This window comes from Lycium ferocissimum, chromosome 6 (assembly GCF_029784015.1).
Source record: "Lycium ferocissimum isolate CSIRO_LF1 chromosome 6, AGI_CSIRO_Lferr_CH_V1, whole genome shotgun sequence".
Taxonomy (NCBI): domain Eukaryota; kingdom Viridiplantae; phylum Streptophyta; class Magnoliopsida; order Solanales; family Solanaceae; genus Lycium; species Lycium ferocissimum.
In genome coordinates, this window is record NC_081347.1 from 29744138 (window position 1) to 29816226 (window position 72089).

Sequence of the window (72089 nt, forward strand, 5' to 3'; positions counted from 1 at the left end):
TCGATAAGGACACTCCATCGATAAGGACACTCCGTCAATATGGGCATTCCATCATCCTTTGATATTCCGTTGATAAGGGTACTACATCTACAAGGGCATTCCGTCGATATGAGAGTTCCATCAATATGAACCTTCCATCATAAAGGCAAGCCGCCGATATGGACATTCCGTCGATAGGGCCATTTCATCGATAAGGACATTCTGTCGATAGGAGCATTTCGTCAATAAGGGCAAGCCGTCGATATGGATATTCCGTCGATAAGGACATTCCGCTGATAAGGGTACTCCTTCAATAAATACACTCCGTTGATAAGAGCACTCCGTCAATAGGGGGTATTCCATCGATAAGTACACTCCGTCGATAAGGACACTCAGTCAATATGGGCATTCCATCGATGTGGGCATTCCATCGTTATGGTTCAAGAGCGGATCTGCTGCTGCAAAACAAATGGAAACAAAAGAGACCATAAAAGAAAATACAAAATAAAGACGATAGAAGAAAAGAAAATGCAAAATGAACAAAAAAAGTTACCTCAAACTTTGATGCTTATCAAATCGGGTTCCAAACTTTTTTTTTGCGGAGAAGCTCACAAATTGGTATGGTGAAAGAATGTAGCATGTACAGCTATTTATAGTGGATGAAAGGCGGCTGATTAGGGGTTAATTAACGATGTGGGAAATTGGTCTCTTGGGTTTTAATGAATTACGGCAGCAGAACTAAGTCCGTATTCTAATTGGACTTTGTTATGGTTGCCTAAAGGGCAAATTAAGCCCCCACGTCATTAATTTGGTCTGTTTGGAGGTTTAGCATATTATGGCTACTATAATAGATTACTATTATTAGGTAGCAATGTTTGGGGATCATTTTAAATCTAACGTGGGGCATTCTGGTATCACTTCATCCATTCTCATCTGATGAGACTTAAAACACTAGTCGATCACTATTTTAGCATGTAAAGATGTACATGTACAACTTATCATTAATCTTAACGAGCGTCAAGTGAATTCTTCAAGTCTCGTTTTTAAAGGTCCGATAAGTTATACATCTCGACAATTCTTGAAGTAGGGGGCATTTATGGACGACGAAATCTTTAAAATTCAAGATATATTAGGCCAAATAAATATTATGGGCTAATATAATTGGATTAATTATTTAAATCCGGTAAATATGGATTTAATTAATGGTCCAATTTCATTGGGCTACAAATAATAAGCCCACTTTGCCAAGCCCAATATGTCATCTTATCCTGGAGGCCCAAATCAGTGCCATGTGGCACGCCAAGTCAAGCAAAGGAGCCAATAGGATCACACCACATGTCAAAATGATGCAAAGATGCCTAGTCAAGTCAAAGGCCAATGAAGACGTGCCACGTGTACAAGTGTCATGTTCTGACCAATCAAATATCGCCATGTCAACTTAAATCTGATTGGCCGAAAGGAGATCGGCCTTATCACAACTCCTCCATCCTACAATTATAAATAGGGCCCTCATAATTCAGAAAAGGGACCAGAAATTCAAACAAGAAGCCAGAGGGAGCTCGTGGATCAAACACTATAAATTTTCTACAAGGCTGCAAGCATTTCTCTAAAAGTTTCAAATATCTGAAGATCAAGAATGAAGGCGAATCAAATATCAAGGCGTTCAAGATCAAATTCACTTGTTCGTGGCGGCCATCAAAGTGTTCGTGACGAAGCAATTCAAATCCAAAGATAAATTCAAGATCAAGCTCAAAAGCCCTTGAATTCAAATACAAGTCAAGATCAAATCTATCAAGTTCAAGATCAAGCTCAAAAGCCCTTGAATTTATTGTTGAAAAGACGAATCAGAGGAATCATAGAGATTGTAACACTCATATTCTGAAATCAAATACAACGATTGTTGCGATATTTTCCTGTCTTGTTTATTAGTTTCTCGACGCGATGTTTATTGTCTACAGGCGTATTTAGTGTATTAGCTGCGGATTCACGAAAATTTAATAGTTTTTTTTCTCATATCCTGTATATGTATTAAAATATTCGTGAAATATTTATAAATATTTGATTGTTAACCCAGTTATTATTATATACTTACTAGAGGTTGCTATAGAAACTAATAAAATTTAAATTCTGAATTCGCCTCTACATATACTTGATCGTGATTTTAATAATCTACTTATAAATCACTAAAAAGTCAACATGGTTTGGCATCATTTTTTATTCGGACAAGTCACAAGATGTTAACCTGATAAAAATATAATACAACCCTTTGACTCCTTACCCGTTTTTTTAAAGTCTCCGACTACTCCATGATTGTACCAAAATCATAAACCTGTCAGCTTCCAAACGTATAAAACAATTCCTAGAGACATCTTAGTACTAAGTACAACCACTTTAGAGCACAAAACAACCCTTTGACAGATAGACATTTTGACATTCCTCCTTTATTAATTAATTCAACATTATTAAACAAAATATAATTGGTGGTCATCACCATACTTCCGTCTCTTTTCAATCTTCTTTTTTTAACTTCAAATAAATAAACCCATGTGACATAAATTTAGTCCTACTTGTCTTTCTAACAAATATTTTGAATTGCATACGTATCATAGCACAAACAGAAAAAGTTATCAGATTTTCTGAATGTGTTTAAGTCCTGGTAAAAGAATTACTCAAATACTTATAATAAAACTTATCCATACATGATATTTACATCAAGTCAATCCATACGTGTCACGTATTTGAAATATAAAGCTCTTTTATTTAATCATCACTATTTAATATATATTTTACTTTATTAAATTACTTAACCATGATAAATTATATTAATTCGGTATAAACACCCTGATGCGGGTAAATTTATCTAGCGGAAGAAAGCAAATATTCAATTGAAATAGTGGAAGCATATCTAAGTCCCAAACGCAAATAAAGTGTCAATTACTTTTATAGTCCTTTATAAATTTATTTTGAGTAAAATGTTTTTCTTACAAGAAAATTTTATTTGTACTCGCGAGAGATTTAAGAATAACACGAGATTGCAGGGTCATTTTCTTTTGTATTAATTATAAAATGTCTGATTAATCCATTTCCACAAAAAAAGTAGAGTTTGACTTCATCTGTTCGCCTTCTGTCGATTTGCTAGATGAGTTCGTGAGAAAATAGCCTTTTTCTTTCTTACAACAAAAAATCATTTATCTCTTATTTAGTGGGGTGAAAATCATTTACACCCCCCTAACTTTGCTCTAAAAATCAAATTTCCTCCTCAACTTTAAAAAAATAGACATTCCCCCTCCCCCCACCTCTTATCCTAACTGATTTTCTGAAATTACCCTTAAATTATCAACTTATTTCTTTTACTTCTTTAATATCATGATATTTTTATTTTATTTAATCTATTTAACAAATTTCCTATAGAAAAATAAACATTATTTTTGAGGCGGAAAAAGAAAAAAATTAAAAGATTTGTTTTATAATAATAAGCAAAACTCTAATATTTATTTATACACGTGAAAATAATAGGTAATAATAACTTTATAAATATATGATAATGCATGGAATACAAAAATAATTAATAAAAATAGAGGTATATTTTATAACAAATTCTTAGAAGATATCTAATTACATCGTGAATGAATCCTAAATTATAATTTAAAAAATATTTCATTAATGACAACTAAAATCGTTTATCTACGAAGGCAATAGTGTATAAGAGAGAATGAAACTTAAATATACGCATACACGTGCATGTACATACATATATACATACTTAATGCATTTAATATTAAAATAACAATCATAAAAAATAATGTTATATTTTGTGATAAATTCATAAAAGGATTATTCTAATTATAATGTTAACGAACTTAAATAAAAATTTATAAATAGCTAGGTTAATTTTTTTTATATATAATATAAAGAGATTTACATAAATGTAGGATTGAAAATATCAAAGATAAAATAGACATTGCTTATGATAAAAGGGGAAGAATGTATATCGTTCATAATTGAGAGAGAGTTTAATTTTTAAAGCAAGATTAGGAAATGCAAATGATTTTTACCCTATTTAGTGTTTTGAAAAATGTAATAAATGAAAAATATATAAGAGGGAATATGAAAATCTATCCATAAATGCAAAGTCTAATAAATCCGGTGGCATTCAATACATTGTGCCCCACCTTCTACCTTCGTTGGTTTTTCGCGTCACTTCCTCTCTCTTCTTCCCTTTCTTCTCACCGAAATAATTCATGTAAGTTCCTTTTTTTATTATTTTCTATCTAAATTTATGCTGTACTGTTTGATTTCACACAGAGTTAATTTAAGATAGATTTTTTTTTTTTTAAAAAAAAGTTTGTGTAAAATAAATCTTGCACATTTATGTGTTTACAAGTCATTTTATTAAAGATAAAGTAAAAATTATTTCTAAATACATGGGGGTGACATTCTTTTTAGACAAATTAAATTGAAAATTATTTTTTATTTCGGTTCTTTTTCATCCCCACACAATATTTATGTACTATATATGTATGTATATATGATTTTACATATATATAGAGTTTGCTATAAATATTTCTCTCACTAGCCGAAACTTTTTATTATCTAAAAACCCTAATATCCATTGAAATTTCTTCATTCTGTTTGCTTCAAACGACCTGCATTTGCTTTGCCAAAATGTATGTATATACGCACCCCCTTTGTGTTCATGGAAAATGCCCTATCTTTTTCTTTTTTTTTGTGTGTATGTGAATAAACAGCATGTTCGGAATTTGGAAAGTCTATGAGTTTGAATTATCTGTTTTATGTAGGGAATTAGTCTGCAATTGAAATGCCAATTTTTAGGGTTTAGAAGAGTTGGCATTTGGTTTGTTTACGTCTTTGTACGTATATTTGGTAGTCTCAATTTATGTGGCAGAGTTCCAATTTCGAGAGTCAAACAGTCTAATTTGACCGTGAATTCGGGCAGGGAATTTTTAAGTTTTTTCGAAATAAAATTTATATATTTGAAAACTATGTAAGAAGTACTATAAGTTGATTGAAAATTCAAGGTATTTAAAAGATAATATGAAAAAAATTACAGTCAAAGAATGACTTGTTTAAATGTGTTTTGTTGAGCTTTTAATGTTAGTGTTTTTTGTTGTAGAGCTTATAAGTTAATGTGTTTTTTTTTTTTTTTTTGAGCTTTTAATGTTGTTTAATGTGTTTTGTTGAGCTTTTAATGTTGTGATGATTTTTTGTTGAGCTTTTGATGTTGTTAATGTGTGTTTTGTTGAGCTTTTAATGTTGTTAATGTGTTTTGTTGTGCTTTTAATGTGAAATTTATTGATTGACAGGACAATGATGAGCAATGAAGAAGAGAAAAGGTGTCCTCTTTGTGCTGAAGAAATGGACTGGACTGATCAGCAATTTAAGCCTTGCAAATGCGGTTATCAGGTCTGATTTCTTTTCTTAAATTTTCAGGGATATTCCTCTTATAAGTTCCAGTATTTTTCAGTCCAACTGAAAATGAAAGAATAAAGAGTCCAAGCAACATAGCTTTCCAAGTAGTTCTCCTGTTTTTATATGCAACTTATCTGAATGGGTGAATGCTCAAACTACTGTTTTTAAAAGTGAAAACGCAAAAAAATAAAAAGGTCCATGGGCTTAAAATGAAAACCAGAAGTAAAGTGCACGCAAATTTGAAAGTACGAAAGATATATAAATTTTGTACTACTACTACCTATGTTGCTCGGACCCGGCACTTTTGCCGTCGTACCCGTGTCGACACGACACTGACACGGGTTAGGGTGCGGGATTCGTGTCAGATCCGGTCAATAGAGATTGGATACTTTGACCAAATCAGTCGGATCTGAGACGACTAAATCAGCCAGAAAAAGTAGCATGGGTAGAGTCTGAAAGTGTGGGCGAACTCCACAGGAGAAGAAACGACTTTGAAAAGTGCTGGAAAAGTTCACCTGCCGGCGCGTGACACCCACACGCTCGCCGACACTGACCGACAGTTGGCGCGTGACGGCGCGTGCAAGGTCGGTTGCGGCTGGGATTTTCAGAGATCAGGCCGTTGGGAGTCGATCTATCTCGTGGTCTGTTAGGGTTTATGAAAGGGGCTAGTATGAAGGGTATTTTATCGAAGTTGGTGGGTTAGGGTTTATGAAAGGGTATGTTTAGGCGGAGTGGCTGGCCCAAGACCACTATAAACTCCTCAAGAAACTTCTATATAACCTATGATTAGGGAACAAACTAATTCTCTATAACAGTTTGAAAAAAATATTACTTTAAGGAACCAAATAGAGATTTTTTGAAAAGATAAAATCAAGAATAGAAAGAATTGAGAACACCTAATTTACATTTTTATACTTATATTTTTAGAATTTTGAATTATTTTTTGCCGAATCCCCGCACCCGTATCCGTACCCACGAATCTTAAAATTTAGATCATGCTGAATCCGACACCTGCACCCGAGTCTGAGCAACATAGACTACTACTACTACTATAATCAAATTACAGTTAACATAACTAATTCAGCATCCAATTTACAATATGCTAACATTAGTCGAACTCCTCAAGGTTGAGATTCAAAGAACCGGCTGGTTCTCACTTGGATGCGCGTCATGTTTGAAGCGCACGGTTTCAACCCTATCTTCGTATTGCTTCCTCTCTTTAAGCGACAAAGCAGAAATGTCTTTTAACAAATTCAAACTATTGCTTCAAATACTTTCATAATTTGCTACTCTTGAATTGAACCGAATGGGTCGGTGGGCATTTGCTAGAATGGCTTCTGTGCCAATTTGTAAAATGTTATTCTCAATTTACTCAACATTTTATGCCGGTCAACTTAAGGGTGATCCAACTTGCCCTGGGAATTCTTTTCTCCATTGCATGTTCTATCTTCATCGTGAAGTTTCGGAAATATTTGTAGTAACATACCATCGAAGACCTTATGATGTTATTTATAATCTTATGTCTATGTCTTCTATGCTTCTGTCAAAAGAGTGATAATTGTTTGGTACTGCTTTCACAACTCTTTCCAATTTTTGTCAAATTACTGCATGCTGAATCTTAAAAATTGTACTTTTGTGGGGAGTACTGCATGATATTGTAAACTTATTCTTCTTTCATAACTGGTGTTGTTGTCATAATCCTGAATTCACAAAATTGCCAGTTTTAGATGATCATTATTAACGGATAAATCAAAAGTAGATCTACTCTATTGCTGAGTAGTGGATCGGAAGTTGAATTGTGTGAGATCTATCTTATGTAGGCACTAGTGGGTATCTTTGTGCATAAAGTCCTCTCAAGTCGCAAATATTGATCGAGTAAAAACATCAATTTGAAGGACATTTATGCGTATAACTATGATGGGCATATAGTTATTCTTGTCTGGGGAGTGCAAACGATGCTTTCATACTTCAATTTTGATCCAGTATAAAAGCTTCAGCTACGTAAGCGGAAGTACATTTCGATTAAATGATAGCTAGCATAGTTTATTTGTGAATAGGCTATACTTAATTTGTGCTTGCTTCAGGCTTCCTAGTCCTAATTGGTTTCTGTTTTCCAATTAGTTCTGGAAATGTCATCTTCGTTATTCAGAGAAATATTGGGAACTTAATGAGACAATGTCTTCAACTTCTTCGTTGATACTGTTTATGTTTCACTGCTTTTAGGAATGAACACCAAATTTATGAAGTATCAATATTGTCAATTAATTCTTCTTTTTTTTTTTTTTTTTAACTTTTATTCACTACAGGTGTGTGTTTGGTGTTGGCATCACATAATGGACATAGCAGAGAAAGATGCGTCAGAGGGACGATGTCCTGCATGTCGAACTAAATATGAAAAGGATAAAGTTGTGGCAATGCAAGCAAATTTTGAAAGGTGATTTCTTTGATTGGTTAATTTACTTCTCAAGTTGTTGAAGATAGAATCTAACTGACAATTAGTTAAAACAGGGCAGGGAACAACAATGCGAATCGGAAAAGTAAACCAACAAAGGCAAAGCCAAAAGCTAATGAAGTGAGGAAGGATCTTACAAATATTCGGGTCATTCAACGTAAAATGGCATATGTGACTGGGCTGCCTCTTAGTATTGCGGATGAAGATGTATGGAGCTTTTATCTTGTTATCCATTTGCTACTTTCAAATGTCACTTTATTGAATTCTTCTTTTATCATGTGCTCGAAGAAATTTCTTTATCTTAAATTCTTTTGTATTAAGAAAAAATCATATATTTCTTGTGCAGCTGTTACAGCGGAAGGAATATTTTGGGCAATATGGGAAAATTTCTAAAGTTTCTCTATCTAGGACTGCCGGTGGTTCAATCCAGCTACTTACCAATGATACTTTTAGTGTGTAAGTTTGACATATGTCTATCATCTTGGTTTTATGCTGTTTATAACTAATGGATTTTCTTCTGTTTTTTTAACTCTTTTGGGCGATGCAACTTCCCCAGTTGTCTTAAGTGATAAAACTTCGTTTCCTTGCTGTCATCTGCCTTAATATTTTTCATTTTGCTTTGTTTCTTTCCTGGTGCAGATCTTATTGCTGCATTAGGATCTTATTGTTAACATTTCTTGACAGTTAGCTGGCTTGAGTCTTTATGGTCCTTTTGAGAATTATGGTTTCTTGTGTTAGTTTGATGTTGTTACATTATTCTTTAAAATATTGATTCCAACACAACGTTCTAGACTGTATAAAAAAATTCAGTTGCAGGGACTTGAGTTCTTTGAGGTAGCTTTTTTGCATTTTTTTGTGGCTTAAAATGATAGATTGGAATGTGGAAATTTTAAGTCAGCTATGATAGAAGTTGAGTATATATGGAAAGCCCGTTTTTAAATTGAAAACCATTTTATTACAATTTCAGCAGTGATGTCACGTTACATTTGAAAAAGAGCTATTTTATGACAGCAGAGTTGTTTTGGTTGATTACTACTGGAAACCTGACTAATTAGGTTGTTGTGCAAATCTCTAGTTGTTACCTATGAAGGCATCTAATGAGCGGCTTTGCTATTACCTTACATAAAAAAATGATTTTGCAGAATCATGCAGTTCGAATTTGGTAGTAGTAGAGATTCTAAAATGTTGTACATGATAGATTGTAAGAGCTGTCCACTTATCAAAAGAATTGGTTGTAAGAGTTGTCAACAGAATATATTGCAGCAGAAACTGCATTTGATGGACAATAGAAGGTTTGATTGGATGTTTGCTTGTAGTTTGTCCAGTAATTATGGAAGTCAGAAGGGTTGAGCTGTAGCTATGTTGCTCGGACTCCCAAAAATGTTGCCGCAACCATGTCGGATTCTCCAGAAATGAACTACTTTTGGAGTAAACATGCACCCGTCGACATTTTTGAAGAGTCCGAGCAACATAGGCTGTAGGTGCTATTAGTTGATGATAACATGATAAAATCCATGTTGTCTGGAAGATGCTGAAGAGATAGTAGATCTTTTAGGATTACTGTAATTACTTTCTTGTTAGCTTGTTACTACCTTTTTGGAGGTCTCCTGCATGTCCTATATGCTGAGGAATACGACATTATCTGTTTCAAAAAAAAAAAAAAAAAAAAAAATCCATGTCGTCTATACTTGTCTATTTCTAGGGTGTGCGTAAGTTGTGGTCAAATTATTGTTTGATTGTTTTTTTTCCCTTTTCCCGAAAATTATTTTTTGCCTCTCTAATTGTTTTCCTTTCTGTCTGTTTCTTCCTTGCAGATATATTACATATTCTAAAGAGGAAGAGGCCATACAGTGTATTCAATCTGTACATGGTTTTGTCCTGGAAGGGATGTACTTGAGGTATGGACCTACCTGTCATAAATTATCGTCAAATTTATTCTTTAGTGGCAACGTGGAAATTGCTATTTAGATCTAAGTTGTCTTATCAAAGATAAATTATTTATTCTTGGAATGAATAGCCCAAATAGAGCGAAATAGATACAAAGGATTCATATATGACCTAAGTTGCTGGACTCTTCACTTTCGATGCTGCACCCGTGTCGGATTCTCCCAAAATACACTACTTTTGGAGAATCTGACACGCACCCATTGACATATTTTAAGAGTCCGAGCAACATAGCATATGACTCCACCAGGTTTGGGGTTAAGGTTAGTTGATTGATTGATTTTAGTTTAGTGACAATGTAAAATGGTCCTTGCAGAGCATCGTTTGGGACCGCAAAATATTGTCATGCTTGGTTGAGAAACACGGTACATTTCTTTCTGTTATGCCCTTTGTGGAAGAATGTGAAAGCGACCAGCGTAATAGAAATGTTGACATGGTGCTTCTTTTTTCAGCCTTGCAATAATCCTTCTTGTCTATATTTGCATATCCTTGGTACTGATGAAGATAGTTTTGGTAAAGATGAGGCAGCTGCAATTCATACAAGGTATTGGCGATGCAAACATTTATTTTGCTGTCCTCTGGTTTTAGACATGCTATCTCGGTTGCATTTCGGTTACTGATTGAAGTGCTTTTGTGATCCTTAAATTAAAGTTGATTGAGAGCGGTATATTACTGGATTACTGTGACGAACTTTAACTTCCTATATTGTTTCTGCAAGTATGCTCTTCAGAGGGGATGAATAACAGCACATAAGAGAAACATTGCGTCTCAGATGAAATTGATCTGTCCGAATCCAATCATTGTGTTTTCTAGCTGCTGAGTTTGTCATTCTTTGACAAGATAGATATTCCTGTTTTATCCAAAGAGATATTATATTGTACAACTACATGTGAAAGATTATTCTAAGTAGGCCTTTGGACATAAATTGACTGATATTTGAAAGAAAGTAGTATTTGAAGTTTGTTGAAAAAGGGTAGTTGAAAGTTGAAATTGTGATTGGACATGTATTTCACTTGAAAAAATGTTGAAGTTTTGTGAGAATTTCTTTTTTGTACTTGAAAAACTGATACATTGAAAAACTTTTTGTTCAAGTTTGGAGTTAAAACTTGACAAAATGAATAAACAAAACAGATTTGAAGTTTTCTCTTGAAAGAAGCAAAAAAGGTTTATTCCAAACAGGCCCTAAGATACTTACAATTTCTTGAATGTTTCTCATGAAGATAAATGAGGAAACTCAAGCAGCAGATAGCTATATCTAACTGGTTTTATATTTGGCCCATCAAGTTGCAAAATGTTGCATCTAATTGTCTTTATTGATCTGCTGATTATTGCTTTGAGTGTTATCCATTTTTGGAGTTTTACTTCGATGAATATGAAAGAAGTATGTGAACACAATTTGGCAAGCCATAGGGGTGGTTTGAAACCATTATTTTGTTGATATTCTCTAGCTATGCTTATTCAAATATTCAATGCTTTTTCCAAAGGAGAAATATTTTAATCTGTGAAATATCATGTTCAACTTGCCTTGTCATATACATTTGTTTGTTACTTGTTATGTATCTTGGTTCCAGCTCTAAAACTGACTCCCCATTGTTTGTGTTTCTGTAATCTGATTTTTTATTTCTGCTATAGGTTTAGTTTGTAGATTTAGGATCGGGAACCTTTAAGTAATTACTAATTATTATGAACTTGTTACCGTTGCATTGAAGTTACACTTTCTGTCTACCAAGCCAGACCTGCCAACATATGTTGAGTGACACAAGTGGTTTTTCTTGGCTCTTGTTATGTGAATAAATCTACTATCTTCCTGTTAGAAACAGTGGATTATGTTGCATTTTCGGGTTCATTCATGGAAGGATCATTCTACTTTGGAACAATAGTGAGGTCACAATTTGTATTGTTCTCATTTTTCAGAATATATTACAGTCTCGTCTTAGAAAATTACAAGGTCTCTTGCTAAATGGATTTTGGTAGTAACTGGAGATCTGATCTTGCATAACATCTCTGATTGAATGTTTTTATATGCATTCTTAATTGGATGATGAATATCTCCAAGGGTGTAGCTAACTGGTGGTTTTTCACTTTGGCATTTATACAGGAGTAGAGTTCAACAAATTGTTGGTGCCTCAAGTAGTGCGATGAATCGCTCAGGAAATGTCTTGCCACCTCCAGTTAATGACTTATCCAGTATTAGCTTTACTTCTACGGGGAATTCTACCTCTCAAAGTGCAGTAAGTGTTAAAATTGTGGTGTTTAATTATGCTTGTTGGTTGTAAATTCCTGTATCAAAGCATCTAAGGCAATCAGTTACTCTAATTTTCAGTGTTAAGGATGCTATATTTTCTCTATTAAGTTCTGATTTTTACGGAAGCTACTATTTCTTGATATCTGGTGGCTTGAACTGCAAACATTCTCAGCAGATGTATTTTTTGGTGTTTTTAGGGTGCAACCAGTGATATAGTGAATCACAATAGCTATATGGCTCGTGTCGTCCCTTATAGTGAGAAGGACGAAGGTGTTTGTGACCCAAACAGAAGGTCGGCTTTTGTAGATGTTAGACCGTCTAATATTTCTGATGCAGAGAAAGATGGAAATTGCAATGAGGACAGTAGACTTTTCGATTTGTGTTCCAATCTATGTTCCGGAACAATTAACAAAGATAATCATGCTCAAGAGCCATATTCTGATACATTGATTTTTGAAGTTCCAACTTCTAATCACCTTGTCAGTCATCTGCCAAGGGATCCAAATTCTATAGAAATTTCGGATGAATCATTCAGGGAAGACTCTATATCTTTTGATGGTCAACGATCAAAGGATTCATCTCATTCTGCTAAATGTACAGGGGGTTCTGGTGGTCATTCGCTAATGCATAGGAGGACATGTAGTCTGAGTAATAATGCCAAGGAGCATAGATCTTTACATAATGAAGCGGAAGAAGCTTCTCCACCACGTTCATGTGTAAATTCGACACTAATTGATGGATTACATGATTTGAAATTTCAAAGTTCTGTCAAATCTGATACAATATATAGAGGTTCTAACTCATTCTCCAATGAAGAAATAGTGGAGCACCTGCGAAGGACTGAAAATGATTGCTTGAATAATTATGATGAAAGTTCTGCATTCAGTCCTGTGAATGACAGTAAAATTTCAAACATTTTAACTTGGGACTTTGGTTCACGTGACGATTCCTTGACCTTGCGTCACAGTTTAACTGACTTGTGTAATGAACCTAATGGGCAGCAAGGTTCCTGGAAATCCTTACACAGTTGTCAAGGGCTCTCATTTATGAAGCAAGACGGCTCTTCAAGTCAAAGGGCTGATTTGGATTCTTCTTGTAGTAATATCAGTCTGATGTCAAAGCAGTCATCCATCCTTCAAGACTTCAGAGAAAAGAAAGAGCAGCATATGCTTGAGTTTCAGTATCAGAGTAAGTGTTGAAGAATTTTTCCTGTATTTGATGACTAATAGTTGATTTTTGCTGCCTAAGTTTGACATTCATGGACCTGTCTACGTTGTTTACTATTCTATGATATATTCTCCTGTACCAATTAGACAAGATTTTAATGGGGATGGGAATTGGGCTGCGAAGGGCGGGGACTTGCCAGCAGGGATGGGAGTGAAATGCAGGACTGCTCCAGGTTAGCAGGACTTCTTTTCCTGCAGCTGTAGAGAGGGGTGGGGAGCAGGTTGGGTGTACAAAATTGTAAGGCAATCTAAAGCTTGCCCAAAAAGGACAGACCGGTGCACTAAGCTCCCGCTATGCTCAGGGTCCATGGAAGGGCCAGACCACAAGGGTCTGTTGTACGTAGCCTTACCCTGCATTTCTGCTAGAGGCTGTAAAATGGAAATATTTTGGCTGTAAAAATTGCCACTGTTGCTTGCCAAATCTCCATCATCTACCCTTGTTTCAAGCATATTATACCACTACTCTAGACCATAAAGTTTCGTTCTCCTTGCCATGTCTAGATAGAGCCAAAAGGATCCAAGTTCAATTCAGAGAAACCAGAGTTAAGTATACAATACAATAAGCAAGAGGCCAAAGGGGCAGGGGCGTCGCTGGCTAGGTGTCTTGTAGGGAATACAGGGGTGTGAGATCTTTTGTCATTACAAGATAGAACAGGGGAAAAGGGGCAGTTGCGGTGTGTTTTGGGTTTGTGTGGGGGCGTGGGGGGGGGGGGGGGAGTGTGCTGGCACATCCCAACTGCAACATTTATTCTAAACAAGGATTAAACTAGTATATTCTAACCTTAATGCTGCTTGTGTATTATTCTTCTGCCATTCAAAATTTAATTTGCTTTGGTATGTTCCTGAAAAGCATTTTACCCAATGTTTGGTTGTCACTTTTTCATTCAACAAGTTAAAACTCTTGACAGCACTAGAAGGAATATAAAAAACGATACATAGGAGCTCTGCTTGGTATAAGATCTCAAGGTCAGTAATAGTTTATTAGGCAGCAAATTGTAGTCCAACTAGGAATTACGTAGTAATTAATATATGTGCATGCATTTTCTTGACTTTTGTGATGGAACCTACCAGCATGCTGTTCCATGGTATTGCTGTGCATCTTAATAGGAAAGCATTACATCATTGATAAGTTTTGCACGCAACTAATTTTTCAAATTGAATTTGTTGAACTGCCTTAACAGTCTCAAGATCCAAAGTTATGGCACCACCTGGATTCTCAATATCCTCTAGGGACCTGCCTCCTCGTTTTCCCTTGTCGGATGAAATTGGTGGATTCTCCCGTACTCTCTCTGGTAACTCACCTGTCCTGGCATTGTGTATTTTAATGCCAAGCTTCTCCTGTTTTACATAAAATTGATAATAGTTTCTTTCTGTTGCTTCTATCAATTTAGGAAGTCAATTAGTAAATACTTCTTCATCAAGTTTGATTCACCCCCCATCACTGAGGAGCACAAGCAGTGCAGGTGACACTGATTTTGTTGACCCTGCCATATTAAGCTGTGGTAAAGGCAAGCCAACAAATGGTTTCTGTATCTCAGGCCTCGAAATTGGGTCACAGAGGAGAGCTTTGGAAGATGACGCAAGACTCTGGCTTCTGGTGCAACAAAAATATGCTGATCAAGATGGAAAATTCTCTCGTAATCTTGCTTCACAAATTCCATCTGCATACCAGGAACAGAGGTTTCATGGTGCAGATGAGTATGCTGGCGTGAGCAATGTGTATGGCCTTACACCAAGGCCGGTGGATCAATGCCAAAGCTTTGATCAATCTTTGTACACACATTTCCCCCAGCAGAAGTTCGCGAATGGCCCCATTTCTAATGGCTATCAGCATGACATCTCGGGAAATTTCCAATGTAGAAATGAGGTGGACGGGATGGCAGAATTCCAGAGAAATGAGAGATTAGGTTTCAACAAGTACTATACTGGGTATGAAAATCAAACATTCCAGGGGTCCAGGTCAGGCGATGTATTTCCCAGGGTGTTTGGGATGTGAATTCTCACTACTCTGAAAAATGAAACTGTCCTAGTTACTTTATTGCTGTGTAGTATGGGGAAACTATAAATATGTTACTACTTAATACTACATTAATCTTGGCTGTTTTGGGTTCTAATTTTTTTTTTGGGGGGGGGGGGGGGGTGTGGTGGTGGTGGTAGTGGCATAAATCTTCCAGGTCAAGTTGTCCTCATCTCTCCCCTTCTTCAAACTCTGGTTCATACTTTTTAGAGATTATAAAGGATAAGAATAGAAGTGTTGCATCATGTCTTAAGGGATTTCTTGGGTCGGGCCTGGGCCATGAACTAGAGCAAGAGCAGTATCATTCTTTACGATTTGTATGATTTTGGCCGGGTCATTCGCTCGAATGGCCCTATCTTGGGGTGGTCTTTAATTTTTGGCCCTTGAATCGCTGATTTTTAATTTCTGTCCTTCGGCACTTTTAAGTAACAAAAAAAGTGGCCGGATACCAATGACAGGATACCAACATTGAAAAAAAAATAAAATTGGTCTACCCACCTAATTTCGCAAGGCATAAAGTCTATTGAAACTTTGTCTTGTCCGGCATAATTTCTATAGAAATTAAATCTTTTCGATATAAGTTGTGTAGTAACTAATTCGTTCGGCACTACACTAATGTCAGAAAATTTAATTCCTACAAAAATTATGCCGGACAAGGCAAAGTTTCTCTAAACTTTTGCCTTGCGAATTAGTTATTACACAACTTATGTCCGATAATTTAATTTCTACAGATTTAATGCCGGAGAAGGCAAAGGTTCTCTAAGCTTATGCATGGCGAGATTTCTTTTTTGATAAGAAAACAGCCTCTACTGAGGATCGAACTCATAATCTCCGGTTACGTGGATCAGCGAATAAGGATATTTTGATCCACAAATTTTCATTAAATGAGAAGCAGGTTCAAAAATTAAAGACCAGCGATTTGAGGGCCAAAAATTAAAGACCGTTCCGTATGAAAGAACAATACGTGCAAAAAAATGACCGTCATGCCTTCTTCCATATTGTTGGGCGAACTTGTACGTTTTGGGTTAGCATGATTCGTTCTTTCCTAATTCATTTGGACCTAAAAGTCTGGTTGGTACATCTATGACAGATTGAAGAAGGGTTGTACATAATTAGAACTTGCATATTGTAGAGACAGCCTCCGAGTACAATCCCTCTAACGCCAAGGTGGATGGATCCTCTGAAAAATACTTTTGAGTGAACCTTTTTTTTGGGGTGATAATTGTGAGGAATAATCTTGGAATGTATTTTAGAGATAAGTATTTACTTTAATTTTGTACTTTTTTGTGTACTGATTCATATACTCCCTCTGTCCCAATTTATGTAATATAATTTGACAAGACACGGAGTTTAAGAAAAAAAAGGAAGCCTTTTGAAACTTGTGTGGGTGTAAATTATTTCATTAAGGGTAAAAGAAAAAGTTTTAAGTTAAATTATTTTTAGATACAGAAATGTATCATTCTTTTTGGGACAGATTAAAAAGAAAAGTGTATCACACAAAGTGGGACAGAGGGAGTAGTAAATTTGCTCCTCTTCACTTTTGGGCGTAAAGTCACATTAACCGAACCACGTTAAATATTATGCCTCCTTTATTTGTTACTTTTTTATAACTATTATCTTTGTTATTGTCACTATAAGATTGTTTGGCTAAATTCCACACTATCTAAATTCCCAATCCTAACAATAAGAGATCTAGAAACTGATTATTGACGCATCCTAACAGCTGATTAAAAGTGTGAATGAATGTATTCTATTACTTATTCAATTTACGAGTTCTCTAAAATATTCATCACTTTCTTCTTCTTTTACGTTCATGCTATCTGTTGTCTTCGTAGACAATTATTTCCAGACTAATTTCTCATTTTATATCATTCAAGGGCCTCTGGGAACATCGAACGATCGAACGTACTTGTCACTTGACCTTTTAAAATTCTACTAAAAAGAGAATATTTTAAAACTGTAACAGAATTGTTGTTACTTTACTTAAACAAAAAGAATGTCATGATCTCACTATATTAGTAATTAAAGTAGTAGAATTAGTAGAAATAATAAAGGATTAGTATGTTGCCAGCCGGCTTCGATATATATATATATATAAGCAAGGAGTATTATTAACTAACTTTTGAAATGGACGGCTGAGATTAGAAGGGATTTAATGAGCTGCAATGGCCAGGATCTTGCCACGTCATCATCAGTTGGTTATAAGTTGTCAGAGGAGAGAGAAAACCAATTACGAAAAATCAGGTGCAATTTCTTCTTCCGACTCTTTCTTCTCCTCCAATCTTCTCTTCTTCTTCTAATTCTTCTTCTCGTCTTCTTCTGCAGATCTATTCTCATCAATGGCGAATTTATGTTATCTTTTAGTATAGTTTTATTAAGCAGTTTCAGATCTATTGATTAAGTTCCATTTTTCCATTTTCAATATAATAGAAAATTGTTCCAAAAAACTTATTGTTCTTCAGTTTGGATTGATTAATTGTGTAAATTGAGTTGAGATCATTACATTTGGTATCAGAGCAATCGATTCTACGGAGTGTGGGTTGAGAAATGGATGAGGGAACTAGATTGCAAACAATGGATGCTAAACTGACTCAACATGAGGAGGCGTTAACTGAGTTGACTGCAGGTCAACAAGTCTTGCAACAGACTCAGAGGGGTATCCAAGGAACATTGAAATTGATACTTGAGAGGTTAACAACATTGGAGAGGCCTAATAGACCTCAAGGAGATGGGATATTGCCCATGCCTTCTCAAGAGGAGAGAGCAAACAGGTCTCAGGTCCAGGAACAAAACAGGATTCAAGGTGCAGCTCAAGCTCCTATTTCCAAATGGATTCTGCCTACTTTCGAAGGTAAGGAACCTAAGGTGTGGATTAGGAAGTGTGAAAGGTACTTCAATTTATATAGAACTCCAGATAATCTAAAAGTAGAAGCTGCTGCACTTTATTTGGATGGAATAGCTGAGATGTGGTGTCATTCCTTGGTGTTGAGTAGAGACACTGTTATTTGGGCTGAATTTAAAGAGGAGTTAATAGTAAGGTTTAGTGAACAATTAATGGAATATGTAGTGGAAGAATTCAATACGCTGAGCCGAACTGGAACTGTTGATGAGTTTCTAGCTCAGTTTGAAGATAAGAAAGCCTAGATGCTAGTGAGGAATCCTCATTTGGATGAATCACAATTTTTTTTAAGTTTCATAGGGGCCCTGAAAGAGGATATCAAGGTGGGTGTTAAGCTACTTAAGCTTGCTACTTTTAGGCTTGCTATTGAACAGGCTAAACTACAAGAAAGGGTAATTGAAGTTGCTGAGAAGAAAGCTAGAGATGCAGCCAAACTCTCAGCTAGGTTCACTAACCATGCTCCTACTAAGGCTCCTGTTGAAGCTACAACTAAGTCTACTGGGTTCAAATTGACACCAAAAGTATATGAGTACAGAAGGAGCAATCATCTGTCTTTCAGGTATGGGGAAAAGTATTCTCCTGGTCATCAGTGTCAAAAGAAACAATTGAATTGTTTGATAGGGGAAGTAGAAACTACAGAGGAGCTGGAAATTGTAGCAGATTAACCTGTTGGAGATGTGATCATTGAAGGTAATATGGACCAGGTGGTACAAGAAGCTATATGCATAAGTGCCTTATCTGGCAGTACCAGAGGTGTCAACACTATATTGGTAAGTGGTTCTGTAAAGAATAGAAACCTTGCCTTGTTGATTGACTCTAGCAGCACTCATAGCTTCATTGATGAAAATACTGTTAAGGAAACTGGGTATCGAGCTAGTTATTGTCCTCCTGTTAGAGTGACAGTGGCAGATGGAAACTATGTCATGTGCACTTCTCATTGTCAAGGGTTCAAATGAAAGATGCAAGGCAAGCCCTTCCAAGAAGATTTTCTTATCATACCAATTGGAGGATGTGATATTTTTCTAAGCAATGACTGGATAAAGAAACATAATCCCACCAAGTTTGATCATGAGAAAAGCTGTTACAATTAGTAGAAAGGAAATAAGTTGGTCTTTACGCATATTACTTTGAAAAGGGCAAGCTGAATATGATTTCCAGTAGGACTATGAGTAAAGTCTTGAAGAAATGTCAAGCACTTATAGCACATCTGTTTATGGTTAATGCAATAGTGATTGAGGGGCATGAGCTAGTTGATGAAACCATAAAAACAGTCCTAGAAAACTACAAAGATGTGTTCATAGACCCTAAGTCCTTGCCACCTATTAGGGCCTTGGACCATGCTATTCCACTCAAACCTGGTGCTATACCAGTGAGTTTGATACCATATAGGTATAATTTCCATCAGGAAGATGAATTAGAGAGGCAAGTCACATAAATGCTCACTAATGGTATTATTCAGCAGAGTCAATCACCATTTTCATCCCCAGCTCTCTTTGTCAAGAAGAACGATGGGACATGGAGGTTCTGTGTGGATTATAGAGGACTAAATGAGATCACTATCAAGGACAAATATCCTATACCTATTGTTGATGATTTATTGGATGAGCTCCATGATTCAGCAATGTTTTCCAAAGTCGACCTGGGGGCAGGTTACCACCAGATCAGGATGAAGAAGGATGATGTCTACAAAACAGGACTCACATGGGAAATTATGAGTTTAGCAGTTTAGATATATGCCAAGGTTTCAGACAAAAAGGAAATAAAATTTTCATCTGAATCCCATCCCTCAACCAATTTTTTGGAAATTTTGTTTCTGATAATTGAATACCATTATAAGTACATTTAATATGCATTTCTCTATTCCATTCCTGCAATGCCATTTGGGTTAACAAATGCCCCTGTAACATTTCAAGCCTTGATGAATCAGATTTTTCAACCTTATTTGAGGAAGTTTGTGCTGGTATTCTTTGATGACATACTCATATACAGTGTATCCTTAGAGGAACATGTTGCTCATCAAGTTGCTGTGTTTGAATTGCTATGAACTCACTCACTCTTATCTAAGAAGTCAAAGTGTTCTTTTGGTCAGAAACAAGTTGAGTATTTAGGTCATGTGATCACCAAGGAAAGAGTTTCTACTGATCATTCCAAGATACAAGCTATGGTTGATTGGCCTAAACCAGTTTCAATCAAGAGTCTGAGGGGGTTTTTGGGGTTAACTGGGTACTATAGAAAATATATTGCTGGTTATGGCACCATCTGTAGACCCTTGACTGATATTTTAAAGAAGGATGCTTTTAGGTGGAATGATGAAGCTGACTTGGCTTTCACAGCTCTTAAAAGGGAAATGACAACCACCCCAGTTTTGGTCTTACCTGACTATTCTAAAGAGCTTATGGTGGAGACTGATGCTAGTAATGGAGGAATTGGGGCTGTACCAATGCAAGGAGACAGACCTGTTGCCTTCTTTAGCAAGGTTTTGCACCAAAACATAAGAGTAAGTCAATTTATAAGAAGGAATACATGGCTTTACTTAGTGTAGTAGGTAAGTGGAGACACTACCTACAATACAAACACTTCATTGTTAGGACTGACCATTACAACTTGAAGTACTTGTTAGAACAGAAGGTGACTTCAGCTATACAACAAAAAGGACTTACAAAACTGCTTGGACTAGATTATGAAGTCCAATACAAGAAACGGGCAGAGAATAGAGTGGCAGATGCCCTTTCTAGGCAATATGAAGATGGGATGAACAAGCCTGTTTTGAGTCAAGGACAATTGTTGGCTATTAGTGTTTCAATTCCAACCTGGATGCATGAGGTTACTGAAACCTATACAAATGATCTCCAAGCTAGAGAATTGATTACTCAACTTACTGTGGACTTACAAGGACCCAGTCTATGGAATTATACATCTGGTGTTCTGAGGAAAAAGGGGAAGATTTATATTGGTGATACTGGAAATCTTAGACAACAGCTGATCTCCACATTTCATGACTCTCTATTAGGTGGTCATTTTGGTCAGCTAGGAACTTAAAAGACCATCTCAACTGTTTTATTGGCCCAAAATAAAGCAGATGGTGATTGAATTTGTGGCAAGCTGTGATGTGTGTGTGAGGATCAAGGATGACAATGCAGCTTATCCAGGATTGCTGCAACCCCTTCCTTATTCCTAATCAGGCATGGAGTCACATCAGCATGGACTTCATTGAAGGGTTGCCTAAATCCAAGAACAAATAGGTAATCTTAGTGGTGCTAGATAGAATGACTAAGTATGCACATTTTATAGCCTTGTCCTATCCTTTTACTGCTGTTACTGTGGTTGAAAAGTTCTGGAAAAGGGTGCATAGCTTATATGGAACTCCTGAGTCAATTGTCACTGATAGGGACAAGATATTTCTTAGCAACTTTTGGCAAGCTTTATTCAAACCATTAGGAACTCAGCTTCACTACAACATAGCTTACCACCCACAAAGTGGTGGAAAACTGAAAGAGTAAACAAATGCTTAGAAAATTACTTAAGATGTATGACTTCTAATAGACCAACTAAGTGGAAGCAATGGTTGTCAGCTGCTGAATGGCGGTACAACACTAATTTCCATACTAGCCTGCAATGCACTCCTTTTGAAGCCTTATATGGTTACTCTCCACCTCGGCTATCTCTGGGACCCTTGCTTGAAACCATAGTCCCGGCCCATTTTGTGAGGATGTCTTTACGTCATGTTGGCAAAGAAATGCAACAACTACTTAAAGACCATCTAAGTAAGGCTCAAGAAAGAATGAAGTATTATGCTGATCAAAGGAGGACTCACAGGGAGTTTGCAGTTGGTAATATGGTTTACTTGAAGTTTGTTACACCCTGTAGTTTGTATATTGTGATTCGTTAGGTGTTGGTTGTTTTAAGTATGGACATTGGAGTTACCTCCAAGGATATATGGGATTGTATGCGCTTATCTTATGGTTATGAGGGTTTAAGTTCATATAACAAGCTATAGAAGGATTGGAGGGCAAGTAAATCAAGGAAATTAAGTTTGTTGAACTTTGAAGAAAATATGAGTGGCATTTTGATCCAACTTGGAGAAAGAATATCTTTTATGAAGAGTTTTGGAGCAAAGAAAAAGCCTAAATTAAAGTTCATGAAGTCTAGTTTCCAACTCACCAAACCGCTCGTTGATAGAACATCGGAGTAGAGAGTTATGGACGTTACAAGTTAGGCCGATAGAGCAGGAATTTACCCCGCGCGAACGCGACCACAGGGCCGTGAACGCGAAGAGTAGCAGGGATTAACCCTTCACGAACGCGACCCAAGGCCGCGAATGTGAAGGGCAAAATTTAAGTCGGTTACCACCGACTTCAACACCCTATATAAGGGCAAAACCCCCTTATTTTCACCAAAAATATTTCCCCAAAAGCTCAGCAACATATTGGAGAGTGTGTGTGTCATAAAAGTGAGGAATTGGAGTGATTTCGAGTGGCGGAGTATTAATCGAGGCCCGGATAGCATATAGTTGTGATTATAGTATTGTTTTGCGGTGGATCTTGGTTTGGATTCAAAGTAAATATTGAAGATATTGCTTCTCTAGCCAGAATAAGGTACGGATCTCTCTTTGTTGATGTTGATTTTGGTTTACGTACAAAGATAGAGTTATTAAATAGTCGTATGATGAATTGGTTGGTTGAGAAATTGAATAAACATCGTGTGGGATGTTTATGGAGTATTTTGGTGTTGATATTGTTTTTGTTAATGTTGGTATTGTTGTTGTTGGTTGTTGAATTATGATTTCGGGCTAGGCATAGAAACAGGGAAGATGCTGCCCGAATTTCAGCAGATCCTAAATGGATTTAAATTAGAGGCTTAAGATGAGCGTATGATGATGAGCCTAACAATAATATGAATGGTCGTGTATGTAGATCACGAGACTATGGACGAACTTAAGTAAATTGTAAGACAGGAAGTGAGTTGGAAAAGTCGAGAAGTACGCTCCAAGGTATGTAAGGCTAGTCCCTTTATTTCTAAAGGCATAGTTCTCTTCTTGTGGACCCATACATATTTTTCCATAACATCCTTATTCTCAAAAGCTAAAAGTTCATGATTCTCAAAGTTCCTCTATTACTAAAGATAGATGTTTTCCATGATAACAATGATGATGAATGAATTCCATAAGATCTTAATCCCCAATAATGTTAGAAGTTCATGATTCTTAAAGTTCTTATGCTGCTAAAGATAAATAATTTCTATTATGACCATGATGATGATTACGATGACTTCATTTATAAAGATTTCAAAATATATGGATTTTATGTTATTATGAGATTATTGAGCCTATTTCCAAATTTTCTTGATGTCATTCCTTATTGTTGATCTCACCTTATGCTACTCGTTCCTTCAAGGTGGGATATAACGATGATGATTATTCCATAATATAATTGGAGGCAACAGACCTTACGTCACTCCAATAAAGTTATAGCTTTTATTTGGGCTCTCATGCATGCTATTTATATATTATATATGTATATATGGGGATATGGGGAAAAGGGCAGGCGTTATATACGCATAACCACCTGATCAGCTGGATATCGTCTGGGACGCGGGATATGTGGGATAAATGAATCGGGCCGTTCATTCCGCGGCAATATAATATATTTATGGATCGGGCCGTTTGTTCCGCGGCAATATAATATATTTATGGATCGGGCCATTCGTTCCACGGCAATATAATCTATTTATGGATCGGGCTGCACGTTCCGCAAAGATTACTATTTTGTGTATATATGTATGAGAAATGTTTTTCTGAGGCAACTAGACGTACATGTTATCTCTTTATCTCATATTATGCTTCATATTTCTTGTTATACCGCTATTCATGCCTTATATGCTCAGTACATTATTCATACTGACGTCCTTTCTTGTGGATGCTGCATTCATGTACGCAAGTATAGAAAGACGAGACGAGGACCCTCCATAGTAGGCTGCCTTTAGGTACTAGTTTTGCTTGGTGCGCTCCACTTCTTCTTGGAGCATTGCCGAGTCTGGGTTTGTATATGTATTTTGTATTAAGGGTATGTCGAGGGCCCTGTCCCGACTTCTGTACTTCAGTCATGTTCATAGAGGCTCTGCAGACAGTCTCCTGTATGCTGTTTAGTTATATTTTGCCTGTACTTATGTCAGCTTCGTGGGCCCATTGTACACATTCATATGCATGATATTATGTTCGCCTTTAGTCTCTTTGGTCTTATGTTGCTATTTGAGAAATAGAAGATACGAGTTACAACTTGGTTCGCTCGGTCCCTGTAAGGCACCGGGTGCCAATCACACCTTACCTAGGTTGGGGTGTGACAAAGTTACAACTTTATAGATAGACTTCCATTGCATTAAGGAGGAATCTCAAACTCAGTTCTAAGTACTATGGTCCTTACCAGGTGTTAGAAAGGATTAGGAAGGTTGCCTACAAGCTGGCATTGCCTCCCAGTTCTAAGGGGCATCCAGTTTTTCATGTTTCCTTGCTAAAAAAGAAGGTGGGCACTAAAGTGGTGGTGCAGTCTGAGTTACCTGCTACTGGTGATGATGGTCAATTCCTTGTCCATCCAGTAGCCATTCTCCAAAGGCAGTTGTTAAAGAAGAATAATGTGGCTATGGTTAAGATACTAGTGCAATGGTCCAATTTACCACCGGAGGATGCCACTTGGGAAGACTATCAGTATCTTCAGGCCAAATTTCTAGGTTTTGATTCCCATCCTTGAGGTCAAGGATGTTTTGATGGAGGAGGGTATGTCATGATCTCACTATATTAGTAATTAAAGTAGTAGAATTAGTGGAAATAATATAATAAAGGATTAGTATATTATAAGTATGTTGCCAGCCGGATTCGATATTGGGTAAGCAAGGAGTATTATTAACTAACTTTTGAAATGGATGGCTGAGATTAGAAGGGAATTAATGAGCTGCAATGGCCAGGATCTTGCCACGTCATTAGCCTTTGGTTATAAGTTGTCAGAGGAGAGAGAAAATCAATTATGAAAAATCAGGTGCAATTTCTTCTTCTTCTCGACTCTTTCTTCTCCTCCAATCTTCTCTTTTACTTCTGCAGATCTATTCTCATCAATGGCGAATTTATGTTATCTTTTAGTATAGTTTTATTAAGCAGTTTTAGATCTATTGATTAAGTTCCATTTTTCCATTTTCGATGTAATAGAAAATTGTTCCAAAAAACTTGTTGTTCTTCAGTTTGGATTGATTAATTGTGTAAGTTGAGAGATCATTACAAAGAAGCACAAAAATGTTCAAAAGTACGAGTTTTGGACGAAATAAACTATATATATATATATATATATATATATATATATATATATATATATATATATATATAGATAGATAGATAGATAGATAAAGAGATAGAGAGAGAGAGAGAGAACCTCACTATTTTCTCCAAGTAATTTAGTATTTTCAATTTAATGTTTTCCTAAGTTCATCAATTACTGCCAAATTCTAATCGATAGCCGAACCACCATGCTAGGGATTAAGGATAGGACCATCATGCTAGGGATTAATGTAACGATAGGTTATACATTTGTACCTAATAACAATTATTGGGGTGCAAATATTTCAAACTTTAGCGATATATTACTGGAGTAGTACTTGCATAGTTGACGACTCACATTCAAGACAGTTAATTATTTTTTTTCTTTTTCTCTTTGGTGAAAAACTATTAATGTTAATGCTATGCCTGAAAGTAATACTTGATTTGTCCCATTTCATATAAGACACTGGTCTTTTTCTATAAGTTTTTCAAAAAATTGAGTGTTTAAATTTTTTTTATTTTACTACATAATGACATAATTTTATACCTACAATTTTTTTTGGTTCATTATAGCTACAAAATTAATGTATCACATTAATAAAAAAAATTAAAATTCTTTCTAAAATGCCGTACTTTATCAAATGTCTTTGCAAAAACTGGGACACATGGAGTAAGTATGAGAATGATATTCACTTTGTGCCCCAAAAAGAAGAAGAAGAAGAAGAATTATTAAGTATTCCCTCCGTCTTTCCTTTTTAGTCACTCGCTTCTAAAATGAACGACACCTTCTATATTTATTAACAATTCAACTTTATGAAATGATTTCTAGTCGCACAAATTTGTGTGGTTTGTTTTAGACCACAAATTTAAAAAAATCTTCCTTTATTTCTTAAATTTTGTGTCAAGTCAAAAAACTTCATATAAAAGGGACAAAGAGAGTACTAAATTAGTAGGAAAAGCAGATGGCTTCTATCTGGCTAGCTCTTGTATTAATTGCAATAATGTTTAGTTATCTTGTTCAAGAATTAATGGGGAAGAAGAAGCAACTTCCTCTAGGGACAAGCGGACTTCCACTTACTGAGAATATTCCCATGGTAGGCAAGAATCTTCACCAAGATCTTCATAAAATAGCTAAGAAATATTGTCCCGTTATGTCCATCCGTTTTGTGTTAACAACCACAAGCAAAGGCAAGAAGAGAAAAGAAATCTATGGCGGCTAAGGTTAAAGAGAAGAGAGGAAGAGAGAAGATTTTTATTATCTGTGTATCTAAAAACAAAATAATGAATCAAAGTTACAAAATATCTGGCCCAACTCCTATTTATATAGGCCCGGGTCCAACTAATCCTAACAACTCAACTCGATTTACACGGAAAATAAAATATAGGGCCAAGCCCGGTACATGTAAATATTATAGAAAATTAAATTGGCCCAAATGAAAATGAACTATCCTATTCCAACCCCACCCCCACCCCCGGTGCAAGTTAGAGGGTGATACAACCCCCAACTTGTGCAGATGCACATGATGAAAAGCTCCTGGCAAAGTCTTGTTAAACATGTCAGCAAGTTGGGAGGCACTGGATGTGTGAGACAAAGCAATAAGCCCATCAGATAATTTGGTGCGCACAAAGTGACAGTCCGGTTCAATCTTCTTAGTATGTTCATAGACAACTGAATTTTTTGCAATATGAATATCTGCTTGGTTGTCACAGAACAAAGGAACAGAAGAGATGTCAGGCAAACCAAACTCATACAACAATCGAACAACCCAAGTTGTTATATCCCGTGTTTTGAACAATGGGACAATATGAGTGAATTACGATAAGTTGGGGACAAGACCATTCCGAGGTACGAAGTAGAGACTTTTGTTTGCTTTAAGAGCATAAGTTGTGTATGATTTTATTGGCATGGAAATACTAAGGAAACATTTGGGGTCAAAAGCTATTTTTGGAAAGTGTTCTATTTTTGGAAAGTAGATAATTCATGAAAAAAAAGAAGAAGAGAGAAATAAGGGGCTAGGTGGCCGGCCATGTGGTTATGTGGGCCATGGCCACATGGTTGGCTATTATGTGGAATAAAAAGATGACTAAGTCATCTTATTTCATCACTCTCCCCTTAGAATTTTCAAGAAACTTGGAGAACACCAACACAAAAAATTCGGCCATGGAGACTCAAAATTGAAGACAAAAAATCTTCATCCCAAAAATAATTTCTTCTAGTTTTCCTACCAATTGAAAGGTTCTCTTTAACGTGAGGTAGTTGTTGGAACAAACAAAACGCTCGTTCTTGCAAAGTAGCATCCTAGCCGAGTGGAAGAAGTGGGTGAAGAGGTATGGTTCAATCTTTCCTTTTATATGTTATAAATGGTTTGTGGATGTTATAATATGTGGAAATGAATGAAATTCATGAAATATGGATGTTAGAGTGAAACCGTGCATATGTGGGTGTTGGCCGTGTGTGTGTGTGTGTGTAGGAGCAATGGATTAATGGTATTTAGCATGTTTGCATGTTGTTGTAGTGTGTGGAAATGGATGGAAATCATGAAAATGGCATGTTGATGTTGTAGCCGTATGAATGGTGTTGGAACCGTGCATATGTAGTATGTATGCCAAGAATGAATTAATTTTATTTAGCGTTTTGTTTGTTGTTGTCGTGTGGATTCTATGTTGATAATGAAAGTTTAATGAATCAAATTGAAGTTGTGATGGTTGTGGGCTGATTTGGAAGCCAATGTAACTCTTATGTAAATTTTATATTTAGGAGGATGACATTGTTAAAATGAAGATTGTTGGTATAGTTCATGAGTTTTGGAAGAAAGAAATGCGTTAGTGTTGTTTATGTTGAGTTGGGGAGACTTCGGGTAAGGTGGTGGTGTGGTTGGATTGTTTGAAATATTGTGTGAATTGTTTAAAGTGTCCTTGAATATTGTTTGAATGATTTCGGATTAGTAATTGAACGTGTGAGTATTGGCGTTAGCTTGATTTTATGCGGTTGAATTGAATATAAGTGAATGTCGTCGCATTATGTGAAAGAAGGTTGTTGATGTTAAAATGTGTTTTGAATTAATGGTTGATGTTGCTAGAATGTTTGTTGGTATTGTTGTGGATGAAATTGGCCGAGTTTAATTCTCGAGGTGGTGCATTTATAGGGGAAGTCTTTTTGTGAATTTCTTTAGAATTGAGTGCTAGTTGGAATTGAATTCCTAAGTGCCTTCAACTAATGTTCAATATTCATTGATGTGGTGTAGACCTTGGAGAGCCGAGACTCGAGTTGGATTAACTTAGGGAGCGACCGAGGTATGTAAAACTCACCCTTTCTTTCTTTGGCATGTCTTAGACGTAAGGAAAGAATTATACGAGCCTCGGGGAAATTCTATTCTTGCGATCCGGGCGTGTTTCCGACTTTTATTCACCTCTTGATATTAACATTCTTAATGTAGATATTTTATGATCCTTGTGTCCTTTGTATGTTTAAATTTTAAGTGGTACATAAGGAAATTCTGTTCTTAAAAAGATTAAAACTACGAACGACCGTAACTTTCACAAAAAGGCTCGGATCGCCTCGATATGCTCGTAGGAGTTTCCGTAGGGTATGATGACTCTAACTTCCATAGGTGGGCTCGGATTGGTTTGATACTTATCCGTGGGCCCCGAGACGTTAAATTGTATAGTTCTAACGGTTTGGTAGAAAGAACCTAATATGCTTACTATTCCGACCCCCCCGAGTTTGATTACTTATTTATTTACCGAGTCTAAAATGAGGATTGTCATGCATATAATTTCGATATGTCGCTATGATCTCCAAAGTTCGATTTGACATGTTCCGAGAAAGATGTCCGAAAGGTACTTGACATAATTCTTGTCCGATTTTCAAATGAAATTTCGTTTAACTTATTTCATCGAGTATATGATTTATGCATATGATTTCTCACTATATAAAGCTATATATATATATATATATATATATATATATATATATATATATATATGATGATGATGATGTGTGATGAGATGGGGATGGCGGCCGGGATGGCATCTCGATGATTCTATTCACCGAGTCCCTCTAGAGAGGCCGGACACGCTATGTATATGCATATGTATATGATGACTATTTACTTATGTTTATGACATGATCATGCATGATTTATGTTTAAAGGTAAGCCTTTACGGTGCGTACTCATGTTCCATACTCTCTTTCGATACGATTTTGTTCTCTTGTATTCCATGCTTTACATGCTCGGTACGTATTCATCTTGACTCCACTTTTCGGGGGCTGCGTTTCATGCCGCGGTGTGAGATACTTGTTTGGGTGAGCTGCCAGCTTAGGATCCCTACTCAGCGGTTTTGGAGTGCTCCTTTGTTCCGGAGCCTACACTTTGGTACAGATTCTTTTGTTGTCTTTATGTATATGCCTATTCAGGGGTACGACGGGGCCCTGTCCCGTCATATGATTCTGTTATTACTCTTAGAGGCCTGTAGACATAAATGTGGGTTGTGGGTAGCACTGTTCAGTGGTGTTTGTGTTCTGTATATATGATATATGTTTATATGTGTGCGCGATGTCGTGCCTTACTGTACGTATAAGCTCCTATTATGTTTGTTATGATCTGATTATAGTTGATAGGTGGGCACGAGTGCCCAGCTCGGGCACTAGTCACGGCCTACGGGGCTGGGTCGTGACAAAAGTGGTATCGAAGCGGTTCGTCCTCGGAATGTCTACGGGCCGTGTCTAGTAGAGTCTTTGTTTATCGGTGTGTCATGCACCACATCTATAAACGGAGGCTACGGACATTTAGGATGATATCTCTCCTTTTGATCTTAGATCGTGCGTGTAGGCGTATTATCAAGATGACTCTCCCACAACGAATTGCTATGTTTTCGGCGATGCCTCCGAGAAAAGGCGACGGGGCGCCGAGAAGGGGCAAGTCTACGCCGATTGGAGAGACCGCCCCAGGCCGAGAGTTACTAGGCCCCGCGCCCAGCCTGAGCCGGAGGTTGTGCCCCCGTCGGCTAGTTTTGCTACCCCATCACCATCGAGGGGCATAGAAGCGATGTGCATTGCGGTCGCAGGCCGGCCCCCCCGCCCGCTCCCGAGGTTCGAGTGCCCGAGCCTCCGGCTCCTCGGCCCGGGGCGGAGGATAGGGCTATGAGGATGCGGTTCCGTTCGCTCACTCGTTGGTCGGGTACGGGGGCGGTGTCCACGAGACATGGATTAGGAGATGATCATGCGAACGGACGTGACGATCGAGGGCCCGCTTATTTCTTGACTGTAATCCGCCAGAGTTTTTCGGTCAAAGGCTTGAGAGGACCCCAGGGAGTTCATCGGACGGTACGCGGCGTACGTGCCGCGGCTTATCGGGGCTTCCGAGACTGAGTCTGTCGAGTTGGCGTCGTATCGGTTGCATGATATAGTAGCTAATTGGTATGAGTCTTGGGAGGCACGTCCGGAGCGGGGTGCTCCTCCGGCCGTATAGGATGAGTTCGTGGAGGCCTTTCTCGGCCATTTTCTACCCCCGAACGAGACGAGCCGGGGTTCGCAGATTTTTACATTTGAGCGGGGCGGCGGGGTGTCCGGGAGTATAGCCTTGAGTTTGACTCTTTGGCTAGATACGCGCCTCATATTGTGGCTGACATGGCTGATAGAGTGCACCAGTATGTGATGGGGTTGGATAGTTATTTGATCGATAGCTATATGGCGATGGCTTCCCAGCCCGGTGTGGATATTGCCCGGGTACAGGCGTATGCCCAGGGTATGGAGGAGCGACACAGGGGGCGTCAGCCCGACAGAGACTATGACAGGGGCCAGCCCAAGAGGGCTAGATCGGCTGGGTATTCTGGGGAGTTTCGAGGCGGGCAGCCTCAGCCGTACACCGGGTATTCTTCTCAGCAGGCACGGAGTGCACCTCCACGGTTCCCGGGTAGGAGATTAGATCGCACGGGGTATTCAGGAGCCGGTCAGAGCTCCAGGGCTTCAGGTTCGCAGTCGAGCAGAGGATTGAGCCAGACGAGGCCGTCCATGCCTCAGTGCCCTCAGTGCGGCAGGCGCCACCCGGGGGAGTGTCGTTACACCACAGGTGCTTGTTTTGCTTGCGGCCGTCAAGGCCATATCATGAGGGAGTGCCCGTATGGGGGTAGGTCAGGTGGTGCAGCTCAGCCTACTGGGTCGGGTGCTGGTTCGTCTTCTTCAGTAGCTATGCGCCCTACGGGGCAGGGTATGCCGGCACCAGCAGGCCGTGGTAGAGGCCGCGGCGGAGCTCCCAGTTCCAGCGGTCCTTCGAACCGCATATATGCTTTGGCGAGTAGACAGAATCTGGAGGCAGCACCGGATGCGGCTACAGGTACACGAATCCTTATTAGAATTTATATTTTTATGTGTGTGTATCTGTTGTATAATTGTTGCATAGTAGTGGTAGGCGAAATTCAAAGGTTGGTGACCAAGTATTTATAAGTAACGGCGATTAAGACGTATTCACTATCATGGCGGATTTGGAAGTCTAGGATGGAAAGTAGTTATATCCATAGGTGAAAAGTGAATATGTAGAATCGAGAGAGGGGTAAAATAGTAATTGTGTTATAAGAGCGTTCGGAAACCTGTTAAGATTTCAATTTACTCCAGATTAGGCGATGAATGTTGTGCGATAAGGTGGACGCGATTATACCAGCATTAGAGCATCATATTCCATCGGAGTCCCAAAGTTAAGCGTGCTAGCGTGAGAGAAATTCTAGGATGGGTGACCCCCCTGGGAAGTGTTCTGGAAAATCTTATAAATTCTGATACAGGAACCAAACGGGAAGTTAGAGTAGTCTAAGGGAATTTAGAACGTCTGAGGTAGTGAGGGAAACTGCAAGAGGTACTAGATCGGTGAAGAGAAAGAAGGTGCATTACAGTTTTAAAACTAGGGCCAGTGTGAATAGTGGTTGGGAGCGTTATGTAAGCAGGTTAGTGGTAATTATGTCTACATAGGTATGCACTCGATATCCCATATGTGGCTATAGCAGCGGATATGTGTATTCTAGTACCTAATGTGGCGGTACGGAAGGCATTAATCGGACAGGGTAGCGAAGTTCAAGTGGAAGGAAAGAAAAATAAATGGCACAGATGCCACAGGGCAAGGCGATACGTTTTTACTATGGGGTAAGTTTGGGAAGTACTAACTTGATAATATCTCGAAAGGAAAGAAGGTGAGTAGATGAATGACAAAGGGATCGAAATCTTGGAATAAAAGTGCGGCTTTCGACCGAGAGTGGAAGGTGTAGACATAGAGCAAAGTATAATTAGGGTAATAATATAAGTGCGCCCTAAAGGGAAACGGGTGCGAGAAATGCAAGTAGCAGATAGAGACAATTAATACCACAATGTATTTGATACAGATACCCGGCTGAAAGTAAGATTCCTCGCCGAGACAAGTTAGTAAGACCCAAGCCAGAAAAAGGGATAGAAGCTAGGGTGGTAAGTGAGATAGTACGGTGGGTTAATTGTAGAGATGTTGGACGATATGACACTGGGGAGTGGAAGCCTAGAGGAAAATACGACAAAAGAACTACGACAAGTAACTTACGGAGACGCAGTTTGTGAGAGGTAACGTTAGTCGGCCGGGACTAGAGGCTAAAATGTGAGCAATAGGGTTGTTCGCTAATAACACTGCGACCTATGGATAGCAAGGACATAGGAAGCCTCCGATAGTAGGAAGTGAGGACACTAGACGAGTGAGTAAGGGAAGAAAAGAGAGTACAATAGGGTAGGCCATAAGCGAATATTAGGACGGAAGGAATAGGTGGAACAGGGTGAACCAGGAGAAGAAAAGATCGTGACTGAGATTAAATGTACCTTATACAAGTTGTACCAGAGTAGTTAATGAGGAGAGTCTGGATTCAGTAATACCAATACGGTGATGATATTTTGGGCGCATTAAGGAAAGGTGAAGATGGGTTAAGCCACCTACTGAGATAGGATTAAGTACGAAGGACAAACAGGACATGACTATGATTGAATCAAAGACCTATTCCGATATCGGTTGCAAGAGAAAGGGGCACTAAAAGAGTCGGAAGTAAAAATAAAGAGATAACACAGGATAATGTGTCTAAACCGAGGAAAGGAGGATTATAAGATGATTTGAGCAAAATGATCAAGCTAGCGGCTTATTAAAGAAAGAAGGGTGAATTTATATGCCAAATCATAACAGTTAACGACTGTAAAACAAAGATCGGCTGTTGGCATCTCAGAAACAACAGAACTTATGTGACGGCAATCGGCGTCAACACATAGAACTCCAGATTGGCGGGTAAGTACGCTTGGAGATATCACCCTTGGAGGGTGTAACGAGATTCGAAGAGAAGGAGAAGTTTGACTCGAGATATATTGGACCTTATTACAGTGTTCGTGAGGCAAGAAGGGTGCGTGCTAAAGATGTGGTCTTCTTAAAGTATCGACGGAAAGGAGACGACTTGGGAAGCTGGAGAGGAGATAAAGAAGAACTACGATCGGTAGCAGACGTTGCATACTATGGCAATAAAGGGAACCCCCGAGATCCTTACATGACTTTATAAGACTAGTTGAACATTCGAGGACGAATGTTCTAAAGGGGGGAAGGATGTTATATCCCGTGTTTTGAACAATGGGACAATATGAGTGAATTATGATAAGTTGGGGACAAGACCATTCCGAGGTACGAAGTAGAGACTTTTGTTTGCTTTAAGAGCATAAGTTGTGTATGATTTTATTGGCATGGAAATACTAAGGAAACATTTGGGGTCAAAAGCTATTTTTGGAAAGTGTTCTATTTTTGGAAAGTAGATAATTCATGAAAAAAAAAAGAGAGAAATAAGGGGCTAGGTGGCCGGCCATGTGGTTATGTGGGCCATGGACACATGGTTGGCTATTATGTGGAATAAAAAGATGACTAAGTCATCTTATTTCATCACTCTCCCTTAGAATTTTCAAGAAACTTGGAGAACACCAACACAAGGGGCCATTCGACGGAGACTCAAAATTGAAGACCAAAAATCTTCATCCCAAAAATAATTTCTTATAGTTTTCCTACCAATTGAAAGGTTCTCTTTAACGTGAGGTAGTTGTTGGAACAAACAAAACGCTCGTTCTTGCAAAGTAGCATCCTAGCCGAGTGGAAGAAGTGGGTGAAGAAGGTATGGTTTAATCTTTCCTTTTATATGTTATAAATGGTTTGTGGATGTTATAATATGTGGAAATGAATGAAATTCATGAAATATGGATGTTAGAGTGAAACCGTGCATATGTGGGTGTTGGCTGTGTGTGTGTGTGGTGTGTAGGAGCAATGGATTAATGGTATTTAGAATGTTTGCATGTTGTTGTAGTGTGTGGAAATGGATGGAAATCATGAAAATGGCATGTTGATGTTGTAGCCGTATGAATGGTGTTGGAACCGTGCATATGTAGTATGTATGCCAAGAATGAATTAATTTTATTTAGCGTTTTGTTTGTTGTTTTCGTGTGGATTCTATGTTGATAATGAAAGTTTAATGAATCAAATTGAAGTTGTGATGGTTGTGGGCTGATTTGGAAGCCAATGTAACTCTTATGTAAATTTTATATTTAGGAGGATGACATTATTAAAATGAAGATTGTTGGTATAGTTCATGAGTTTTGGAAGAAAGAAATGCGTTAGTGTTGTTTATGTTGAGTTGGGAGACTTCGGGTAAGGTGGTGGTGTGGTTGGATTGTTTGAAATATTGTATGAATTGTTTAAAGTGTCCTTGAATATTGTTTGAATGATTTCGGATTAGTAATTGAACGTGTGAGTATTGGCGTTAGCTTGATTTTATGCGGTTGAATTGAATATAAGTGAATGTCGTCGCATTATGTGAAAGAAGGTTGTTGATGTTAAAATGTGTTTTGAATTAATGGTTGATGTTGTTAGAATGTTTGTTGGTATTGTTGTTGATGAAATTGGCCGAGTTTAATTCTCGGGGTGGTGCATTTATAGGGGAAGTGCTGCCCAAATTTCTGTAGAATTGAGTGCTAGTTGGAATTGAATTCCTAAGTGCCTTCAACTAATATTCAATATTCATTGATGTGGTGTAGACCTTGGAGAGCCGAGACTTGAGTTGGATTAACTTAGGGAGTGACCGAGGTATGTAAAGCTCACCCTTTCTTTCTTTGGCGTGCTTAGACGTAAGGAAAGAATTATACGAGCCTCGGGGAAATTCTATTCTTGCGATCCGGGCGTGTTTCCGACTTTTATTCACCTCTTGATATTAACATTCTTAATGTAGATATTTTATGATCCTTGTGTCCTTTGTATGTTTAAATTTTAAGTGGTACATAAGGAAATTCTGTTCTTAAAAAGATTCCGAAACTACGAACGACCGTAACTTTCACAAAAAGGCTCGGATCGCCTCGATATGCTCGTAGGAGTTTCCGTAGGGTATGATGACTCTAACTTCCATAGGTGGGCTCGGATTGGTTTGATACTTATCCGTAGGCCCCCGAGACGTTCCGTTGTATAGTTCTAACGGTTTGACTGAAAGAACCTAATATGCTTACTATTCCGACCCCCCCGAGTTTGATTACTTATTTATTTACCGAGTCTAAAACGAGGATTGTCATGCATATAATTTCGATACGTCGCTATGATCTCCAAAGTTCGATTTGACATGTTCGAGAAAGAGTCCCTCGCTGTAGGGCCGGGACACGCTATATATATATATATATATATATATATATATATATATATATATATATATATATATATATATATGATGATGTGATGGTGTGATGAGATGGGGATGGCGGCCAGGATGGCATCTGATGATTCTATTCACCGAGTCCCTCACTAGAGGGCCGGGACACGCTATGTATATGCATATGTATATGATGACTATTTACTTATGTTTATGACATGATCATGTATGATTTATGTTTAAAGGTAAGCCTTTCTGGTACTGTACTCATGCTCCATACTCTTTGCTTCAGTACGATTTTGTTTACTGTATTCCATGCTTTACATGCTCGGTACATATTCATTCTTCGACCCCTTTCTTCGGGGTTGCATTTCATGCCGCGCGTGTGCGGATACTTGTTTGGGTGAGCCCGGACTTAGATCCCTACTCAGCGGTTTTGGAGTGCTCCTTTGTTCCGGAGCCTACACTTTGGTACAGATTCTTTTGTTGTCTGCTCCTTTGTTCCGGAGCCTACACTTTGGTACAGATTCTTTTGTTGTCTTTATGTATATGCCTATTCAGGGGTACGGAGGGGCCCTGTCCCGTCATATGATTCTGTTATTACTCTTAGAGGCCTGTAGACATAAATGTGGGTTGTGGGTAGCACTGTTCAGTGGTGTTTGTGTTCTGTATATCCTCAGGCTGTATATATGATATATGTATATATGTGTGCGCGATGTCGTGCCTTACTGTACGTATAAGCTCTTATGATGTTTGTTATGATCTGATTATAGTTGATAGGTGGGCACGAGTGCCCAGCTCGGGCACTAGTCACGGCCTACGGGGCTGGGTCGTGACACAAGTAATATATGCAACTGCCTTACTCATAGATGCGCGTATCTGCTTCAGCAGAGGATAAGGACACAATGGCCTGCTTTTTGGACTTTCAACCAATCAAACTACCACCCAAAAATATGCATAAACTAGTAATGGATCTTCTACTATCAGCACAAGCACCCCAATCACTATCACAATACACTTGGAGAGACAAATAAGGAGAAGAGTTAAAGAACACACCAAAATCAGGGGTACCACGAGATACCTGAGCAAATGTGAACCAGCCTGCATATGAGGGACACAAGGCTTTTGGCGAAACTGGCTAAGGTGTTGCACTGCAAAGAAAATGTCAGGCCTAGTATGGGTGAGAAAATTCAGCTTCCCAACTAAACACCTATATTCTTCAGGGTTGGGAAGCATACACCCAACACCAACCTCAAGCTTAGAGTTCATGTTGTTATATCCCGCCTTTTTGCATAATCGGAAAATTCGGAATAATTGTGATTTATGAGAAAGGAGGCCATGTTTGAATTTTTCCTAGTATGTGTATGCCGGTTATGGAAGTTTGGATGCTAGAATGTTGGAGAAGGCCTAAGGGCAAAATTGGAATTTTGGAAATTTGTTTCGGAAATTTTGAAATGAGAATTTTAGTTTATTGGGCCAAATAAATGGAAAGAAAAATTGGGCCCAATTCTTAAGGGGTGGCCGGCCATGAAGGCCAAGCCCATGGGAATTTTAATTAATTTCCCATGTGATTAATTATATAAGGAGGCTAAGTTCAAGAAACTTCAAGAAAACAAAAGGAAAAATCAAGAAAAAAGAGAAGAGCCATTCGGCTCAAGGAGAAAGAAGGGAGAAAAAAAAAGAAAAGAAAATTTTTCTAGCCTTTCTATCCTAGTTCAAAAATTGTAATTTTCTTATATTCTTAGTGAGCTCAAGGTGCTCTACAAGTTGATATAATTTTCAAGTCAAGGGAGTGCTTGTTTTGGCAAGGAGAATTCATTGGAAGGAGGTAAGAATCTTATGTTTTCCTTTATGTTATGGAAGATTTATGAACATTAGAATAAGTGGAATTGCATGGAAATCATGGAATTGTGATTGTGTGTGTGTGAGCCGTGTATGTGTGAATACATGTTATAGCCGTGTGTGTGTGTATGGTGTATAGCTATGGTAAGTTGAATTTTGTATTGTATTCTAGTTATGGTTATGGTGGAATTCATGTTGGAAGTGAAAGTGGAATGAATTTGATGGAAGTTGGAAATTATAGTAGTTGGCCGTGAGTTATGGAAGCATTGAAATGAAAATGAATTAATTTGTTTGTTATGTTAATCGTGTCGTTAAGGGCCTTGTGAAGTGGGTGGAAGAATAACGATTTAAGTTAACATGAAGAATTGGTTTTTAAGTTGTTATCGGAAAGTATGCGATTCTATCATAGTTTATGTAATTACGGAAATGAAAGGGTAAGATGCGAATTATGATAGTTGTTAATGGAATTGAAAGGAAAAAAATATGTTATGGAAGTTTATGTTGAAATTTGGAGACTTTGAATGGATTATGATTTTGGTGGAAAACTTGTATATTTTGTATATTATTTCGTAAAATGATATAGAATGTTTCCGAAGTGACCTTGTTGGGTTGATGAATATGAAAATGTCAATGTTGGATTGAAAGTGTGAAGTTAGAACTGAAATTATTGTGTTATGTTGGAAAAATGGCTAATTGTGCCATATTGCGTATTTTGTGATACTTGTTGTTGTTGTTGGATTGTTGGGTTGTTGTTGTTGATATATTAAGCCGAGCTACGTCTCGGGGGTGTTGGATTCATAGGGGAGGTGCTGCCGAAATTTCGGTAGCCAAGTACTCAACCAAAGTTGAATGTAACTTGCATGAATAGTAACTGGTAAAGATGACCATTTGCAGTTTTTGGACGAAACGGAACGAGATTTGACGAGCGTAAGGCACAACCAAGGTATGTAAAGTCCTTCCTTTCCTTCTTATGGCATGTCTTAGCTATATTAGGTTGAAGTCTGAGCCTCGGAAAAAGTCCTGTGCATTGAAATTCGAGTTTAATTTTGACTACTATTCACTCAGCATAAATGAACTACTTTTCTTACATTTTGTTGGACAAATGCTTAAGCTTCCACAACTTTCCCAAACGACCCCGGATTGCTTTGAAACTTTCACAGATGCTCCCATAGGGTCTAATATTCGTAAAATTTTGTACGCCACCTCGACTTGACCCGGGGTGGGCCCGCTATTTCCGAATCTGCCCCTATTGTGTTACTAAATTGTTTGAGTAATAATTAAAGGAAGTTTTTAACTACTCCCTCAATAAGCAAATGATTTGTGTATGTGTGATGTGATGATTTGTGTGTATGTCCGGCCGGGCTCGGAGTGCCGTGGTATCTGTCCGCCTCCGGGTACCGTGGTTATGTGATGGCATGCGACCCGGGGTGCTGTGGTATATGTCCGCCCCCGAGGTACCGCGATACGCGACCCGGAGTGCTGTGGTATTTGTCCGCCTCCGAGGTACTGTGATTATGCCATGATATGCAACCCGGGAGCTGTGGTATATGTCCGCCCCCGAGGTATCGGAGTCTTTGTGGGTATATGTCCGCCTCCGAATATCGTGGATAAGTGATCCGAGGTGCTGTGGTATCCGTCCGCCCCCGGTATTTTAATGTGATATATGATGTTGGTGTGTATGATTTGGTCTGTGTTATTGTGTTGCTTTGATATGCTGTTATGAAAGAAATATAAACTGTCATCTGCATATAAACATGGTCTGTATTAGTACCCTGTACGTTCTGCTCTCTGCATATAGGTATAACCTGTGTCAGCATTCTGTTTGTTCTGCACCCCGACTCCGACTTCTGGTCTGTCCGGTACACTTCTGTGCGTCCGACTCCGATTAGGGATCCGTCAGGTATATCTTGGTACTTCTGATTCCGATTTCGCCTGGTATGCCTTCTGTATCTCCGATTCTGTATATCAAACTTCTGCACCTCTGATTTTGATAAAACTTTGCCCAATATACCTCCGTACACCACGATTCTAATTACGGCTTGTTGATTAGATTTCGTACATCCGTATTCGCGTATGATTTTATTTACGGTACTTCGACTTTGCATACTCGGTACATTTTTCGTCGACCCCCGTTCTTCGGGGGGCTGCGCTACATGCCCGCAGGTACAGACGCACCGCGTGACACGCCGCCAGTTTAGGACTTCGGTTGCTGTCTGAGGAGCTCCCTTTGATCCGGAGCTGACGCTTTTGGTATATATTTTCTGTTGTTCGTATGTTCTGTATATATGGTCATTTGGGTACGGCGGGGCCCTGTCCCGTCTTCTGATTCTGTTCTGTATGTTAGAGGTCTGCAGACATGTCTGTGAGGTGTGGGTTGTCACTGTCCGGTTATATGCGCGATATGTGTCTTTGATATAATAGCCCTAGCGGCTTCGTACGGTTTATATATGTATATGTGTATATGTATGTTCATGCGACGCACCTTATATTTGTGCGGATTTATGTATGGAAAAAACGGAGGGAAACGGAATTAGCTAATTTGGTATGTCGGATCCGTTAGGTAGGTACGTATGGGTGTCCAAATAGGGCACCGGTCCACGGCCCACGGGGGTTGGGTCGTGACAAAAGTGGTATCGAGCGGTCGGTTCTCGGAATGTCCGTGGCCGTGTCTAGTAGAGTCTTGTTTATCGGTGTGTTGGGCCCCACATCTATAAACGGAGGCTACGGACATTTAGGATGTTATGTTACCCTTTCTTTGACTCTTAGATCGTGCGTTAAAGCTGTGTTATCAGGATGTTTTCCCTTCCGACGAACAGTTATGTTTTTCAGTGATGCCTCCGCAGAAGGCAACGGCCGCCCAGAAGGGCAAAACGAAGCGAGGAGAGACTAGTCGGGCGCCGAGAGTTACACGAGCCCGTGCTCGGACTACGCCGTATTGTACTTCGGTCGGAGGGTTCCGCCACTCCACCACCGGGAATGCGGGAGCAGTCCCCGCCGCCGGCGCCTCCCCGGCCGGGGCGGAGGAAAGGACATTGAGGGAGGCGGTCCGGTTGACGACGATAGTGGCCGGACAAAGCCGCGGACGCGGGCGGAGAGGTGATGATGATGATGACAGGCGTGATAGCCTGAGAGTTCGGGATTTCCTGACGTGTGGTCCCCCAGAGTTTTTCGGGTCTAAGCCCGACGAGGACCCGCATGATTTCATTCGGCAGATGCAGCGCTCGTTGGGATTAGTCCGGGCTTCACCGACCGAGTCTGTCGAGCTTGCTGCACATAGATTGCGGGATGTCGCCCTAAATTGGTATGAGTCCTGGGGGCTGTCTCGGGGTGAGAGTGCTCCCCCAGCCACATGGGACGAGTTTACGGCTGCCTTCCTCCGCCACTTTTTACCACCAGAGCTGCGGCGGGCGAGAGTTGACCGATTTCTGCAGATAAAGCAGAGGGGCAGGAGTATTCGAGAGTACAATTTGGAATTTGATTCCCTGGCTCGATATGCCCCTGCCATTGTAGCTGACATGGAGGACAGAATGCACCGGTACGTGATGGGGCTGGACGATTATCTGGTCGATTCCGTATGGCGATGGCATCGCGCGACAGTGTATGGACATCGCCCGGTTGCGGGCTTATGCGCGGGGCATGGAGGACCGGCACGGGAGAGGATCGGTCGGGCGGAGATTATGATCGAGGCCGGCCCCGAAGAGGGCCGGATTCGCTAGTTATTCCGGAAAATTTCGAGGCGGGCGGCCTCGATCGAGTATTAGTAGATTTTCGCGCGCGCACGGTATACCCCCCGCCCTCGGGTTGGAGACCGGATCATGCCCGTACTCGGGGGGCGGTCGAACCCCGGGGCTTCGTATCGCGAGAAGGATAGAGATTCTGGTCGGACGGGGCCGCCTATATCTAGATGTCCGTATTGCAGGGGACGTCACTCTGGAGAATGTTATCGGGCCATGGGTGCCTGCTTTTCTTGTGGCCGTCAAGGCCACATCATGAGGGAGTGTCCGTATAAAGGTAGTCCAGATGGTGCAGTTCCGCCTAGTGGGTCAGTTGCTGGGTTATCTCCTTCTGTAGCTATGCGCCCCACGGGGCAAGGTAGGCCAGCACCAGTAGCCCGTGGTACGGGCCGCGGCAGAGTTCCCGATTTCGGCGACCCTTCGCATCGCACATACGCTTTGGCCAGTCGGCAGGACCAAGAGGCGCCGCCAAATGTGGACCCAGGTATATTATTAATCCTTCTTGGAAAATATGTGCATCTGATTTGTACTGTGTTCCGGTTACCTATGTTCTGTACTTCTGATCATGATCCTGTATGCCCCATTCCTGCGCCTCCGATTACGAAGAAGCTCTGTCTACTATATCTCTGTACCTCTGAATCTGATCACGTTTCTGTTTAATGTACCTCTGTACGTCCGACTCTGATCACGACTCTGTCCGATATACCTTGGTACGTCTGACTCTGATTATGGGTCTGTCTGATATGCTCCTGTGTGTCTGGCTCTGATCATGAATCCGTTTGATATAACGTATGATTACGATTCTGTCTGCTACGCTTCTGTACTTCTGATTCCGGATACGACTTCATCTGATGTACCTCTGATCTTCCCGCTCTGATAAATATTCTGTCACCCTATATCCGGTTTAAAATCATATGGACCGCTAGACTAATTAGGGTTTCGAATAGCCCCAAATACCGCAATATTGGAAAGGAATGGAAGGAGTCGAAGAATGAAGGTCCTTGTAAGTACTCTGACCAAGAGCAAGTGTGTAGTTGAAAAAGGACCTCCCCTGTTCATCTTGATCTACCATGAGGTGGAATTAACATTCGAGGACGAATGTTTTAAAGGGGGGGAGGATGTTATATCCCGCCTTTTTGCATAATCGGAAAATTCGGAATAATTGTGATTTATGAGAAAGGAGGCCATGTTTGAATTTTTCCTAGTATGTGTATGCCGGTTATGGAAGTTTGGATGCTAGAATGTTGGAGAAGGCCTAAGGGCAAAATTGGAATTTTGGAAATTTGTTTCGGAAATTTTGAAATGAGAATTTTAGTTTATTGGGCCAAATAAATGGAAAGAAAAATTGGGCCCAATTCTTAAGGGGTGGCCGGCCATGAAGGCCAAGCCCATGGAAATTTTAATTAATTTTCCATGTGATTAATTATATAAAGGAGGCTAAGTTCAAGAAACTTCAAGAAAACAAAAGGAAAAATCAAGAAAAAAGGAGAAGAGCCATTCGGCTCAAGGAGAAAGAAGAGAGAAAAAAGAAAAGAAAAATTTTTCTAGCCCTTCTATCCTAGTTCAAAAATTGTAATTTTCTTATATTCTTAGTGAGCTCAAGGTGCTCTACAAGTTGATATAATTTTCAAGTCAAGGGAGTGCTTGTTTTGGCAAGGAGAATTCATTGGAAGGAGGTAAGAATCTTATGTTTTCCTTTATGTTATGGAAGATTTATGAACATTAGAATAAGTGGAATTGCATGGAAATCATGGAATTGTGATTGTGTGTGTGTGAGCCGTGTATGTGTGAATACATGTTATAGCCGTGTGTGTGTGTATGGTGTATAGCTATGGTAAGTTGAATTTTGTATTGTATTCTAGTTATGGTTATGGTGGAATTCATGTTGGAAGTGAAAGTGGAATGAATTTGATGGAAGTTGGAAATTATAGTAGTTGGCCGTGAGTTATGGAAGCATTGAAATGAAAATGAATTAATTTGTTTGTTATGTTAATCGTGTCGTTAAGGGCCTTGTGAAGTGGGTGGAAGAATAACGATTTAAGTTAACATGAAGAATTGGTTTTTAAGTTGTTATCGGAAAGTATGCGATTCTATCATAGTTTATGTAATTACGGAAATGAAAGGGTAAGATGCGAATTATGATAGTTGTTAATGGAATTGAAAGGAAAAAATATGTTATGGAAGTTTATGTTGAAATTTGGAGACTTTGAATGGATTATGATTTTGGTGGAAAACTTGTATATTTTGTATATTATTTCGTAAAATGATATAGAATGTTTCCGAAGTGACCTTGTTGGGTTGATGAATATGAAAATGTCAATGTTGGATTGAAAGTGTGAAGTTAGAACTGAAATTATTGTGTTATGTTGGAAAAATGGCTAATTGTGCCATATTGCGTATTTTGTGATACTTGTTGTTGTTGTTGGATTGTTGGGTTGTTGTTGTTGATATATTAAGCCGAGCTACGTCTCGGGGGTGTTGGATTCATAGGGGAGGTGCTGCCGAAATTTCGGTAGCCAAGTACTCCAACCAAAGTTGAATGTAACTTGCATGAATAGTAACTGGTAAAGATGACCATTTGCAGTTTTTGGACGAAACGGGAACTGAGATTTGACGAGCGTAAGGCACAACCAAGGTATGTAAAGTCCTTCCTTTCCTTCTTATGGCATGTCTTAGCTATATTAGGTTGAAGTCTGAGCCTCGGAAAAAGTCCTGTGCATTGAAATTCGAGTTTAATTTTGACTACTATTCACTCAGCATAAATGAACTACTTTTCTTACATTTTGTTGGACAAATGCTTAAGCCTCCACAACCTTCCCAAACGACCCCGGATTGCTTTGAAACTTTCACAGATGCTCCCATAGGGTCTAATATTCGTAAAATTTTGTACGCCACCTCGACTTGACCCGGGGTGGGCCCGCTATTTCCGAATCTGCCCCTATTGTGTTACTAAATTGTTTGAGTAATAATTAAAGGAAGTTTTTAACTACTCCCTCAATAAGCAAATGATTTGTGTATGTGTGATGTGATGATTTGTGTGTATGTCTGGCCGGGCTCGGAGTGCCGTGGTATCTGTCCGCCTCCGGGTACCGTGGTTATGTGATGGCATGCGACCCGGGGTGCTGTGGTATATGTCCGCCCCCGAGGTACCGCGATACGCGACCCGGAGTGCTGTGGTATTTGTCCGCCTCCGAGGTACTGTGATTATGCCATGATATGCAACCCGGGGAGCTGTGGTATATGTCCGCCCCCGAGGTATCGGAGTGCTGTGGTATATGTCCGCCTCCGAATATCGTGGATAAGTGATCCGGGGTGCTGTGGTATCCGTCCGCCCCCGGTACTTTAATGTGATATATGATGTTGGTGTGTATGATTTGGTCTGTGTTATTGTGTTGCTTTGATATGCTGTTATGAAAGAAATATAAACTGTCATCTGCATATAAACATGGTCTGTATTAGTACCCTGTACGTTCTGCTCTCTGCATATAGGTATAACCTGTGTCAGCATTCTGTTTGTTCTGCACCCCGACTCCGACTCTCTCGGTCCGTCCGTACACACGTGCGTCCGACTCCGATTAGGGATCCGTCAGGTATATCTTGGTACTTCTGATTCCGATTTCGCCTGGTATGCCTTCTGTATCTCCGATTCTGTATATCAAACTTCTGCACCTCTGATTTTGATAAAACTTTGCCCAATATACCTCCGTACACCTGATTCTAATTACGGCTTGTTGATTAGATTTCTGTACATCCGTATTCGCGTATGATTTTATTTACAGTACTTCTGACTTTGCATACTCGGTACATTTTTCGTACTGACCCCCTGTTCTTCGGGGGCTGCGCTACATGCCCGCAGGTACAGACGCACCGCGTGACACGCCGCCAGTTTAGGACTTCGGTTCTTCGTCCGAGGAGCTCCCTTTGATCCGGAGCTGACGCTTTTGGTATATATTTTCTGTCGTTCGTATGTTCTGTATATATGGTCATTTGGGTACGGCGGGGCCCTATCCCGTCTTCTGATTCTGTTCTGTATGTTAGAGGTCTGCAGACATGTCTGTGGGGTGTGGGTTATCATTTTGTCTGATATAATGGCCCTAGCGGCTTCTGTACAGGTTCCCGTATGTATGTGTGTATATGTATGTTCATGCGACGCACCTTATATCTGTGCGGATTTATGTATGTTTGAACGGAATTAGCAATTTGGTATGTCGGATCTGTTAGGTAGGTACGTATGGGTGTCCAAATAGGACACCAGTCACGGCCCACGGGGTTGGGTCGTGACACATGTCAAGGGGACAGACTACAGGGGAACAATCTAAGCTATGAAAAGTAGTTAACAGGTCATGCACAAACTTCCTTTGATGGAGGAGAACACCAGATGGAGTATAAAGCACCTCAATCCCCAAGAAATAGTTTAAGGATCCTAGATCCTTGATTCTAAATTCAACATGGAGGAAAGACTTAAGATTATCAATTTCAGCCACATTGGGACCAGCCAGAAAGATGTCATCTACATAAATGGCCAGAACAACCAGAGAATCTCCACAACCTTTCTTGAAGAGGGAGTAATAATTGAGAGAATGACTGTAACCCCTTGACTGTAGAGCTTGATATAATTTGGCATACCACTGCCTGGATGCTTGTCTCAAACCATAAAGAGATTTCTTAAGTTTGCACCAAAAGGGCAGAGGAAGAGGAAGAATCAACAAGTAAACCAGGAGGAAGTTTCATGAATACCTCTTCATCTAGATCACCATGCAAAAAGGCATTATTGACATCAAGTTGGAACATTTTCCACTGTTTCTTAATAGCTACAACAACTAAGGACTTCACAGTGGACATTTTGACAATAGGGCTGAAAGTTTCATGGAAATCTGTACCCTCAACTTGGGTATCACCCCTCACCACCAGTCTAGCGTTATATCTTTCAATACACCCATTAACCTTATACTTTATTTCATACACCCACTTGCATCCAATGGTTTTCTTACCAAGGGGTAACTCAACAATATCCCAAGTGCCATTGGCAGCCAGAGCTTCAAACTCCAAGCTCATAGCATGCTGCCATTCACGAACAACAACAGCTTGAGAATAAGTGTGAGACTCAAGACTAGGTTGCTCTCTAGAAGGAGGAAGTGGGGAAAAGCTAGAGATATGTGCAGAGGGCTGACCAAAGTAAGATGGCAGAGAGTAGTCATAAAGATGTTTTGGTAAAGAGTGGGGTCTAGAAGATTGTCTTAAGGGAGGTAAGGAAACAGGAGGAGAAGTAGTGGTAGGCAGAATAGGAGAAGGTAGAATAGGAGAAGCAGAATTAGGTAGGGAAGGAGGAACAGTAGGTGTAGGAGAAGATATGGGGGGGGGGGGGGGGAGAGGGAGTGGGAAGAATGTTCACTAGTTCCTGTTGTGGCAGAAGAGTGAGGGACAGGAGAAGAGGTAGTGGTGTTGATCAGAAACATTAGCAAAGGGAAAAATATGTTCATGAAACACCACATCCCTAGAAATAAAAGAAACATTAGAAACTAAATTGTATAGCTTGTACCCCTTTTTGTCAAAAGGATAGCCTAGGAAAACACAAGGAACAACTTTAGGGTGGAATTTGTCACTATGAGGTTTAGGAATAGTAGAATAGGATATACAACCAAAAGGTCTTAGGTGAGAATAGGAGGGAAGTTTGGAGTACCACAACTCAAAAGGGATTTTATTGTGTAGTAAGGAAGAAGGAAACCTATTAATCAGATAAGTGGCAGTTAATATGCAATCCCTCCAGAATTTAAGAGGAAGTGAAGATTGGAATAGAAGAGCTCTTGCAGTCTCAAGTAAATAAATGTCTGTGTTTCCTTTCCACCACCCCATTTTGTGGGGGAGTATAAGGGCAAATGGTCTGGTGAAGAATGCCTTTGTCAGAAAAAAATTTGGAACCAGAAACACTAGAACCTAGTTCAAATGCATTATCACTTCTAACAGTTAAAACCTTCGAATTGAATTGAGTATAAACCATCTGAATGAAAGCTTTCAAGAGGTCAAAAGCATTTATTTTGGCACCCATCAGATGGGTCTAAGTGACCATTGAAAAATCATCCCCAATGGTAAAAAAATATTTGAAACCATTGTGAGAAGGGGTGTGATAGGCACCCCAAGTGTCAATATGTACTAACTGAAATGGGGCAGTAGATTGAATTGAACTATCTAAGAAAGGCAACCCTAGTTTTCCTTGCCAAAGGGCAGACAAAACAAAGGAAAGATTGTGTGGAAGACAACAAGGATTTTAAAGCAGAAATAAATCTCATTCTAGAAAAAGGGATATGACCAAGCTTGTAGTGCCACACAAGATCCATTTTATTTATCTTATTTACAACTACAGGACTGGAATTAGTTACACAAGGAGGAACACCATTGCAAGTCGAAACAGGAGATACAGAACTAACATCAGTTACAGGGGAAGCAACATCAATAGGAGAATTACAAACAATAGAAGAACTAGAATGCACATAAGGTAATCCAGGTGAGGGTGAAAGAGAGCCAGGTGTGGGAGGAAGCAACAATTTGTAAAGAGCATTGTCCACTTTACCAAGAACCAGAGGTATCTTCATAAAAGGGGCCTGCAGTCCACACAAAGTTCTGGTAAAATAAACAATGCCATCTAATTGATCAACTAATTTGTGAACAGAGATAAGGTTGTAATGAAAACTAGGAATGTATAGTACATTATGGAGAGTTGGTAGGGAACAGAGTAAGAGAACCTTTATTTGTAACCTTAACTTTATAACCATTAGGAAGGGTGAGAAGAACAGGAAAGGGCAAGGCTTGAAAGTTAAAGAGTAAATCCCTATGGGATTTCATATGGTCACTAGCACTAGAATCAATTATCCAAATGAAACTACCTACTTGAGAGAGCATACAAGACTTGAACAAAACACTTTCAGCAAGAAGCTTACCAGCAAAATCAGCAGAAGCCACATGGCAAGCAGGACTAGAATTCTCAAGTGAAATCTGAGTTTGCTTCAGGAGCATCAGAAGCTGAGAGTGTTGGTAAGATGTCAAACCAAAAGCACCAAGAGGCCTATCATTAACCCCAAAAGATGTAATGGAACCAGAAGGAGTAGGTGTCTCAACTTCTACAATAGCAACAGTTTTCTTTGGACCAGTACTTTTAGTGAATTTGAAACCATGAGGAAACCCATGCAACCTATAGCATTTATCAATGCTATGTCCTGCCCTCTTACAGTATTTGCAAATAAGAGATAACTTAGAGGTGGAGGGGTCAAAGCTCACTTTGGAAGGGAAGGTTTGTCTCATCACACCAACATTGAAAGAGGCAGAACCAGATGAGAATTGAGAGGAAGCAGATACTTGTCGTTGTTTCTCATCATTAAGGACCATCCCATAAGCAATACTAATAGAGGGAGTAGGTTTCATTATGAGGATGTGACTTCTAACTTGGACACAAGTGTCATTGAGCCCCATCAGGAATTGGTATAGCCTCTGCTCATCCTCATCTTCTTGATAAAGAGCTTTGGCTCCACAACTACAAGCCCTGGCTTTCCTAACAGAAATTGATGCAATCTCATCCCAGAGTTGTTTTATCCTATTGAAATAAGATGCAATATCAAGAGAACCCCGAGAAATGTGAGCTAATTCTTTTTTTAACTCGAAAATCCTAGCACCATCAGCTTTACCATACCTCTCTTCCAACTCATCCCAAATTTCACTAGCAAGATCAGGGTACTCAACATTACACACAATTTATTTTGATAGAGAGTGGATGAGCCAGGAGAGAACTAGGTCATTACAACGTTGCCATTATCTAGCTAAGGGTGAATCTGCGGAAGGTTTAACTGAGGTCCCATTAATGAAATCTAGCTTGTTTCTTACTGACAATGTAACTAAAATTGTTCGTCTCCAGCTAGCATACCAGTTCTATCAAATGGTACAGAGACGAGAGATCCCCCTAAGATATCAGAAGGGTGAACGTATAGAGCATGACAAGGATGAGTGTAATTGTCCTTGTGAAATTCAGTACGACACGAGCTTGAACTACCAGATGTAGGAGTTGAGCCAATAGGTTGTGACGAGGTCGAATTCTCGGTACCAGTGTTCATAGTAGGAATTGTAAAAGGAAATACACAAAAATGACGAGAAAAATCAAAATCGTAACACAAATACAAGAGATAATATCAAGACCTAGATTTCAAACCAAAATTAGTTTGAAAACCCTAGATTTCAGTCAAAACGAGAGAAAAAATCAAAATCACAACACGAATACAAGAGATAATATCAAGACCTAGATTTCAAACCAAAAATAGCTTGAAAAACCCCAGACTTCTGTTAAAAAAACAGTCAAACAATAAAAGTGAGTAGAAATCAGAGATACCAGGCTCTTTCGCTATCGGAAAGTGAACGGTCTTTGTAATATAAAACTCCGATCACGAAACTTGGAAAAAAAACCTCAAAACTTGAACGAAAAAACCAAAAAAATGTAAACTCCGACAAAACTCCGGCGAGGGTAACACTGGTCAAACAAGAACAATGAGATCTATCAGAATCTTCGCTCTAATACGATGTGTCACGACCCAAATCGATGAGCCATGACGAGAGTCTGACCTCTAGCGACCAAACACCCCTAAATACTTATCTGAGACATACTGAACATCAAAGGCCCATAAATGGCACAAACTAATTTCATAAAAGGGAAACATCAGAATTCTATACAATCTGCATATATATACACAATATGTGGAAAACGAAGGCAAGCCGCCTAGGTCGCACATATCTTGTACACAAAAGAATAAAAGCCGACAAGGCTACATCATCCGACTACTACATACAACCGTCTCTGACCTCTACCGGAATGAAAGTCGTAGAAAAGGACGGGACGGCCCCGTCATACCCATATGTATGCACATCTCAAAAGGGGCGTACCAAAAAACCGACCGTAGCTCGGATCGAATGGAGCGTACTGACCACTGCTAGATCTAGAGGTCCTACTGAGCTGGACCACCTGTCTATCTCCCTGTACCTGCGGGCATGAACGCAGCCCCCCGAGCAATGGGGAGTCAGTACGGATAATGTACCGAGTATGTAAGGCATAAGAGCAACAACATATATATATATATATATATATATATATATATATATATATACACATGAGAATCATGGATAAGATCTGAACTCATAAGCTGAAATGACTGACTGCATGTACTTGTATGAAATAGTATTTGCCTAAATCTGTATAAATCTGCGTAACTGATAATGCCTCTGTGGGCACATAATATGCATGCTCATACCTACCAATGATGACCGTGCATCTATACGAGTGCGTATATAATGCCTGATGTATGTGTGTGTATATAACGCCTGATGTGTGTGCGTATATAACGCCTGTAAGCCTCTATGGCATCTCATCATATCATATTGGATCCTCTGTGGCCATAATCAATATCATCATCATAGTATTAATACGTATATAACGCCTTCTAGTCACGGGTCAATGTACATAAATAAATAATGAATGTAATGCATGGATAAACTGTATGAACAAAAAAAGACGGCTACGTACGAGATCCGGACCCATGAACAGAAGGATCACTCATAAATGGGATACATGAACATCAAAGACTGAAGTACTCCTAATACTTCTAAGAGTAGAGTAATATGGAATCTCGCTTACTCGCTTGTAGGATCATATCATAAGATCATGCCAAAAGAAGGAAAGGTTAGGCTTATCATACCTTGGAATATCTCCAATCGCTCAACCTCTACCTCTTGAACTTGCAAGTCTACAATTAAGATAACATAGGGCTTAATTAGGCTATTTACTTCGCTTACTAGCCATCCTCAAATGCGTATAAAGCTCAACGAACTATAAGCAATAATTTCCTTGTAAGCTTACAACTCTCCAACTTCTCATTCGATCCCACATCAACTACAATACTCACATCAACAATGACAACACACACACACACACACACATACACATATATCAAAATATACGTAAACCCATTTCCAATCATCTCCTAAAACAACCCTGTATCACTACATTGCCCTTCATCAACTTAACACTTCCACAATTACCTTCTCTTCACTTAACATCACTAAAACTCTTGATAACCAACTTAAATATAAGGGTAGAAATCATTTACATACCTTGAGGGGTCAAGAATCCCAAGATTCACTTCAACTTCAACTCCTTAAACTCCACAACTTGAAGAAACCCTAGAAGCAACTTTCTTCTTTACCATCTCGGGTTTACAGGGTCCGGGTCTTGTCAAATCTTCACTAATATGATGGAAAATATTAGGAGAGAATATATTAAGGTTTTCTGATTTTTGGAAGGAGGAAAATATCAAATGGGGTCGTGGACTACCTATTTATACTTGGAAGCCAAAAAGGCTACAACGGTCCGGTTCGACAAGCGGGTCGACGGCCCGTCGACGTGTCGACCGTCCATCAACCCACGCCTGTAGATGCGTGGCTACGGGAACCCATCGACACCGTACGTCAACGGTCCGTCGAATATGTCGACGACCCGTCGACGATGACTGGTGTCCTGCAGGTTTTTCTGGTTCAGTTCAGATCACGTCAATTCGATTCATTCAACTTTTAACTATATAAATTGCCAGGAATATATGCTAGTATCCTTGTACACGGGGTAAGACATTTTTTACCTCCAAACTCGGGCTCGGGTCTCTATTCCAAGGGCATACCCGACTAGGAAATCATAGGTTCTACCACTACAAACACGAGGGGTATAACACCATGTTAGCAACCATAAGCAAAGGTAAAAAGAGGAAAGAAATCTATGGTGGCTAGGGTTAAAGAGAAGAAAGGAAGAGAGAAGATTTTTATTATCTGTGTATCTGAAAACAAAGTAATGAATCAAAGTTATAAAATATCTGGCCCAACTCCTATTTATATTGACCCGGGTCTAACTAATCCTAACATCCCAACTCGACTTACACGGAAAATAAAATATAGGGCGAAGCCCTAAGACATGTAAATATTACAGAAAATTAAATTGGCCCAAATGAAAATGAACCATTCTATTCTAACATTTTTGTATTGTTACTGTCATTGTTGCTTCCTCTCCTTATACTGCAGAATAATTCTTGAAGAACTATGATCCAATTTTTGCCAGTAGGCCATCCTGTGAGGTTTCTAAATGCATTTTCTATGATCAGAGAAATCTAGAAGTATGGGCCTTATTGGTGAAACATACGTCAATTGTGCACTCTATAATTGCTTAGTAATGTCAACATCTATTCATTTAAGCCTATGAGGAAACAAGAGCTTGGAATTCTTGTGAATTTCCTCAAACAGGCTACTTCTACTAATGGAAAAGTTGTGGTTGATCTTAGCGATAAAATTGGATCTCTTAGCGCGAACATGGCTTGCTTGATCGTATTGGGGAAGAAGTACATGGATGAGGTTCTTGTCAGAAGGGTTTCAAAGCATTGGTTCAAGTGACATCGCATATAGCAGTAAGGCCAAAACTTGGTGATTACATTTCTTTTCTTGGTGTGTTTGATCTCCAAGGATTGACTCGTCGTATGAAAGAATTAGCTAAGCTTTTTGATGAGTTTTTGGAGAAATTTATTAAGAAGAACCTTCATATATTTACTGAGTAGCAACAAGATAACGATATTGTTGATACACTAATGGGAATTATGCACTCTGAAGAAGCGGAGTTCGAGTTTGATCGTCACCATATCAAAGCTGTTTTGTTGGTAATTCACTCTAACTGCTCTTCCGTTATGTCTTCGTGAAGTTATGACTTGATTTTATAATATGATTACTAAACACAATACTTTGGCTTGCTTATGCGGTTTGCCGACAAGTACCTATCTATGAGTTGAGTAACTTTATAGTGATAAAAAATAGTTTAGTGATTTTTATTGGGAAAAATCGTAAGTTTGATCACCATTAATGCATTAACTCATAGTTCTATCTCAGTAATGATACTGATATTTAGTCAATATTATATGAAGAAAAATATTTTTCGTGGAAAACATTTTTCCTTCATACCCGCCACACCCATAATGTCTATTTGGGTATCTTAACATGACTGACCCAGTCATAACTCTGGAATTCTTGATGCTACCTAAAAATAGCCGTAGGATAATATGCGTATTATGTACTACGTTTACTACTATTTTTGCTTCTTCTCTATGACTGTGTAACGCAAACTTTTTAAGTTTCCAGTTGTTGGTATTCTATTTGTTTATAGCTAAAGAATAATGACATGTATAGGACTTGTTGATGGCTTCGATGGATACTTCATCAACAACAGTTGAATGGATTTTATCAGAAGTTTTAAGAGACCTCGATGTAATGAAGAAACTCCAAAGTGAGATGGAACAAGTAGTTGGCAGAAATAGGATTGTAGAAGAATTAGATTTAGAAAGTTTGAAGTACATAGATATGGTCATAAAAGAAGCTTTTAGGCTTCATCCAAAGAATACCACTATTGATTCCTCATGAGTCCATTGATGCTTGCATGGTTGATGGTTTTAATATATGTAAAGGATCCGGACTATTAGTTAATGTTTGGGCAAGCGGGAGAGATCCAAATGTTTGGCCCGAGCAAGAGAAGTTCAAACCAGAGAGGTCTTTGGGATGCAACATTGATCTCAGGAAACTCAATTTTCAGCTTTTACCATTTGGGTCTGGTAGAAGAAGTTGCCTTGATTTGCAGCTGGGCCTTACCATCATGTGATTGCTAGTAGCACAATTGGTTCACTGCTTTGATTGGGAGTTACCAGATGGTATAATGCCAAAAAGATCTTGACATGACTGAGAAACTTGATTTAGTGTCAGCTAGAGCTCAACATCTAATGGCCATTCCTACATCATATCGATTTCATATGAGGTAGATTAAAATTTCCACACAATATTTAAGAACACTTGCACTTTTTAATAGAAGGGAATTCGCCTATTGTGATGGATCAATACATTATGCAAGTATTTACTACTATTATAGTAGTATAAATTAACAATGACTCGTAAGCTTTAGGAATTAATACTTCTTTGTTATTTTCATTTTGGATAGAAATTTCAATTAAATGCCTCATATACATCACTAAAAAAAGGGCAGAAACCGAACTCGAAAATCAATCGTAGTCCGTCGATTTTCCGAAAAAATTGGCCAAAAGCTGACTGAAAAGCATAGGTCGGAAATGAGTTGATTGGTATAGAAAACTGATCGACTTCAGTTGGTTTCTTTATGATTTTATTTTTTTGGAAAACACCAGCCGAATTTGGTCGTTTTTATAAATTACACAATTATAAAATGCACCATCTAGGGATCGAACCCCAATTTTTTCAGTGGCAGGATACTTTTCTGCCACTAGATCATTGGAGCTTGTTGATTTTAAGACTTCTATTTTTTTATTTATACCCTTCAAACTCATTTTTTCCCAAAATAACTAACCTAAAAAAACTTGTAAAAACAAACCTAGTTCTGTTGGTTTTTTGAAATAATTTTTTACATTTTAAATAAAAGCGACCAACATTGGTCAGTTTTTATAAAAATAATTTCGCAATGTTTTTTAATGATCAAACTCGGTGAATCTCGGTGATTGAAGCTGGTCTAACCCAATCCCAAACTGCCTTAATCTTCTTAGGATCTAACATGATACCGTCCTTGGACACTACGTGTCCCAATAATGTGTTACACCTTGGAAAATTTCGTATCGCTAGTGCCGTAAGTAAACTAACATGAGCCCGGAGGGGACATGAAACTCTTGTAAGGATAAGAAAGACTTTTAACAAGTGTTCAGAGAATATCTAAAGGTTCCGAGGTTAGGCGGGTTGAAGAAAGAAAGTTGTCGAAACTTTGGGAATAACTTGGCAGGATTTCAGACGGGATTTCTAGTCCAACTTGAGTGAGGTATATCTTCTAGCATATGAAGAGTTATGGAGTGGATCAACTATCGAAATTAAAGTTCATTGAGTCTAGTTTCCAACGCAACAAACCGTTTGTCGATACGATATTGGAGTAGGGAGTTATGGGCATTTCAAAATAGACTGCTAAAGGCTTGCAAACCTTCGTGTTTGAGAGCCAAAGGCCTCACGATTGCGAAGGCCAATTGGTGAGGCGATGGAAACCGACCTCCCACACTATAAATAGCTCCCTCTACCCATTTACACCCTGTTCTTACACCCTCAGAGGTCCAGAAACATCAGGTACACCTCTCCCGACATTTCTTATCATTAATACCAAGAAATCATAAGGAGGTTATGTAATCTAGGCTCGGGAAGTTCGTGGCAACATCATATTATTGTGATTATTGCAAAGCAAGCTGAAAGATAGCGGGATCTTGGGTTTGAATCCATCAAGGATCAATTGGAAGTTAATAAGGTAAGATCCCCTCGTTATATTCATAGAACTACGTTGATTCGGGATTATATACGTTAGATTATAACATACTTAGTTGAATTGAGTGAAGGACGGAATAATCCTATATAGATCAGTGTTTTAAAAGGTGAGGGCGTAAGGCGGGTCATTTTACGTCTGCCTCAGTGAGGCGTAAGCCCCAAGGCACGGGGCGTAAGCCCCACGGGGTTTAGTATTCTATAAAATGATATAATTATAATAAATACTTTTAAATAGGTGAAATAGCGTAAAAAATTGAAGAAAACTATAAATAAGTGATATATATATATATATATATATATGCTCTACCCCACAAAAAAACTAATTAGAACAATCTATTATACGCTACTTACAAGTACAAGTTGACTCGTTACTTTTTTGAGATAGTAGAAGACAAGATAAATAATTGGAAAAGAACATATATTAGGTATTCTAGTAATAAAAAAAGGTCTTGACTTTTAAATTTAATGTTTCAGTTCCTTTTTAAAACATTTGAGTAATTACATGTTGACTTTTGAGAATTTGGGCATTATACTAAGGACTTATTTAACAAATTTCGTTTTAGCTTGAAGAAGTTTTCTGGGCTTACGCCCCAACAAAAAAAACTTGCCCCAAACGCCCGGGCGTACGCCCCGAATTGCTGGGCATACGCCTTTTGGGACTTTCGCCCCGACCCATCGCCCTGCGGCATTGTTGGTACGCCCCGCCCCAGGGTTTGCCCCGAAAACGCCTTTTAAAACACTGATATAGATGTTGTTGATTGGATGGTATAGATGAGGAACTGGATTTGATATTGTTTATACATTGAGTTGGTTGTTGTTGTTCTAATTCTGGGATCGTAGTAGAAGTAGCGGAAATGCTGCCCGAATTTTCGTAACCGAATAATCCTTCAATATATATGTTGATATACGAACATAGTCGAGTATGACTAAGGATGTACCTTTCAATATAGGCACAAGTGAAGGGCAAGCATTGGAATAAGGATTCGTTTGAGGTGACGGCTCGGCAAATATGGTATGTAAGGTGTTGCTATCTTCATTTCCTTTGGCACGAATCCTAGAAGTCTACTATGGTGCATAGAGTAATGACTCCACTCTATTTTTGTTTGAATGCCTATATAAACTTTCCTTGTTGAGACGTTTATTGATTCCTAAATACTTGGATATGCTTCATAGATGATTCTCATACCATCATTATGATTATTCTTATTGAGTCATTTCTTGGCTTCGATATGAGTTCCATAATATATTCGGAGGTTGCGACCTTACGTCACTCCGAAAGGCCCGATGTTATTTCATTGGCTCCTCATGCATTGTGTATATATATGTATGCACTAATTTACGCCACCGATCCACGCTATAGTCAGCCGGGTACGACACGTAGATGTGCAACCACTAATCAGTTAGGTATTCACACCGAGTCCTGATAAGGCCGGGTACGTTATGATGATGATGTTTCCCCAGACAAGGGATGCCCCGGACGCAGGATGATATGATGATAACACGATGATGACATGATATATATATATATATACTTGCACATGATTTTCAAAACTCATGTATTGCATATTGCACGTTCTCCAGATGTCACAGGTTACTACTATCCTCCTATGCTTATGTTTACTTTTATGTCTTACATATGCTTTACATTCCTGCCTTACATACTCAGTACTTTTATCCATACTGACCGTCTCATTCCACGGGGTGCTGTATTTCGTGCTACAGGTCCTGAGAGACAGAGCAGAGGACCATTCCAGAAGGACTATCAGCTTCAGGGGGTCGTTAGCAAGTGCCATTGTGCCAGACTTGCTCCTTTTGGTATATCTTATGTCCACATGTTATGTACATATGCCTTTTGGGTACGAAGAGGCCCTGTCCCATCCAAAGAAGTCACACGTATGTACTCCTAGAGGCTCATAGACAATATAGTTTTTGTCAATGTCATGCATGGTTCTAGTTTGATGTTGATGCTCATGTGATAGCCTTGCCAGCTATATGTTATTATGAGGACACTTGTAGCAGCCTCGTTAGTTTGCGTATGTATATATGTATGGTCATGCATGTGTCTTTTATTGTACTCGGCCTTTCTGTTGCAAGTATCGTCTTATGTTAAAATTGAGTATTATTATGGGTCAGTATAACTGTTCTATGTTTATGCTGGTATACGTCAGGTGATACTCGATCACTAGGGTCGGGTGCCTGTCATGCCTCTTATCGGGGTGTGACAAGGGTGCCCGTCATGCCCCTCATTGGGGTGTGACATAATGCCACTGAATTAAGCCAGAACTCAAACTTCAAAAACTTAGCATATAGTTGCTTCTCCTTCAGAATCCCAAGCACGATCCTCAAATGCTGCGTGTGCTTCTGTCTACTACGAGAGTAATCAAGATGTCATCGAGGAATAATGACGAAGGAATCCAAGTATGACACTCCATTCATCAAGTCCATGAAAGCTTCTGGGGCATTGGTTCCCCCAAAGGACATCACTAGAAACTCATAACCGTAACTCATCCAAAAAGCTGTCTTAGGGATATCCTCTGCCCTGATCTTCAACTGATGATAACCGGACCTCAAATCGATCTTAGTGAAGATCGAAGCACCCTGAAGCTGATAAAAAAAGTCATCAATGCGTGGTATCGATTAATTATTCCTAACAATAAATTTGTTCAATTGCTGCTAGTCGATACACATGTGCATGGATCCATCCTCCTTCTTCACAAAAAACGCAGGAGCACCCCAAGGGGAAACACTGGATCTAATGAACCCCCTACTCAACAAATCTTGTAACTGCTCCTTCAACTCCCTTAACTGGACCAGTGTCATTTGATAGGGTAGAGTCGAAATAGCCTGAGTGCCCGACTCCAAATCAATACAGAAATCTATATCACGTTCAGGTGGAATCGCTTGTCGGAAAGACCTCAGAACACACTCACCACAAGAATGGACATCAAGCGTAGGAGTCTCCGCACTAGTATCTCGGCTATGCACCAAATAAGATAAACACCCCCCTCCTCTACCATTCATTAAGTCCTGAGGAACAATATTACCTTCTTTCGAGCGTGACTACAATTACCTCTCCACTATACACTAGGGAAGCTCGGCAGAGCTAACGTGACCGTCTTGGCATGACAATTCATAATCGCATGATAAGGAGATAACTAATCCCATATCACGAATAGCATCGAAATCTACAATATCTAGAACTTTCAAATCTACTTGGATGTTAAAACCCATAAAGGTAACTACACAGGACTGATAAACTCGATCTACCACTATAGAATCTCCAACCGGAGTCAAAACATGTACAGGCAAAGCAAGTGCCTCACATAGCATATCCAAACTCGAAGCAATGAATGTAGACACATAAGAATAAATAGAGCTTAGGTCAGATAACACTGTAGCTGATCTATGACAAACACGAATGATACCTGTGATGATGGCATCAAGAGCCTTAGCCTCTGGCCTGCCTGGAAAAGCATAATAATGGTCACGAGCACTCTCAGACTGAGTACCCACAAAACCACTCCCTAAATGAGTAACCACATGATCACCACCACCTCGACTAGTCTAGGAACCGCCACTACCAGATTAAAAACCACTCCTACCACTCTGAGCGCCTCCTCTAGTAGGCGGCTGCGCTAATCTAGGAGTAGAACTCTGTGAAACCTGGAACAAACCACTGTGTCTAAGTTTGGGACACTCTGTCACGCCTCGGACCATGGCCTGAATGTAAAATGACACTCTATTCCTGACTACGTGTGACTAAGCAAACCGCATGGCTTGCTGAATCAACATGGGACATATATTGATGAAGAATAAAAATTAAAACATGAATAGTCTTAATAAAACATGTGATATCATAATAATACTACAAATACTGTTTAAAATATAAGTGCAGAAATATTCTGAAAAAATGATAGTGCAGCCCATAAGGCTGCCATAACTGAATACCCAACATGACTTACTGACTAGTCTATGAAACCTTTGACATGAGTCTGAAATACTGAACTATTGTTGGGACAAGACCCTAGCATATTTGACTGTCTAATATGACATGACTACTGGAATGTAAAGACAACGCCCCAAAGTAAGTAGGGCTCACCAACTAGCTGAGATAATGATGTCCTAACTAGCAGATCCATCATCCTGTAAATCAATGCCTGTATCGTGAAATGCAGGCCTCGGGAAAAAGGGACGTAAGTACATTTGAATTGTACTTGTATGTAAAACCAACTGAAAAAATAAATAGTTGTGGGGTCCTTGGGGAATGGGCAACCACATCGATAACATGGATATATGAAGTAATACAAAATTGAAATTGTAACTGAAATAGTAAGCTGAAAAATAAGGATAACTGAACTAAACATGCGAATCATAATCCTAATTGCCCCTTACTCAACATGGGATAATAATTTGTTTATAAGAGTTCATAACTATGGCATCCGGACCATATAATTGTATATAACTGTGGCCTCGGGCCCACATATAAATTCACAATTCTGTGGCCTCGGGCCCAAACATACATAAACATAAACTGTGGCCTCGAGCCCAAATACATGCGATCATAACTTTATAATTCTTGACATTAACTTGGGAATCATACTGTATTTCTAACATAGATACTGAGCATTTCTTTATTCATATTGTGGTTCCAACATAGATTTGAGAGTCATACTGAAATACTGATAGGAGATACTGAATATGAATTCATACAGAGGTTCTGATAAGGAATACAGACTACTTCTATACAGAATTGAGACATGGATTAGTGAACTATTCATGGTATTTAAAGTATTACTGTTACATAAGGAATTTGTGGTATGTGATTGAGACTTATGGGATGTCAAACATGAGCTTATACTGATTATGTACTGAGTTCACTACGTTCGGAATGACATATATAAACGAACTATGAAGTTATATCATTTAAAGTATAGAAGCTCTAAAGCTTTTCGTGAAACTAGGGCATGATAACTATTTCTGATGTAATTCGTAGTAATCATGATGGACGAGATCTTGGGAAGATTAATAACATTTCCACACGTACAGAGTTAGCCTTAGATACCTTAATCACTCCAAAACTTGAAGAAAAGATCTGAACTTTTGAAGAAGAAACCCAAAAGTCAGAACTTGAAACCTTGAGAAGGGTTTTCTTAAAAACCTTAAGATTTAGCGTAAAATCTTGGTAAGAATCCATGTATAAGTATTAGAATTATTTAGAAATACATGGGAGATACTTACCTTGATGTGAGAGGATGAGAAGAGGAGAGGAGAGGAGAGGAGAAAAAAGTCGTAGTAGGGATTGGAGAACTAAAAAATGGAATGAAAATTCGGAAAAAGGACTTTAATGAATCCCGAATGTGGTATGCATTTGATTCTGCGCCACAAATTGCATTATGCTATCACAGAATGCTAAAGCATGTTGAAACAGAATGCTGGGAACTTCAGGACAGAAATTTGATCCAATATGCATTTGGAAATGCATCGCAGAATGCGTTATGCGTCGCATACATGTGTCCAGCAGACTGCTCTGTGACCTTTTAGTAAACCGGTCATAACATTTTAGACAGATGTCCATTTGCGTTGGTCTTTATACTGATGGAAAGGTATTTCAAAGTTTTACAACTTTCATTGAGGGGTTTTCCCAAATTCTGAACAAATACGGGGGTTATATTCACTTGAAGTGAGGCCTTGTGCAAACTCATTTCAAAACATGGGCCGTAGGATAGCTTCCAACTTCAATTTGCCCAAAGACTCTTCTCATACTTGTTATGGGTTTCAAAACACTTCCTACAATTCCTATCTTGGTCCCACCATATCCCCATATTACGAGTCAAACATTAACCCAATGGCACTAGGTGTTACATTATCTCCCCATTGGGATCATTCATCCTCTAATGATAGTCATGAGTATATATATGCCTAACTCTGGAATTTTATAGAAATTTCGACACTTCCCATCTTGGTCCTACCATATCCCTATATTACGAGTCAAACATTAACCTAAAGGGACTAGGTGTTACATTATCTCCCCCTTGGGATCATTCATCCTCTAATGATAGTCATGACTATAGATATGACTAACACTGGAATTTTATAGAAATTTCAGTAGAGTTCCCTTCATAAATAAGACTATCCCAATATCTCTCAAACACCTGCTAGCTAACTAGATTATCAACACATGCCTCACAGGGCATCACAATACATATAAAATGGTATGGTAGGGTAACTGAAACATAAACGTGACTGACATGAATACATGAATACTGGATTGAAATGAACACATAAATACTGAACTGACATGAATACATGGATATTGAATTAACATGGATACATGAATACTTAATTGACATGGATATATGAATACTGCACTGACATGAATACCTGAGTACTGAACTGATATGAATATCTGAGTACTGAACTGCCATGAATATCTAAGTACTGAACTGACATAAATATCTGAGTACTTAACTGACATGAATCTGATTACTGGAAACATGAATGTTATCACTTGAGGTCTGAATACTGGAAATACAAATGTTGTGACATGAGATCTGAATATTGGAAACCTGAATGTTATAACATCACATTAGGTGTACGGCGACCAACTCTGGTGGTAATTCTAGCTCATAACCCAATTGACCGATCCTTTATAGGATATTGTATGGTCTAATATATCTGGACTTAGATTCCCTTTCTTCTCAAATCGCATGACGCCTTTCATAGGCTAAACTTTCAAGAGATACCCAATCGCTAACATGGAACTCTAAATCTCCACACTGCACATCTGAATAGGACTTTTGGCGACTCTTAGACGTTTTCAAGTGCTTCTGAATTAATTTAAATTTTTCCATAGCCTGATGGAGCAAGTCTGGCCCTAGAAAATCTATTTTTCCAACTTCATACCAACAAATTAGCGACCTACACCTTTGCCCATACAGAGCTTCAAACGGTGCCATTTTAATGCTAGAGTGATAGCTATTATTATAAGTAAATCTAATTAGAGGCAAGTGATCATCCCAATTACCTTTGAAATCTCGGACATATGCCCTCAACATGTCCTCAAAAGTCTGAATAATGCGTTCCACATGGCCATCTGTCTGAGGATGAAAAACTTTATTTAGATCCACTCTCGTGCCTAATCCTTTCTGAAAGAATTTATAAAATTTGCTATTAATTGAGAACCACGATCTGAAATGAAGGACAATGTAGTCTCATGAAATATGATGATTTCCTGAACATACAACTTGGCGTAATCTTCTGTTAAATCGTAGTTCTCACTAGCAAAAAGTGCGTTGACTTAGTAAGTCAGTCCAAAATCACCCAAATCCAATCATGTTTCCAGAATGATCAAAGTAAACTTGTTATAAAGTTCACGTTAATCATCTCCCATTTTCACATGGGAGTATCGATATTTTGAGCCAAACCACTAGGCCTCTAATGCTCGGCTTTTACTTGCTAACAGTGTGGAAACTTGGCCACAAAATCTGCTACATTCTTTTTCATGTCGTTCCACTAATAAATCCCCTTGTGAACATGATACGTCTTTGTGGAACCTAGGTGAACAGAACAACTGGAACTGTGTGCTTCTGGCATGATCCTCTCTCTAAGATCCTCTACATCTGGGACACATAATATGCCTTGGTAACTTAAAGTACCATCATCTCCCCCTTGTTCGAAAGATGCTGTCTTATGCTTGTGAATCCCTTTCAACTGTAATAAGTATGGATTATTAATTGTGTTTCTTTCACTTCAACTACTAAGGAGGATTCAGCTATGTTCCAAACCACAACTTTACCATCTTCGAGGTCCAAAAGTTGAACTCCTAGGTTTTCTAAATGATGAGCTTCTCCACCATGTTTCTTTTGTATGCCTCAATATGATCTAAACTCCCTATAGTTGATTTCTTTCTGAGACACTTTTTGAAATACTCATACTATTATTGAATGCTAAGTCTTTGACCAACACCTTGAAGATTAGAGTCTCGTGCAATGGCGCTACCCTTGTGACACATAACTGGGCTTGATTTTTTAGCTTTACTGTGATCGCTTAATCAATAACTGATCTTGACACAAGTCGATCGATGATAATTTTACTCATTTTATTTTTCTTGTACATGCGGCGTACATTCCTTATAGATACTATCTCATTATGCCCTCATTACTGAACTGAGGTTATTAATATTTAATGCTAGCCCTTCGGGTTCTTAAATATTCAACTGGACTTACTGACGACGTACACATCTCTCCCTTAAACTAAAGGTTAAGGTCTTATACTTGCGGATCCTTCTCTTTTGTTGGGATCCGATGGCTTTTCTTATCTTATACAATTATTTGCACATTACTTTACTGACGACTCATTTTTTGACTCACTGTTTTGCAATCTTTCTTACTAGGAAAAATTGACTTACTTGCATGGACTGGGAATTGATGAATTTTTTTAACTGGCATATTCTGTCTGAGCGGCATAACTTTTCTCCCACTGTCATTCTAAGGGAGACCCCTTTTTGATAACTCTTAAAGACTATTCTTTTGTAGTTTGCTCTCTTACTGCCTAGCTAATTTTCTTCTTCCACTATTACTTCTTCGGGTTTAACTTAAACTTTTTGGATTCTAACACGTATTTAGTGTATTCAAACTGCTACCTTCTCACTAGTGTTAACCTGACTAAGGAAATAAATTTTTACCTCTACTAGCTCTACTAAAATTTCAAATGCATTGTATCTACTCAAAACTTACTTACTATTCTTCTACTGAACACCTGCTAGCATTATGCTCTGAATAACTAAAGTGCAGCATAAGGTTACTTATAACTTCCTTCATCATCCGACCCTATTCTACAGTCATATACTATCTTTTCTGAACTATAGACATGGATCACCAACTTTCTTTTAATTTGGAATACCTAACCCCAACTTTCTATACACTTCAAAATCATATCAGACTATACACATCCGAGGTAAACACTTAATCGCATAACCTAAGAGGGAACTGTCACTGTTACACCTTGGAAAATTTCGCGTTATCAAGACTGTGGACGGCTTAGTAGGAGCTCAGGGAGAGCAGAGTTACACAAGGATTATGGATGAAGATTATGTCATCCGAGCATGAGAACGTATATATGACATTTGGAGAGTGTATGGAGTAAATCGGTTAACATGATCACTCGATGATAGCCCTCGAAACCATGAGTTAAGGTGGGGCCCACATGTCGGGATTTTGTAAAGGATATATTAAAAGTGATACAAGTAGTACGCGGAAAGTTGAGCAAGTCCTAAGAAGGTCCCATAAGCCAAATATGGACATAAGCCCTCCAAAAGGACGATTTAAGAAAACGTTTCCGGATGATTTGACTTGGAGGGGCAAAATCGGCATTATAAGTTTGGAATTTGGAAAAATACCAAGAATAAAAGTTGTAGATAATTGAAAGATATTTCCAACCATAGTTTGTGGGCCCTCACACGATGTTGGAATCAAGAGTTATGGCCATTTTAAGAGCAAGACCCCAAGCTGCCAAATGGTTCCGCGGGCCCCACATGAATAAGTCGGTGGAACCGACCTAGGGGGGCTATAAATACCCCATCAGCCCTTTTTTTGAGCATATTAACATTCCAAAGAGTCCTAGAAGCCTCTCAAAACATCTCCCAAATATTATAGTCCGATAAATCAAGAATTTAACAAGATTACGCCAAACTAGTCCGTGAAAGGTAATTGTTCTTGCTTCTACTTAAGCTTGGCGTTGGAGAAAGTTGATGTGGCTGAGTTTTTTCAAGTATAAGGTATTTTATTTATCCCATCTTTTATGTTTAGTTTATTTGAAGGTCCAGCAAGCTTTAAAAATAAAACTAGTTATGGAGAAAAGGTCATAGAGTGTTGTATTGTAGTTGTTGTGTTTATGGGCTGTTTTGAACGTGTTGTGGCCGTGTGGATGGACTGATTTACATGTATAAAAATGGTATCTAACATTGTTGGCGTATTGATGAGATTATACTCCTTGATTGGGATGGAAGAAAGTGCATATTGTCGTTGTATGTTGAAAAACGTCGTGTGGGATGTTTATGGAATATGTTAGTATGAATAATAGTGTTGTTGATGTGGGTATTATTGTTGTTGTTGTTGGTTGTTGAATTGAGAATTTGGGCTAGGCATATAAACAGGGGAGATGCTGCCCGATTTCCGACAGAATATGGAATAGTTTGATTTGAAATTTGGAGTAAGTATGCGATAAAGAGGCTAATGTTAGTGTCAATCCTCTTAAATATAGACTTACGAGCTCGGACGAATAAGCGTAGCCAATAAGAGGTGGAACAGGTATGTAAAGCTTATCCTTTCTTTCTTTTGGCATGTCTTAGATGTAAGTAAGATATGATATGATACGAGCCTTGGAGTAACTCTACTCTTAAGTTTCGAGCATGTCTACGATTCTTATTCACTTCTTGATATCAGCCTTCGTAATATGGTCGAGCCATTGCTCTCGAGTCTTTTGTATGATTGGATAGTACATGTTGCATAAAGAGTTCCTGTTCCTAAAGGGTTCTATGTTGAATGATGTCCGTAACTTTTTTGAACAGGTCATATTGCTTTGATATGTTCGTAAAGTGTTCTCTAGGGAATAATGCCCGTAACTTTCATGGGCGGGCTCGGATTGGTTTGATACATGTCTATGATCTCTAAGACTCTCTTTAACGTAGTCCTAATGGCATTTAGAACGGATTTAACATGACTATCGTTCGATACTCGAGCGTTGACTGTCTACCTATCTATTGAGTCTTAAAAGTTGATTTTTATGCATATGGTTTCTCACTACTCTGCTCGTGCGAGCTGTTATTACTTCTTTCACTGCGTCTCGGACCAGGGCATGTATTCGTGCACAACTCCACTGCATTATTCACCGCGTCCCTCACTAGAGGGCCGGGGCACGTTATATGATATGATGATACGGAGATGGCGGCCAGGATGGCATATGATGATCCTATTCATCGCGTCCCTCACTAGAGGGCCGGGGCACGTTATATATACATGATATGATGATTTTATTTATCGAATCCCTCACTAGAGGGCCGGGACACGTTATACATGCATATGTACATGATGATTATTTACTTATGCCACTCAGTCCCATAACGGGTTAAGTATGATATCGACATGCATGATTTATGTTTCAAAGGCAAGCCTTACGATTTTCTATACTCCTGATTTCAGTATGATCCTGTTTACTGTATTTCATGTTTTACATGCTCAGTACATATTCCGTCGACCCCTTTCTTCGGGGGGGCGCGTTTCATGCCGCGCAGTGTGTACACGGATGAGTAGAGGATATTAGTAGAAGATGTTCCAGCTGGATTGGCGAGCTCCATTTCCTTCCGGAGTGCTGCCGAGTTAGAGTATCTATGTTATGGTATCTAGATTTATGTTAGAGACTTTGCAGACAGAGTCACGTATATAGCATGTCAGTCTTGTAAGCGGCTGTAGTTTGATGTGTCATTATGCATTATGTTACAAGTTTCATATGTATACGATTTTCCTTGATTTGGGAAAGACGAAAGGCATGTTTTTTTTTGAAAAGCTTACATTATGCATTCATGTCATGATTTAAGGCCCCAGTATGATTATGAGTATCACGAGAATCAGCGGGTTCGCTCGGCCCTAAGTAAGGGTCGGGTGCCCATCATGCCCTATCGAAAGTTGGGGTGTGCAGTCACATCTTCTCATCTCATCTTATAGTAATATATGCTTCTTGTAGTAGCTTACTAACATAGTACTTTCTAGTTCTGATCTGAATAAACTTGAACAAGTTAAAATCATTCCTTGAAATTCAATATTGTTTGCTCTTGGTTCTCATTTCGTACATCATATCTTCTTAGTCATGTGCATGAGTCGTACGAAAAAAACACATCTTTTGTCATATCAAAAGTTTCTAACTCCTAGATATTTTGCCCTTGGGCTCTTTTATGTCCAAAACTATAGTGATCCATTCAATACCCGCTACAGCTAAATTCTTAGCTTATTACACCGTGGGATATGATATTGAGCTATCATTATCCTGCCTATTGCTCCATTCCCAAAAATCAAAATAAAATTATTCTGCGAGGTAAAACACATACGGATATACTACCATGTATAAAATTGTCCTTCAGAGTATACTATCATCTGATAAATCACTTCCTGCGCCATCCGACGAGTCTTGAGTCTTAACCCAGGCTTAGAACATATGAATATTTCACTCACTTACACTTCTTTTTAGCACCCATAGGCATCACTGTATACGCACAAGTCACAAGAATCCAGATACACTGAAAATTGGTGACTTGGTAATTGAATAATGGCGTACTGAATAACCATAACCCTGCTAACTGAAAGGGCTGCATATTTGATAACTGAGATAAATTGATAGTCGTAAAACATGATAACTACTGTTGTACTTTCTGATAAGGGTTATGCTCTACTCTTTAGTGACTATGTGTTTTTTTTCCACTTTCAATATCATCTCTAGTCTCATTCATTACTATCAGACATTTCACAATCATACTCCAATGGTACGGACCTTGAATTCCCTGCTCATCGCTTGCGCATTTTATAAAAATTCGATAGCAAAAGAAGGTTACTTATTGCTCTAAGCTTCAGGGCACGATCTAGAGTAGAAAGAATGGTAACTTTTCTTAAATGCCTTATAGCTCCCAATTATAAATGTGGTGCACTTCACTCCTATAAGTAGCACTCTACTAGATACTGTTTTATAGACTCCTTAGGAAACTTGAACTTAATGCTCTGATACCAAGTTTTGTCACACCCCAAATCATGGCGTGGGCAGAATACGACACTCGGTGCCTGACTACATGTGGCCGAACGAACCACATGACTTGCTGAATTAACATGGGACATGTATTGATGCAGAATATAGGTAAAAAATAAATAGTCTAAGAGCCCGTTTGGATTGGCTTATAGCTTAAAGCTGTTTGCAGCTTATAAGCTGAAAAAAAATAAGTTGGGGTAGTCCAACTTATTTTTTTTGGCTTATAAGCTCGTTTTCATTATAAGTCGCTTTAGATAAACTAAGTTAAATGGGTCCAATTATTTTTTTGAGCTTATTTTAAGCACAAAATGACTTTAAGTTGGCCAGCCAAACACTCAAAAAAGCTGAAAACAGCTTATAAGCCAACTTATAAGCCAATCCAAACGGGCTCTAAATAACATGTGATATCATAATTATACTGAAAATACTGTTTAAGACATAAGTGCGGGAATATTCTAGAAACATGATAGTATAGCCCATAGGGCTGATATAACTGAATACCCAACTGACTAGTCTATGAAACCTCTGACATGAGTCTGAAATACTGAACTGTTGCTGGGACACGGTCCCCAACATAGATGACTGTCTAACATGACATGACTATTGGAAAGTAAAGACAATGCCCAAAGTAAGTAGGGCTCACCCACTAGCTAATAAGATGATGTCCTAACGAGCAGATCCATCGTCTTGTAAATCAATGCCTGTATCGTGAAATGCAGGCCCCATGCAAAAAGGATGTAAGTACATTTGAATTGTACTTGTATATAAGCTCAACTGAAAGAAATAAATAGTTGTGGGGTGCTTGGGGAATGGGAAACCACATCAAAACATGGATACATGAAGTAATACGGAACTGAAAATGTAACTGTAAGCTGAAACATAAGGATAACTAAAATAAACATGCAAATCATAATCCTAAGTGCCCCTTACTGAACATAGGGAAATAACCTGTTTATAAGAGTTCATACATGTGGCCTTGGGCCTATATAATTGTATATAACTGTAGCCTTGGGCCCATATAATTATATATAACTGTGGCCTCGAGCCCATTTATAAGTGCACAGTTCGGTGGCCTTAAGCTCAAACAAAAATAAACATAAACTGTGGCCTCGGGCCCAAATACTTGTAATCATCACTCTGTAATTCCTGACATGAACTAGGTAATCACACTATATTTCTAAAATGGATACTGAGCATTTCTATACTATCTTGAGACATAGAATCATACTGTGGTTCTAACATGGATTTGAGAGCCATACTGAAATACTGATATGAGATACTGAACATTAGTTCATACTGATGTTCTGATATGGAATACTGGCTACTGCTATACTGAATTGAGACATGGATTCATGAACTATTCATGGGATTTAAAGTATTACTTTTACATAAAGAATTTGTGATATGTGACTAAGACTCATGGGATTTCAAACATGAGCTTATACATATTGCGTACTAAGTTCACGATATTTGGAATGACATACATGAACAAACTATGAAGCAATATTGTTTAAAGTCTAGAAGCTCTAAAGCTTTTCATGAAACTAGGGCATAGTCTCTATTTCTTATGTAATTAGTAGTAATCATGAAGAATGAGGTGTGAGGAAGATTAATAATATTTTTGCACGTAGAGTGTTAGCCTTATATACATCAATCACTCGAAAACTTGAAGAAGAGGTCTAAACTTTTGAAGAAGAAACCCAAACGTCTAAACTTGAAAGCTTGAGAAGTGTTTTCTGGAAAACCCTAAAATTGTGGCGTAGAATCTTGTTACAGATCTATGTATAAGTGTTAGAATTACTTAGAAATACATGGGATAGACTTACCTTGATATGAGAGGATTAGGAGAGGAGAGGAGATAAAACCCGTGCTAGAGCTTGGAGAACTGAAAATGTAATAAAAATTCAGAAAAATGGACTATAATGAAACCCGGATGTGGTCTGCATTTGATTCTACACTGCAGATTGCATTCTGCTGTTGCAGAATGCTAAATATATTAAAATCGAACGCTGGGAACTTTGCCATGGAAATTTAGTCCAAAATGCGTCGCAGAATGCGTTCTGCGTCGCATGTGTGTCTAACGGACTGCTCTGTGACCTTTCAGTAAAACAGCCATAACCTTTGTATAGATGTCCGTTTGGGCTGGTCCTTATATATATATATGGAAAGGTATTTCAAAGTTCTACAACTTTCATTGCGGGGGTTTTCCCAAATTCTAAACAAATAAGGGGGTTATACTCGCTTGAAGTAAGGCCTTGTGCAAACTCACATGAAAACATGGGCCGTAGGATAGCTTTCAAATTTAATTTGCCCAAAGACTCTTCTCATACTTGTTATGGGTTTCAAAACACTTCCTAAACTTCCCACCTTGTTCCCAGCATATCCCCATATTAGGAGTCATACCTTTGCCTAAAGTCATGAGGTATTACTCCCTCCCAGAGTGTCTGCGATCGCCATACTCAATGTACCCCTACTGACCACGGTAGGCTGGGAAGAGCTCGAATAGCTAGACTATCCGCCATAGCCTGAAGGCCTAGAATACGAACCCTGGGAACCTTGCTCCTGAATTGTTCATACCATCCGATTTGGGGACGCCGGATAACCTCGGCTCCTTGGTGGAGCACTATTGTACCTACCAACATATCTGACCTTCTTGCTCTCATGCTGCTCAAAACCCAACTATCGAATCATCTCTATATCCTTGGCAGCATCCACCACATCTTGAACTGACACCCCTGAAGCTGCAATCTGAGAAATACCCAAATGAATTGGAATAGTCAATCTCCTAACAAATCTCCTTACCATATCTGCCTTGGTAGGAAGTATCATCATTTCATAGAGGGCTAAGACACGGATTCTGTTCTCATACTCCGTCACGTGGATGCCATCCTACCTCAAACCCTTACACTGATCTCTCCCGAGCTCGCTAATACTACAAGGGACATTCTTTTCAGAGAACCTCTGAGAAAATTAAGCCTAAGTGGAGGTGACTCCGCTGGCCTACTACTCACAAAATACCTCAACTACTGGTTAGCATCATCGACCAACTGAAATGTTATGTTTTCAACTCCATGAGACTCAATCAACCCAACATCTCATGACTGCTAATCAGAAAGTCATACCCATCCTCTCTCGGCTTCCCAAAGAACTTGGGAGGATCCATCCTCATGAACCTATCGAACATCTTTTGCTCCTCAGTAGGC

The 72089-nt window shown here is 39.0% G+C and overlaps 1 protein-coding gene and 1 pseudogene across 4 annotated transcripts; both read left to right on the plus strand.

Moving 5' to 3' along the window:
- Positions 1-4167: 4167 nt before the first annotated feature.
- Positions 4168-15390, plus strand: LOC132059606 (uncharacterized). 4 transcript variants are annotated; one of them, XM_059452260.1, is made up of 12 exons: positions 4168-4222; positions 5304-5403; positions 7716-7843; positions 7918-8068; positions 8208-8317; positions 9676-9759; positions 10122-10170; positions 10258-10349; positions 11904-12036; positions 12248-13238; positions 14458-14568; positions 14668-15390. In XM_059452260.1, coding segments are annotated over exons 1-12 (2556 nt in total). In that variant the 5' UTR covers positions 4168-4220; the 3' UTR covers positions 15273-15390. The 4 variants fall into 4 exon arrangements, with proteins under 4 accessions (XP_059308243.1, XP_059308244.1, XP_059308242.1 ...); XM_059452261.1 differs by having other exon boundaries at positions 4194-4213; XM_059452259.1 differs by lacking the exon at positions 4168-4222 and adding an exon at positions 4512-4646.
- Positions 15391-26454: 11064 nt separating this feature from the next.
- On the plus strand, positions 26455-54593 carry LOC132060754 (cytochrome P450 71AU50-like; annotated as a pseudogene).
- Positions 54594-72089: the final 17496 nt, after the last annotated feature.

Coding starts and splice junctions, on each gene's coding strand:
- LOC132059606 (XM_059452260.1), top strand. Junction 7,844..7,917: donor ATGCAAGCAAATTTTGAAAG/GTGATTTCTTTG, acceptor TAGTTAAAACAG/GGCAGGGAACAACAATGCGA. Junction 13,239..14,457: donor GCTTGAGTTTCAGTATCAGA/GTAAGTGTTGAA, acceptor CTGCCTTAACAG/TCTCAAGATCCAAAGTTATG.